This window comes from Sebastes umbrosus, chromosome 15 (assembly GCF_015220745.1).
Source record: "Sebastes umbrosus isolate fSebUmb1 chromosome 15, fSebUmb1.pri, whole genome shotgun sequence".
In the NCBI taxonomy this organism is placed as follows: domain Eukaryota; kingdom Metazoa; phylum Chordata; class Actinopteri; order Perciformes; family Sebastidae; genus Sebastes; species Sebastes umbrosus.
Window position 1 is genome coordinate 21,536,281 of NC_051283.1, and position 70,968 is coordinate 21,607,248.

Genomic DNA, 70,968 nt, shown 5'->3' on the forward strand with positions numbered 1-70,968 from the left:
TAACAAAAGGAACTCATTCCATGACGAAAAAAAAGTTATCTTGCTCTTTTCCAAAGATGACATGTGAGGATTTCCAGGACTACCACAATTGCTGATCGTGTCTGATTTATTCAGTCAAGTCTAGTTTTCACACTGTAGCTGAAAACAACACTGTGTAAACTTCGGGGCGACCTCTAGCTCAACCGGTAGAGCGCACACCCCATGTAAGGTCCTTAGCAGCGGCCCGGGTTTGATTCCGACCCGCGGCATCCCAGCCAGTTCCCATTTCCGGGGCGTTAAATACTGACGCTTTATCACAGCCGTCAGCGTTATATCGATGCTTAAGGCATCTTCAGTGTCGGTATGAGATGTATGAGATTGTATGAGATTCACAAATGTAGTAGTTTTAAGCCCAACCATGAGTTTTTCCCTATACCTAACTATAGTGGTTATTGCCAGAACCTAAGCAAGTGTTTTTGTTTAATTCCCGACATTAACCACGTGTTTACTGCGACCGAAAAAAAGTGACACTGAGGGATCTGACAAAGCATTAGTATGTGACGAGTTGAGAACACGTTGGGCATCTCCGCTCTCTCCCCCCTTTCTTGTCATTCTCCAGCTGCTCTAATAAAGGCAATAAAAGCCCTAATAAATAACCTTAAAAAGAACACCGTCTGACCTTCAACCTTTCATACATAAAATATTTTTATATTATACACAAAAAAATGTTTTCTTTACTATAACTCTTACTTTTACTTACTTTATTTATTTAACTTTTTCGCACATTATAACATCTCTTTGAAGGAACACACTAGATTTATTTCTCATTTTTGTTATTGTAATATTTAGGTTTGTGACATCGCATAAATAGAGGGACGCAGACAAGTTGTATCATGGGAACTATAATGTTTTTGGTGCTTTACACATACAGTAACAGGGACTAAAAATCAGGATGTGTTGGCATGTGCTGCTTTGATTTTGACCAATCTGAGTCTCCCAACTTCATGGATAACTAAGCCTACAAAAGGGAAAAGTGGCCGCCCTGCTGCTCAGTGCTTCAGGACCAGTATGATGTAGCCACGATGGGATTGAATCCGTCCACACTGTGACTTCTATTCTACCGCCTACCTCTAAGCCCTAAATCTGAACGACTAAATGAACTATAAATGGGGTTATTTATGAATTAAAAGGGCAGAAAAGAGAGGTGGAGGTCAGGATACGATCTGGGAAAGATCCTTCTTTCTTTTCCTTAATTTCTCCGGATCTTTTCCCTCCATATAGGAAGAATGTGCCGCTCTGTAGGGAATTGTTTTGGGAGATTATCAGTGTGTGTGCGTGTGTGTGTGCGTGCATGTGTGGATTACCAATGTTTGGTATTTATTTCCAGAGCTCCAGAAAGCTCTGTTTGACTTTTCTCACAACAGGGGGTCTTGCTTCAATCACATGCCCCCTGTGAGTGTGTGTGTGTGCAGTTCTGTTTGTGTGTCTCTATGTGTATTTGTCCACTTGCAACATGTGTGTGTCTTTGTACTTTCTTGTGTTTCAGCAGGTTTGTGCATGTGTGTGTGTGTTTGTGTGCGTGTGTACATGTGGGTGTGGGTGTCGTCCAGGGAACATATAACCGGATTAGCCGTCATGCTTTTATTTCTGTAATGGAAACATCAGCCTCAGAAAGAAAGTAGGGCTGAGGGCAGGCAGCGAGTGTGTACGAGACAGTGGGGGAGAGAGAGAGCGTTTGTGCATGTGCATGTGGTGTATACTGTAAGAGGAAATTCTTCGGATATTTAAACATATTTTTCAAATATTTTTCACTTATTTCTTTAAATTTTTTACTAATATTCTTTGGATATTTTTCAGATATTTTATACATTTTCTAGACATTTCTCATATATTATTTGGACATTTTTCCAAATGTTTTTCACAAATTTCACTAATATTTGTCACATATTTTTGGATATATTTTCTCAATTTCTTTCACATTTTTTACACATTTTTTTGGACATTTTTCTCAATTTTTTTCAACATATTTTACTAATAATTTTCTGACATATTTATGATATTTTTCACAATTGTTTTCAAATATTTCACTAATAATTTTCAAATATCTTTCGGATATTTTAAACACATTTTTCAAATATTTGTCACATATTTTTCAGATATTTTTCACTATTTTTTCACATTTTATACTAATATTTTTTGGATATTTTTCAGATATTTTATACATACTTTCTCGACATTTCTCACATACTGTTTGGATATTTTTCCCAATATTTTCCACATATTTTACAAATATTTTTCACATATTTTTGGGATATTTTTAACATATTATTCAGACATTTTTCACATATTTGTGCAAGATGCTTCATGTTTGCTTCATCACCGCTCCAAGTGGTGACTGGAAGAGTATGAATCTTTTCTTGAATAGTATTCTCCAAACCAGGACCACACACTGACACAATACAGTATTTCTGAGAAGTAATTAAGTAAAAGAAAACAAAATTAATCTGGAACCTGAAATCAACAGTTCAACTTTTCTGGTGCTTTCATGTTGTTTCTGTCTTCTGGAGGGAGGTGCAAAAGATGTGTTTTGAACTGAAACTTTCCTTTGAGCCACATTTTCCTCCGTGGTACAGAAACCATTATATTACCTTATTATTTTGTTGGGGAAAAGGTTTATTTTCAGAGCTGGTGGATTGATTTCTTGAACATCAATCGATTTAGGAGCATTTTTTATCCATTTATTAGAGAGTTGGTAAACTTTATTTTGAAAGGATATATTGCAAACCTCTTGAGAGATGGGAAAAGTGTATTACAGTCAATAGTTGGTAAGAAGTGTGGACTTAATTTTATGAACATTTTATACAAGGCACATAAATTGAATGTGTGTGTGTGTGTGTGTGTGCGTGTGTCATAGGGGGATACAGTATTGGACTTGATGAATGTGTGTGTGTTGAGAACATCTACAGGTTTGCATGACAGACAATGTAACAGAGAGTGACATGACGATGGGGGGCTGTAAAAGCAGGTCACTGGACAGTGTGTGTTTTGTCTCAAAGATTAGCGGTGCCGAGGTCAACATGCCTGTGTGTGTGCGTATGTGTTGTGTGTGTGTTGTGTGTGTGTGTGTCTGTGTCGGGTGTGCAGCAGGGGCAGATGTCCGGGGTCCCATGCCATAAGGGAGCTTGTGTGTGTGTGTTGCTGTCTGTTCATGTGTGTGAAGTGATGTGCAGCCAATCAACTCAATATCCCTCCCTTCAGTGGTTTCTGAGGCCGACGGCGAGCGACCGTTGACGTGATTTCGATTTAGACTCGAAGCAACAGAAGAGAAAGTCAGAATCTTTGACTCTCATCACACCAGATAACCAAGTACAAACAAAACAATACTGTAACAGCTGTGGATTTATACATTTGTTGAATACACTGGCGGGTCACTCATGTTTAGACATACAGTATGTACAAAACAAATGTTGACAATTGTCTGACTAGAAGTGGTACTGTTGCTTGTCATTTTGGTCAAACCGTTAAATGACTACAAAACTAAAGAAACAATTTTCTCCTGCAATTAACTCATTATTAAACCAGCTTCTTGATTTCATACAATAATGAAGTTATGGGTAGTATTTGATCACATTCAACAATAGCAGACAGATTACACAGAGCAGCTGCACCACCTAGTGGTTAATACAGTAACATGCAAACACACACACAGGTGTTTTAAATCTCGTCATCAGAGGCATCGGTGTATTATTCATGTGTATATTCATGTACAGACAGAGAGTGTGTTATCAAGAACAGATCAATGTTTGCTGTAAAGATAATGCAAAAAAAAAAGAAAACAGTAAGCTTTATAAATTAAACTCACACAGACAACATCCAGACAAACATCCAAAATGTTATGTCAATCACAGATCAGTAAAACTGACAAACAGAGGTCGGTAAAGGACAGCAGATAAGTTAATAAAATATAATAAATAGCAATAAAATAGATAAAGAGAAAACAAATAGATAATAAATAGACATTATTATAGTTACATGATTCATCATATAAGGGAACTGTAAATAAAAGTCTCACCTGAAATGACCACTGTCTCGCTGACATTAAAAGAGTTCAGCTTCCTCAACAAATAGATTCTCTGTTGACCTCGTTTGAGGATAGATTCATTAATATGAAACTTAAGTTTACAATTAAACACAGTTCCAAGATATTTATACGACTCCACAATCTGAACATCTACACCGTGTATGACACTAGCTTTGTTTTCAGTCTTGTGTCTGAAGTCAATGATCATTTCTTTTATTTTGGAAACATTGAAGTCAAGATAATTATCATCGCATCATTTCATAAACTCAGGTAATGCAGGACCATGATCAGACTCTGAGCCTTGAAGTAAAGATAACAGGAAAGTGTCATCAGAAAAATTTAACAAGAAGCCTGTTCAGCTGAGATGACCTGCAGCTGTCATGACAAATAGGAAGGGTGACAACACACAACCCTGAGGGGAAACCCGTGTTTGATTTGGACATCTTGGACATTTGTCCATTCACGAAAACCTGCTTGACCCTCACAGTAAGAGAATTTAAAATCAGCATGAGAAGCTGGTTTGGGAGATTAAAAAGAGAGGCAAGTCTCTCAATCAAGATGTGAGGCTGCATTTTGTTAAAAGCAGAGGAAAAGTCTGCAAATAAAAGTCTTGCATGAGCTCCAGGTTTCTCTAGATCAGAGGTCAGCAACCTTTACTATAAAAAGAGCCATTTTAGGCAAAAAAAATAAATACAAAATCTGTCTGGAGCCACAAAACATTATACAGTTTAGTCACAGCTTATAGTCTACTGTAAGTCTAATGCAGTGAGGGCCAAAGTACAAATGTACAATTAGGGTATTAGTATTAGGGTCACATTGACGGAAAAAAAACACGGAGATTTCGAGAATAAGTCATAATATTACGAGAAAAAAGTTGTAATATTACGAGAAAAAAGTCATAATATTACGAGAAAAAAGTCATAATATTACGAGAATATAGTCATTAATTTACGAGAAAAAAGTCGTAATATAGCGAGAATGAAGTCATTACTTTGCGAGAGAAAAGTCGTATTATAACGAGAATAAAGTCATAATATTATGAGAAAAAAGTCGTAATATAACGAGAATAAAGTCATAACTTTACAAGAAAAAAAGAAAAATAACACATAAAATCACTACTTTATAATATTATGATTTAATTCTCATAATACTACGACTTTTTAAACGTAAACCTTTGACTTTATTTTCGTAATATTATGAATTTATTCTAATAAATAAAAATGAAAATGTAAACTTAAAAAAACAGTTATTAATTTCCACAAATACTTTTTTAAAATCATCAGGGAGCCACTGGAAAGGAGCTAAAGAGCTGCATGTGGCTCCTGAGCCGCAAGGTTGCAGACCCCTGCTCTAGATGTTTATACACAGTGTCCAGTATAAAGAGTTTAGCGTCCTCCATGCCTTTGTCTGGCTGATAAGCAAATTGCAGGGGATCAAGTTTTCCATTTATAGAAGACACAATAAAATCCTTTAAAATCTTCTCAAAATGTTTCATTACAAGTGATGTAAGCGCCACAGGTCTGAACTCACTTAGTTCTTTGGGGTTTTTTGATTTGGGAATAGGTATAATGGTTGACATCTTCCAGATTGTAGGAATTTGGCCAAGATCAGCACAAGTTTGGAAGAGTCTGATGAAAGAGGTTCTGATTATAAGCTGCCATATTTGCTGAGTTGGGAGTGAGAACGTGTTGGTCTAACATGAAAACATTGAATTTGGAGTTGATGTAATTATGAAACAGTTTTTGGTAAATCTTTAGGGTTTGTGCACATGTAAGTCGACTTGAACCACAGTGGAGTTTGGCCATTAATTCACATAGTAAGAGCCCCAAATACACCTCTTTAACCCTCATTCTACCTACATATTTAACATACAAGGACTACCGACTGAAACAAAAACGACATGCAATTTTTCTGTTTTTTTTGGATGGTAAAAGCCGTGATATGTTATATACTATTTCTCACCAGGAAGTCTATCCTGAACTTCCTCAATGTCACTTCTTTTGATGATGTCATGTAACTTACGCAACAAACGTAACGTTAACCACGTGTTGAAGTCTATATCGGGCTAACCTGCATGTTGAAAAATGTCATTAAAGGGTAACCCAGTGTGCTAAAGGTGACGCAAAGAGGATTCAGATTCAGATTTAGACAACTCTATTGATCCCAAGAAGGGCAATTCAGTTCACAGCTTACCCCACAAACTCACACAGACAACATCCAGACAAACATCCAAAATGTTATGTCAATCACAGGTCAGTAAAACAGCAGATAAGTTAATAAAATATAATAAATAGCAATTAAATAGATAAAGAGAAAACATGATTTATCATGTAAGGGAACTGTCAATACAAATCTCACCTGAAGTGCCCACTGTCTGAGTTTAATAACCTGATAGCAGAAGCAATGTGTATGGTAGGAGCCCCAAATACTCCTCTTTAACCCTCATTCTACCTACATATTTAACATACAAGGACTACCGACTGAAGAATAAACTACTGTAAGAAACAACCATCATAGCAAAATGTTAACTTATTCCTTCAAAACATTATTAGTTATGTGATTAATACATTTGTGCAGAAGCCAATTATATGACACGTCTTTAATATGGCCATCAATATAAAAGCTTTGTGTGTAAGATATCCTTTAATATTGTAACTTTAACAAAGCAAATGAGCTGGTTTTTTTCCTTGAAGGGCTTTAGTGCAAAACGATGCCAAGCAAATCAATCTTGATGTTGAAATCTGATCCCGCATGCCTCCAAGGTTTGCTATAGGCTGTACAGGTGACACAGGGTTTAATAAACAAGTAAAGAGCAGCACGAGCCACGTGTCAGCCAATCACAATCCAGGTCCAGTGAATGTGCAGTGGTTTAAAACTGATAACAGCTGTGAGCTGAGCTCTACACAGCTCAATTTGTCTTTAGAAATACCTTGGTACTGTATCAGCCTCTATCAGCCGAGTTTCTTTTTCTTTTTAAATTAATCCATTCTTTTAAAAGTAGAGCTTTTAAAGAAAGTTTTAAGATGATTTTCTCCACGCTGCTGTTTCTTGCCAGTTGGGGTTTGCTCAGTTCTGCTTCGGTGTCTCCCTCTGTGGAGGAAGCCTACAAGGCTGTGCTCAGCGTCGTGGCTCCTGGACAGCAGCATCTGACCGGGGAGTCCCTCGACTCCCTCTTTAATACCCTAGAGAAACGTGTGCAGTGCGGCGGAGTGTCGTGTGAAAATGTAAGTTTATTAGGCTTAACTCGCAGCCAGGTTAGAGAGAGCCAGGTGGCTGACTGCAGGTGCAGCGGAGTGAGGTCAAGGTCCAACAGTTATTAACTGTAACTGCTGTTAAAGTGGATTTCTTAATAGGGACTCTTTGAAACTGATTTTTAATGTAAAAGGCCTATTTGCTTAAACAATAAAATGCTCATAAGTTTACACTTTATCATATGATGGACTATAAGATTGAGGAATTTTTTTATCAGTGTGAATGAGAGTGAAGTCCTGAACTTCCTACATGTCAGATGTAATTTGCATGAATGGACGGTGCATGACTGTTAAGTATCTGCTGTCAAACAACTAAATATAGTGGACAAAAAGACAATAGCTTGGATTACAAACTTAATGTCTCAGCTCCACTGATCAATTTCCTGGAGCAAAGGGGAAAAAGCAGCCAACAAGAGATGGGGCCAACCCTGAGGCAGCCTACACTGTAAAAAAACAAAAACAAAATTTACAGTTTTTTTCAAGACATTTTACTTATTTGTGATTTATATGTTAATGGTCTTAGATTTACAGTATTTTTTGTAATCACAATTGTAATTATCTGTATTTAAGCTTTTCTTGATAATTTTTAAAGATAATTATTCTGTTTTTTAGAGGTTTATGACTCTATTTTAGCAATTAATTTATGTTAGAAGAAAAGGATTTCATGCAATTCTAAAACTATTTCTTGTAAAAATACAGATTTTTTACATGTTTACATGTTTCATTTGTGATTTATATGTAAATGGACTTAGATTTACGGTGTATGACTATTCTAACAATAAATATATGTTAAAAGTAAAATATTTCTTGTAATACTACAGTAATAAAGGCTAATTATATAAAGATAATTACTGTTTTTTTTACAGTTTATTTATGTTAATTAACGGACAGTATTTTTCCGTTTTTTAACAAACATTTTCTGGCGCCCCTGCTGCCGGAAAATTTCCGTTATTTTACACCTTTTTTTTTTTTTACAGTGTACTTACTGCTTGTTATCTGAAGGTGTTTCTTATAAAAGGCAATAAAAGCAGCTGATGTTCAAGGTTATTATACCACAGATTGTAGCAGCTTTCTGTGTTGTTTTATAAAAGCTCTGCCCTGAAAATCACTGAATTACTAACTACATTTTCACTTACATAGATCTGTATGTTGTTCTCTGTGTGTAGTGTAATCTAACAGAGGCCGTTCACCAGTTGATCGGCAATCACTCCACCCACGGAGAGAATGAAGCTGGTAGAGGCAGAGAAAATGTAACCGTCAGTGTGTCTCAGTTCCCTGCTCTTGCTGCCGGATGCATCCTGTACCTCACATCTCCCGGCCTGGTCTGCACCGCGGCGAGGCAGGGGAGATGGGGAGAGGAGACCGAACATTTCCTACATAAAATCACACATGAGGATCACCACGAGCACCGGCACGAAGAGAGGGAGCCGCACCACGAACACGAGCACATAGACTTTCATGGGTTAAAGGTGGTGCTTCAGGAACTTCACGACCACTATGAGCCCTCAGATGGAGAGGTAAACATAACACTATACAACAAAGTATTTGTTAGTAGACCAAACCTAAAGAAGTACTTAATCTGTAGGACTAAAAGACAAGAATACTTAATTATACTTTTCTTAAGTATATCTCAATCAGAAGATTAAGTACAAGTAGGCCTATAAGCCAAGAATACTTAGACTTTTCTGTACACTTGTCAGTATGAGCCAAGTATACTTAGACTTTTTTGTATACTTGTAAGTATAAGCCAAGTATACTTAAACATTTCTGTACACTTGTTGGTATAAACCAAGTATACCTAGACATTTCTGTATACTTGTAAGTATGAGCCAAGTATACTTAGACATTTCTGTACACTTGTCAGTATGAGCCAAGTATACTTAGACTTTTTTGTATACTTGTAAGTATAAGCCAAGTTTACTTAGACTTTCCTGTACACTTGTAAGTATAAACCAAGTATACCTAGACATTTCTGTACACTTGTAAGTATAAGCCAAGTATACTTAGACATTTCTGTATACTTGTAAGTATAAGCCAAGTATACTTAAGTATACTTTTGTTAAGTATATCTCTGATAAGTACATAAAAAGTAAACTGAAAGTATACTCTCTTATTTTAAGTTAAATAGAAGTATACTATTAGCACACTCTTATCATACTTACTTGGCTTTGCCCTGTACTCGGCCACATCACTATAGCAGCCGTCGTCATGATGAAAATAACATTTCATATTGCTGTATCGTGAGACACAAAATGTAATGTCAGAAATTATACCCAAAAAAAAAAAGTTCAAGAAATATAAATTAGCTCTAAATTGTTTATATTTCTTTTTTTCTGCTTTATGTAGTTAAACGTTATAAAAAATCACATAAAGCTTTAAATTGAGTCTGTGAGTACAACTCTTCTGATTATATCCATACGTAATCTATTTGTCCTTCCTCTCCCTTATCACCATGGTAACCAGCACTGTGTAACAGCCAGTGACGTCATGACAGAGGTCAACGCATCATCACCAGTCCACCAGAGACAGGAAGTGGGTGCAGTTTTGGGCCACGTCCTGTATCACGCTCTGCTAGGTCACTGCTTCATTAGCCGGTCCCTGCCTGAGGAGAGCTTCTTCCTGGACTACATCACGGAGCGTCTGGGGTCGGAGAACTTCACCGTCGGGGGTAAATGTCCTTCAGAAACACAGAAAACACAGAAACACAGGGACACGGATGCATGCATAGATAGAGATTCATCACTCAAATGGTTCTTTTCTTTCTAGTAATGTAAGGATGGTTGTATCTGTGTTGTGTAGCTTTGGAGGCTCTCATGAGGAGTCTGAACCTCGGACCTGAAGACGATCATGATAATGACCATGACCACGACCACGACCACGACCACGACCACGCTGATCACGATCATAGTGGTTTAAGACGGAGGAGGAAGAGAAACCATGAACGTCTCGAGGGGCATGAAAGAAACACCACCTGGGATCAGGTACATATACTGTACCAACACACAGAATAAAAACCTTTTCACACCAGTATATCCAGACAAGTGCGTAGGAGAGGTGATGAGTCAAAGAAACAAAATGTTCGACAGATTTTGGATTGGATTAATGGATTTGCTTGTTAATTGAGAAAACAAATTTCATTCATCATTACAGAAAAATGCAGGGTAAAGTCCATCGTGGTGAACACATAGAACTAACGTTAGAGTTTACTATTGCAGCCCAGTCTTAACAGACACTTTTCCATTCTCCCAGGTCTGTTTCTCTGCTGAAGACCTGGTCGTGATCTATGATCTGGCAGACAATAGATCTGCCTCCTCTGGCCTGGCTCGGCTCAGCCCTGCACTCGTCCAGCAGATCCTGAGCGGAGCGTGTGCACACATCACAGACCCGATGACACCAGACGGGCTCACCACGGTTGAGAGTAAGTATGCGTCAGGTTGTGATCGAGCGAGCATGAGATCTTGGATAAATAATTCTGATCAACAAGCTTCTAAGTCATGAAGTTTTGTTCACTTTTATCATGCAGAATGACCAGATTACGTTAATAAAGGCTCACTTTGCATTCATTTTTCTTAGATAAAGTCTATGACTTCTTGACCATAGGCTGTATAGAATATGGACTTACACTCCAAGACGTCACTCATAGGTTTCTGAAGAGCGAAAACTAAGCTCAAAGTGGGAAATACTAACATATAAATAAAATAATACTAACGTTAGAATTTCACTCATTGAAAAAACAAGCACAGATTTTTTCAGTCGTTATTGAAATAATTTAAAAGGGTGAGTTATAAAAAAATTCACCCCCGTACAGTTGTCATGAATGCAGAAATTAGCTGTAGAGACCAAAAGCAGTTTTGTACCAGGCTGTAAACATGTTTATTTCTGCTGTAAAGTTGGGCATTTTAACATGGGGGTCTATGAGGTTTGACTCCCTTTTAGAGCCTCAAGTGGCCATTTGATGAACTGCCATTCGCATTTCCGCATTGGCTTCATTTCTCAGCATTGCCGGTTGCCACTTGTTCTTGACATGTTGATAACTGACCTCTACCCTGCTTTTCTATTCTCTCTTTCGTTTGTAGGATACATCTATGCAACCATTGCCAATACGCTGATAACACTGACGTCCATGTTTGGCATTGTGGTGCTGCTGTGCACCTCCTGCACCAGCGTGTTCCAGTACAGTATCCAGTTTTGCATCAGCCTGGCTGTCGGTTCACTGACTGGAGATGCTTTACTGCACCTGATTCCCATGGTGAGGGATTTTAACACTTCTAAAGCTGCAACAAGATTTATTTATTTTTTGACACTAGAGAGCTGAAAAACTTCCTGAGTTTGAGGACATTATATGGTACAACCATGGTGACTTTCATGCAGCATGTACTCATTTTGACTTCTTCTTCTTGTGGTCTGTGTCCAGTTTCTAGGTTTACATGTGCACTCAGACGGGCACTCTCATGAGGAAGAAACTCCAGTCTACATTTACAAGATGTTGGTGCTAATTGCCGGGATTTACTACTTTTATCTGATGGAAACCATCTTCTCTCTGGTCGCATATAAAGATAATCATCACCACCATCAACATCATCATGGGGTAAGAGAAAAAACAATTAAGCTGATAAGAATATAAATTAAATTTCACAATCTTATTCCTGCTCAACATACCGCCCTGTTCTTTACTTTCTTTCCTTTTGCCTCAACCCTCAAGTCAAGTTTACTCATTATGTTTGTCTCTTTAGGAAGAATCGGAGCCTCACCACTGTGACCATGGGAGGGTTTTAGAGATGTATCAACAGGAGAGGAAACAAAGAGACAAGTCACATTCAGTATCAAAAGCAGACTTGGTGAGAAACATGCATATATTAACACTTGGAACACAAATCAAAATGCAGCTACTGCTTTATGTAAAGTGGATGTGATTCACCTGCACATTTTGTATGTCAATAGGACTTGTTACTGAATGTTAAATGTAACATGTATATTTCAGGTAGGCCATGAAGAGGATGCGAAATCCCTTTCAAAGCCGGTAGAGCGCACCAGAGGTGAGTAAAGTTATTTCCAAACAACGCCAAAACAAGCACGCTATCATCGAATAATAGTGATAATAGTGATAATCATCGTGGCTACTCAACCACTATCCATCCATCCATCTTCAACCGCTTATCCGGGGTCGGGTCAACTACTAACTATTACTTTATCTGCCTCGATAGAACAGCGCCTGCTGCCTTACATGATAACCATCGGCGACGGGATCCACAACTTCGCAGACGGCTTAGCGATGGGCGCAGCTTTCTCCCTGTCATGGAGGTCTGGTCTGGCCACATCACTAGCTGTACTCTGCCATGAACTACCACATGAACTGGGTAAACAACACACACACACACACACACACACACACAAAGACAGCGTCTGGTTTGATCATTAAAGATTTCTTAACATCACCCTTCTTGCCCTTGATTCTCTCCAGGTGATTTCGCCATTTTGCTCCACAGCGGCATGACTGTCCGCAAGGCGTTGCTCCTAAACGTCGGCAGCGCCATGACCTCGTTCGTCGGCATGTACATCGCTCTGGCTGTAGCCACCGACGTCGCTACCAAACAGTGGATTGCCGCCATTACTGCAGGACTCTTCCTGTACGTGGGGCTGGCTGACATGGTGAGTGTTTGTCTTGACAGAACTATTCACCAGACAATACATACAGTCTAAAGTTTTGATCTTTAACTTCCATCTTCCTCCCTCCAGCTCCCCACCATGGTCCACATCAGCAACAAGAGACCCTGGCTGATGTTTCTGCTGCAGAACATCGGCCTTCTGACTGGATGGGCTGTTCTGTTGTTGCTGTCACTTTATGAGGAGAGAATCAGCTTTTAAAACGTTGGTCTGTTGAGTGGGTTAATATTACTTCTGGTATAATTTATGTAGATTGTAAAATCTTTGAACGACATTCACAGTTACATGACTGGGTGTTTAGGTATTAATCATAAATCCATCCACCCATCTATCCATCCATCTATCTATCCATCCATCCATCCGTTTTCTTCCGTTTATCCGGGGCTGGGTCATGGGGGCAGCAGATTTAGGGCATTCCGGACGTCCAACTCCCCAGCAATGTTTTCCAGCTCTTCCTGGGGGACCCCGAGGCGTTCCCAGGCCAGAAGAGACCTCTCCAGCGTGTTCTGGGTTTACCCTGGGGCCTCTTACCAGTTGGACATGCCCGGAAAACCTCCAAAGGGAGGCGTCCAGGAGCCACCCTAAGAAGGAAACTCATTTCGACCACTTGTATCCGAGATCTCATTCTTTCGGTCACTACCCAAAGCTCATGTCCATAGGTGAGGGTTGGAATGTAGATGGGATTCAGCTCCCTCTTCACCGGTCCAATACAGCGCCCAACTTAACTGCAGACACCGCACCGAACTGCCTGTCCATCTCCCGCTCCATTTTACCCTCACTCGTGAACAAGACCCTGAGATACTTGAACTCAGTGACTCACTCCCCACATGGAGGCTGCAATCCACCACTTTCCGGCAGAGAACCATGGCCTCAGACTCATAAATAAAAAGGGTTAAGTAGCAACATGGTCCTTGTTCGCACGAACCACCTGTAAGACGTGGAACTAATTCAGTCTGACAAATAAAATTAGCTGTGCCGCTCAAATGCCTTAAACTCCGAAAGCCCTCGACCAGAGACGTGGTTATTGGACCACATTTTGAATGTTGTTCACAAACACCTTGAGCAGAAATATTGGACAGACACAGCGTCCCTGTGAACTTTCCTATATATTTTAATCAAGACAGTAGGTTGCCATCTTATTATAGGTTCATTCATGGTGGTGGGGCAACTTCCAATTCACAAATACCACAAACTGCAACCAGAAGAGCTGAAAATAACAAAAACGGTAGGATTTATTACAGGACTTCTGCGGTGGACTGCATCAGATGTAACTACGAGTACTTTAACTGGAATCTCAGGTGGACGTTTTTAAAATGAAACTTGTGATTTTTTTTTGTTGTGAAAATGACATAAAAATTCAGAGTACACGTGTTGTTTTCCCTTTGAATTTCCTAATGTATTTACATATATTACATGTAATACATTTTTGTACAGTTATTTTTTTGTTTTTTATTAAAAATGTCTGTTGATGAGACATACACTAATGTATACATTTTAAGAAGAAGCTATACGGTTTGAGTGTATAGTATTTGCTGAACTCCCACCACACCAATTATGAAGGAAAATGTATGAAAATGTGTTAATATGTTGTTATATACAGTATGTTATGCGGTATATTTTGTATTCTGCCTTGTTTGGAAAATTAAAACTCTTGAAAACCCATCATGTACAATTTTTTTGTGAGACCTGTCAATCATTTTGAAACTCTCTTTAGCAGTGAGTTTACACTTCGATCACAGATTGTGCGTTTAAATCTGAAGACAGATCTGTTGAATGTAATCTACTCTCTTAAAAGGTGTGGTGGAAACTGGACTTTCTCTTTATCTGTCCCGTCTAATCTCCTCGACTCGCAGGTTAGCTAAAGGTCTTCATTAGGGACAGAGTCCGCTGACAACTCATCGCACAAAGACGGAGACATAATATGTACAGCATATGCTGTGTGTGTAACTACCAGCATGACAAGTTCTCTCAGACAAAATGAGCCATTTAATGACACCATTTAGGTCCTACACTGATCCTTTAAGCATGTGCTGTAATTGCAGATTACAGCACGTAGCTGCTGACAGGGGAAAATGGATAAATCCCTGAAATCAGCTTTCTAACAAAAGCAATCCATATTTCTGAACTTCTTCTGTACGTTTTCAGAGGTTTTACGAGCCCCTGGAGTCGTGTAAACCGATAAAACACTTAAATTACCTCTAAAACTGGACCTTTGAGCTTCTCATGAATCATACCGCATAATGCGTCTTTTGGCTGAATGGGTCGTTTTACAACTTCATAAAGAAGTTTATGGTGCGGTGATATATAGCTGCATCAAAAGTGAGTATTTCAGTGAAGTTGTTAAGGGGAGGTGATGATAAGAAGACGTTAGTGTTACTGTAAGTGTTTGAATGGTCAGCTGAGCAACAGCATGTAGGGAGGAAGCAAGATAATATGGCTGTGGTTTACTGGTCATATTCTAGGTTTAATGAGTTCTTGAATTTGAACTCACTGTCAATGACATGGAGGTCTTACGTCACTGTATCCTGCCAACAAAACACCACTGCTCTGGTTTATGACCAAATACTACCTGCAGAACTGATGTCATTCTGCTGTGATTCGTTTTACTGCTAATTTGCAAATGTTTGCATGCTAATGTGCTAATCAAGCATTTAGATCAAAGTACGGCCTCACAGAGGCTAAAAATAGAAGATGTCACGGTCATATTGAGTCATATCATTGGTACAACACATGCGCAGCAAAATCTGGTCTGCACTTACCTAAAGGCTCACTACCTGGCATTCAAAGTCCCTGTGGTAGATCAAACATGATAAACTGCCCTCTAGAGTGCCCTTAAATGAAGAAAACATGATGAAGTGCCCTCTACGGTGGCCTTAAAATCAAGATAGCATGATGCAGTGACATATAGGCGGCCCTACATGCTAGAAATCTTTCCGTGCACGGGTGCCCCACCGCGTGCAGCTGCAGGTGCCCTTTTTATTTTTTTTTGCCCCTGCCACTCAGAAAGCCCGAGTCCGCCACTGGGATGATTGATTTGTGTCACCGAGGCGTCCTCAGTGAGGGTGAGAATTGCAATTCTTTAAAAGATATTAAATAGAAGGCCATAAACAGATGCTTTCTATTTTAAAAACGTGCTTTTTATGTCAGCCGCCATCCATTCGAGTGTACCCAAAAAGGCTGAGAGCACCCAAAGAGCACCTGAGTGGACACCATCCCTTTATTTCTAGCACCGTCTGCTGTAACCCTCCAACTATGGGTCATGGCTAGAAGGTTACACGCAAATTGAGAAACTCTCGTGAGATGGTTAAGGTTAGGAATAGACCTTGAATAATAAAGGTTAGTATGATAATATACGTTATGCAAATCTAATCCAATCTGCTTTGATCCATCTACACAACGTTTGCAACACTTCCAAACAATTGGCGGAGCTTGTAATGCGTCATCTTTGTGAAGAGCATCTTTGGTTAGGCATTGACTTTGAACGGTTATGGTATGGATAGGTCGTCGAGCAGCGAGTCTCACAAGTTTTTTGCAAGTTTTTGCAAGTTTCGCAATTTGCGAGCTACCTTCTAGATACGACCCCAATTTCGTGTCATACTTCGTAGCTCCCATGGAGCCAAAGACCGAGTCCCAGCCTTCATTTAATAGCCTTGCTGCTAGCAAGGACCTAGACACTTACTCTTTTCTAATGACAAAATACAATACAGTTATTCATTCTGTATCACTTAAGAAGACATGTTGACTTGTTTCAGTTGGAAAAACACAAATGCAAATATGTAAACAATGAAAAATCAGTAATGGCAAAATTCCAAATAGCTTACTGTCACGCCTTCATGACCTTGCTGGAATAGATTAATAGAGACATTGTTAATGTTAACAATAACATCTGTGTTCTTCCTACTTTGACAATTCAAAATATCTGGTGAGACCGGCACTTCTATTCCAAACCCATTTTCACATTGTTTTTCTAAGACACTCTGCAGCTGCCAAAGTGACAGTCTTGTTAAAATTTCCAAGGTGTGGCTGTTGATTGTGCATCACTGGCGTTTACCTAACCTTTCCCAGAAAAGGCTGACTTTAGGCTCAGTTTCTGCTCTCCCACAGAGCTACAGTATGTACAATACATTAACACCTGGTAGGGTGTTGGGCAAAATTTCCACAACAACTTTTCAGCACATTGTAATTCAAGTGTTCTGAGAGAAAACTAGACTTCTGCACCTCCTCATGGCTCTGTTTTCAGGCTTTAAAAAAATCTAGCCCGTGACGGGAGACTTTGACCAATCACAGGTCATTTCAGAGAGAGAGCGTTCCTATTGGCTGTGCTCCGGCTGGCGGACGGTGCTTGGTATTTCCTCAACTGATCTCAGCATGGCTGCCGAGTCACAAACTTTCTCATTTTACAGTTAAACAGTTCACTACAAGATGATTCTGAAAACATTTGAGGCGAGAAATAGGCATTACAGTAACAGAATATTGATTCATATTTGATCAGCACTGCCTAGTTTGACCGTTTGATCGGAGTTCGCGAGTGATTGACAAGGCAAGGCTCTGATTGGTTGTTTTCCTCCGGTCTGTGAAATCTTGCAGATGGCATTAGGAGCACCGGAGGACACAGAGGCACATGATTTTTTTCAGATTACCTGTCTCATGCACTACTGTCAGGATGTAGTGACCGTTTTATAAAAATAACTTTTTACAAATCACATTTGCTCCACTTCTACCCACTGCTGCTTTAATGGATGGTGATAAAATGACCCTAAAAGTTTGTCTGAGTTGAGTTTTGATTTTTACAGTTCAGTCTGCTGTCAGAGTTTAGAGCTGTTAGACTCCCCAGTTTATATACATATACAGTATATGTTCATAAGGCAGATTTCTCCCTATTTTATTGTATGTTGTCAGAATCATAGCAGATATGTAAAAGCCAGAGTCCACTGTTAAAACAGTGAAGAAAGAAGAGCTTTAACATAGCTTTAATTTGCCTTATTCAAAACAGCATGTTTTAGCTTTTAGCTGGATTCATTTGAACGAGAAAAACTGATTCAAGCAGGTTTTATGTTTGACATTTCTCTCCCCTTCAAAACGTTCAGAATTGTCCTGTTCTCCAGGATAGTTTGACATTTTAGGAAATACTCTTCTTCGCTTTCTTGCTGAGAGTTAGATGAGAAGATCGATTCCACTCTCAGGTCTGTGTGGTAAATATGAAGCTGGAGACAGGAGACGGTTTGCTAGCAGAAGGAGATAACCGCCTGCTGGCTGCACTGCAGCTTCATACTTAATGTACAGACATGAGAGTGGTATCGATCTTCTCATCCGGCTCTCGGCAAGAAAGCGAAGTGCAGAATACTGCTTCATGTAACTGAAGTAAAATGATTTTCCCACTTATATTCCACTGCTGCTCTTTTCTGTAACGGGACATAATTAAACCCCGTTGTATAAAATATTTATAATTCACAAGTGTTGCTGAAGTTGAGTAAATATTTAACAAAGGTGAGGTTAATTGAGGAAAATCCCACACACAGATGACTTCCAGGCAGTAGCTGTTGGATTTATTATACTCTAAAATATCTGTTGGATTTATTATACTCTAAAAATGCATACAAAGGCCTCACTATTGGCCTCCTCCTTATCAGATGGCCATGTTCCAAGCGGAGAGACAGGGTCTCCTGGAAATGGTGGGGGATAGTGAAGATGTTGATCCTGAAGAGGTTGTGTGAAGATGCTTATAATTAAAACATCTGTACGTAACATGATGATGCTTATAATTAAAACATCTGTACGTAACATTATCTATGCGTATAATAAATATATCTGTATGTAACATTATCTGTAGGTGAACTTAGTTAAGTTCAAAAGAGGGTCTGTTGGATTTATTATACTCTAAAATATCTGTTGGATTTATTATACTCTAAAAATGCATACAAAGGCCTCACTATTGGATGTTTTATGAATAGAGTCAAGGGTGAGAAAAGAGGGGAGTGTGGCAGATGATGTTTTATGTTCCAAGGTCATGAGGACGGAGCCAGAAGGTGATAACGAGGAAGGAGGAATGCAGCAGAGGCATCACGCGTCACACCTCATGACTATTGATATTGTGTAAACCATAAAAGACTGGATCAGGGAGAGCTCGGGGTTCAGACTTCACGAACTGACCCATGCATTGTATGTCGTCAGGGACATGTATGTTGGATCCAGATATATCTGTAAACACTTTTACTTTTACTTGTGCAACATTTAATTATTCGGAATAAATTGTATTATTATGATTTAACCCATCTGTTTGGAAAATCTCTTTGTCATACAAGATCAACCAACACGTAACTGGGCCTTGGCCTCTCGGAGGCAGAAGGCCAGTTCCTTCAATTGGTGACCCCGACGTGATCTTCGGCATTGAGAAGCGTGTCCAAAGGACGGACAGACCGGCGAGAGAGAGAAAGGGATCCCTGAAATCTTAAAGGTGAGCAGAACCTGTTTTATCGAACTCTGCATATTGGCTTACTCTAAATTATCTCTCTTGTTGTGCTGAATCTCCTTTGTAGTGATAAATGTTGCAGGAGTAAAGACTTTCTCAATTAAAGCTGCCCTTTTGGTAAATCCAAGAGGAGGAAAGCTGAATTAAAGCTGCCCTTTTGGTAAATCCAAGAGGAGGAAAGCTGAATTAAAGCTGCCCTTTTGGTAAATCCAAGAGGAGGAAAGCTGAATTAAAGCTGCCCTTTTGGTAAATCCAAAAGGAGGAAAGCTGAATTAAAGCTGCCCTTTTGGTAAATCCAAAAGGAGGAAAGCTGAATTAAAGCTGCCCTTTTGGTAAATCCAAGAGGAGGAAAGCTGAATTAAAGCTGCCCTTTTGGTAAATCCAAGAGGAGGAAAGCTGAATTAAAGCTGCCCTTTTGGTAAATCCAAAAGGAGGAAAGCTGAATTAAAGCTGCCCTTTTAGTAGAACTAAAAGGAGGAAAGCTGAATTAATTTAGGGGAGCAAGCTGCCCTTTTGGTAAAGACTAAGAGGAGGAAAGCTGCCCGTTTAGTAATAAAAACTGTATGAGTGTACATTAATAACTAGTATTCAGAGGAAAATTAAAACTTACTGTTGATACTGGGCCAACATCGCTGGAACATCAAAGTGTCCAGTAGAAGCTTATGTTGGTAGGATCACAGCGAGGGGCATAGCGACCCATTTACTCTGAATCTAGTTACTGTCATAAACTGAATAAACCTGTGTGAAATAGTACTGGACAGAATGGACGGAGAATGTGACAAAGACTGTGAGGAACGGGGTGGCTGTGGGCCTCCCCGTTTATCATTTGGACAGCAATGGGCTAAAGTTAAGACCAATGTAATCTGTACATTTGATCCCAAGACTAGAAATAAAGAGACTCAAGACCTAGATGAGTGGTATAACATGACAGTGAAGGAAGGGCATTTTCCAGCCACGGTGAGATGCCAGTGATGAGAGCATTAATACAGGTGGTTCATAGAAAGCTGCTGCAAGCAAGACAAGACAAAGAAAAGGGACATATGTTTGTAAGGGGGAAATTGAGGAAGAAAGAAGACGAGTTGGCAAGTAAATTGGTAAAATATAATGTGATACAGATGGCTGCACTATCAGCCTTAGGCAGCCAGACGAAAGCCACCCACGCAAAAACCGCTGAAGCAAAACCACTAGTGAATCCCTCACCCAGTCCTAGCGCACCCCCACCACCAAACCCACATACTAGCCAGCCGCCACATTACATGTCCCTCCATCAGCAGTACCCACCTGGCCCACATCCCAACCCCCCTCCTTATCCTCCTCCTACCCCTAGTCCGGTACCAACCCCACAGGACAGTGATTATACAAACGAAGTTATGGCACCATTGTTTCAAGTGTTAGGTGGTACTTTGGAACTTTAACCCCTACGCTACCTCCTTCGGTAATGCTATTAGACAAAAGTATCCCATACCAGCGGGCAAGCTCCACAGCTTGGTGTTTAAGATTAAGAACGGGGAGAGTGGACGCACGTTCATAGAAAGAGCAAAGACAGAGTGGGCGGGGGCTACGGGGGTGAACCCAGATAAAGAATCACAGCAGTCTCTGTTCAGAATAGCTCTGTTAAAACATGCTCCGGAAGGAGTTAAGAGAAAGATGGAAGAGAATCCAGATATGGCAGGGGCAAAATCATCAAGATGGGAAACACATTTCTGTCATCATCAGGATGCAGAAACCAAGGAGGAGGAAGAGGAAAGTGAGTCATTAAAAGAGATGGTAGCTCAGTTGACTAAATTACAGTTGGCAGACGCACGGACTCGTGCGACAGATAAAAAAAAGGGAGGGAAAGAAAAAGATACCCAGATGGCTCAATATGTAGCACCAGCTCCAGCCCCGCCACAGAATCCTGATCCACTGCAGGGCCAGCCACAGGCTATGTATCAACCCCAGTATCATGTGCCTTTTCAGCAGCCCTCATATCAGCGGCCCCCTTATTATCAAGGCCGGAATAGAAGCAGAGGGAGAGGAGGAGGAGGCAGGGGGAGGGGGTATGCCCAACCAAGAGGAGGCAGTTGTAACATCTGCGGAAACCCAGATCACTGGGCACGTGACTGTCCTCAGAAACAACAACAGCAGATGAGATGGCCTTCACAGCAGTCATATCAGCCACCAATACAGACTCCACCAAACCAACAGCTAGCTCCAATGCAGGCATACAGCGGGTACTCTGCGCAGGGACCTCCACCTGGTCCATATACACCAGGAATGTTCCCATAGGGGTGCCCGACGGAGATGGAGGGGTGGGGGCTGGCAGAGCCCTGTCTCCAGTTGACAGTGAACGGAAAGCGAAGATGGTTCATGGTGGATACGGGAGCACGTTACTCCACCTTAGCTGAACCTATGTGTTCCCTTTCCTCTCACTATGTTTCCGTTTTGGGATTTTCCGGCACTGAACAAAGACTGCCTTTTACTGTTCCCCTTCCTGTCCGGCTTGGGAGACAGGTGATGGAGCACCCCTTTTTGTATGCACCTGATTGTCCACGTGATCTCCTGGGAAGAGATGTTTTGGCAGCACTGGGGGCTTCTGTACATTGTTCACCAGAAGCTGTGATAGTGAGTTTCCCCGGAGGAGAAGAAATGGTGTGCTCCTCGCCCTCCAGTGCTGATCGCATGTGCATGTTGAGTCCTGATACCTCACCTGATGCCCCACCACCCTGTGCAGACATATATTGGGCCCTGCTAGCCGACAGAAACCCTCTGATTGACTTCTATAACATGTGGCAACCATGGATTAGGGCTCTACACCCTTACCTCCCTGTTCCCGATCCTCTCCACTGCACTCTGAATTATGACAGAAATAATGATCTTACGTATCAAGATGAGTTCCAACAGAACCTGTTAGATACAACCTGGGGGATAGGGGTAAGAGATGTTTATATAGCACCAGCAGGAGTAGCAGCCGCAGTAAAACTAACCCCAGCACAAGAACAATGGTATCGCATGTCAGAAGAAGCTGTTCCCCATGTGTCCCTAGCCATAGCTCCAAAACATCAGGCTAAAGACTTAGGCCCCATGGTTAAAGCAGCAGTCGCTCTGACAGACTGGGTTCCCACTTCCCTTTTGGGGGTTTCAATCTCACCATCCTCTAACATATATAGACTCTCTTTTTACAATGCAGTGTCAGGTCTTTGCAAACATGAGTTACTAACACGCCACCACGGTAGGGAGATGTTAGATGGTGAAGGAGCCACTTCCATGTTGGCAGCTCTCCCTTCCTCACTGTGGTCTACCGGCCCCTTTGATGTTGGCAGGTGCAGCATGGAACCGGTAACTTTCGAGATGAAGACTTACTGCCCTATCTGGAGACCTCAGTATAAGCATAAAGTGGAAGCAGCCCAGGGTATCTCTCCTACGATTGAAGGACTGATAAAGGCGGGAGTATTAAGAAAATCTTACTCTCAGTGGAACACTCCCATTTTGCCAGTAATCAAACCCTCCGGCTCATACAGAATGGCTCATGATTTAAGAGCCATCAATGAGCTGGTTTTGACTCCTGTTACACCAGTACCGAACCCCCACTCTGCTCTCTCGATGCTCACCCCAGCCCATACATCTTTCACATGTATAGATTTGGCTAACGCCTTCTTTTGCCTGCCCTTAGCAGATCATTTACAGGACATTTTCTCATTTACATATGAAGGCCAAAGGCTGACATATAATGTGTTACCTCTTGATGGGAAACAATCTGCTCAGGCAGCAGAACTTACGGCTGTAGTTTGTGCTCTGCGGTTAGCGGAAGGGAAGGCAGTGAATATTTTCACAGACTCTGCGTATGTGTGCAATGCAATTCACAGAGATATGTCTGGCTGGGTGCAAGCGGGTTTTAAGACTAGTCAGAATAAACCTATGGCTCATGAGGAGTTGATGAAAGAGTTGTTGGAAGCAATCCAGTTACCACAGAGGGTAGCTGTGATCAAAGTGAAAGGACACAGTCAGGGCACTGACTTAGAGAGTATAGGAAACGAAGCAGCTGATGCAGCCGCTAAAAAGGCGGCAGGGTATTTACCTACTATGATGGTCATGACCACAGCAGATCTCGGTTCTGAGATAACTGATTTCTCCATTATACAAGCTCAAGAATCTGCCACAGCAGCAGAACGAACCATCTGGGAAGATAAGGGAGCTATAGAACAGTTTGATGGTATATGGTATAACGGAGATCAAATAGTTATGCCCCCCTGTTGGATGTCCTCAATACTGACTCAGACTCATGGACTTGACCATAAAAGCCACAAACAGATGTTACGAGATCTCCGCCACTGGTGGATTCCCCGGAAACATGCTACTATAACTGACTTCTTGAATAAGTGTGACGTATGTAGTACATGTAACATCAGACCGACCATCACTCCTAGGGCAGGAAAACATCCTTCTCCCACTGCCCCGGGACAGGAAATCTTTATGGATTTTACAGATATGGGAGTAAGGGCTGGGGGGAAAAGATTCCTCCTAGTAATTGTGGACGCATTTTCACGTTGGGTTGAGGCCTACCCTACGGGAAAAGAGGACGCAAAATCAGTCATTAAATGTCTGGTGAATGAGTACATTCCGAAACATGGGTTTCCTAAATTGATCAGGTCAGATAATGGTTCACATTTCAAAAATAAAGACCTGCAATCTGTTGAAAAGGCTCTGGGACTAAAACACAAATTTGGCACTGTGTATGATCCACAATCACAGGACTCACACCATTTGAGCTTACGTGTGGCCGACCTTTCCCAGGGCCGTCCCAAAACCCCTCTCCCCTTCCTGACCTCGGTTACAGACCATACTATTTGAAGGCTAATGCTCTTGTGTCAGCTCTCTCCTATACAGGTGACAAACCTGTCACCCCTGTCACAGAGGACGTTCCAGGACCTGACTCCGGACCCCCGGAACACCTTTGGTTGAAGGTGTTAAAGAGGAAGTGGTCGGAGCCACGTTGGACAGGTCCACACAAGGTTCTGGCCAGAACTGCAACAGCTGTGCAGCTTGCAGGAAAAGGACTCAACTGGTGGCACCTAACACAGTGCTCCAGCAGCAGGACAGGACCTGAAGCAGAGGAGGCAGCCCCACAAGGAGCCCAGGCTACGTGAAAAGAGGGTCACGTATAATTTTTTATTTTTCATATACTGTATAAACTGTGACTGTGATGAGATACACATAAGGGAAAGAAGGTTACAAGGTCTTGCCTGTATTTACAGTTAAATCAGGCTAACATGGTTGTTTAGGTGGACTCATCTAGGTGGTTTTTGAAAAACATTATATATCACATTGTATTAAAAATTGTTGCTTAGAATAAATGCTAAAATAGACAAAAATAGACAAAAATAGATAAAAATAGATAAAAAAGAGAAACCAGGGGTGGGGAGAATCCACCAGAGAGAAATTTCACTTCCTTTCCCAAACCAGTATAAAATAGGATCACCCAGATAAAAGTTTTTCAGTTGCGCGCAGGAAAACAAACTAGAAGCATCATGCAGTACGACAAACTGCTAGTAGCGTTTGCTGTAGCATTTGTGTTTACCTCTCTTGTCCTCGTTCTTCTGTACAAACTTTCTTCATGTGATTTGTCATGTATTTTAAATGTTTTAGGGAATGTGAGAGAAAATACCATGACCCTTGTGTAGAGTTTGTGTACTCAGATAAATCTGAATAACCTGGGAAAGCACAGACTGTACTAGTTTAGATACATTACTTATCATCCTCGCCTCTGCACTCTGCTAAAACTGGCTAATCACAAGTAACTCTTTAACAATAGACAATGCTTTCACTCAGAAGCAGGGTGGAAGGTGTGGGCTACAAGGGGGAGAAGGCTAAACCAAGATTATAAAGAATGATGTAGTGAGGTAGCTCCCCTAATGAATATAAACTAGCTGACCAAATAGCTGCAGGTTTTGAAAACATACCTATAATGAGCGCTCTGATCCCTATCACTCCTAACAAAAATGTTGACCGCATTAACTACATCCACTATAATGTTCTCCGTTTGACTAATCTAACCCGTGATGCAATTGCCGGACTAGCTGAACAAATGGCTCCTACGTCACTGATGGTGATCCAAAATAGAATGGCATTAGATATGCTGCTGGCAGAGAAAGGCGGTGTATGCTCAATGTTCCAAGACTCATGTTGTATTTTCATCCCTAACAATACAGCGCCGGACGGGACTGTAACTAAGGCGCTAGAGGGGCTCCGGACGCTGTCTGAATCCATGCACGATGACTCAGGTATCAACAGCCCCATTAACGACTGGTTAGACCGTACTTTTGGGAAATGGAAGTCCATGGTGGTATCTCTATTCTCCTCAATCATTGCTGTGTGTGGATGCTTAGTACTATGTGGTTGTTGTTGTATTCCATGCATTCGCCACCTCACTGAGCGTGTGATCATTTCAGCTGTGCAACGAAAGCATCCGGATGCACCTCCTCCTTATCAGATGGCCATGTTCCAAGCGGAGAGACAGGGTCTCCTGGAAATGGTGGGGGATAGTGAAGATGTTGATCCTGAAGAGGTTGTGTGAAGATGCTTATAATTAAAACATCTGTACGTAACATGATGATGCTTATAATTAAAACATCTGTACGTAACATTATCTATGCGTATAATAAATATATCTGTATGTAACATTATCTGTAGGTGAACTTAGTTAAGTTCAAAAGAGGGTCTGTTGGATTTATTATACTCTAAAATATCTGTTGGATTTATTATACTCTAAAAATGCATACAAAGGCCTCACTATTGGATGTTTTATGAATAGAGTCAAGGGTGAGAAAAGAGGGGAGTGTGGCAGATGATGTTTTATGTTCCAAGGTCATGAGGACGGAGCCAGAAGGTGATAACGAGGAAGGAGGAATGCAGCAGAGGCATCACGCGTCACACCTCATGACTATTGATATTGTGTAAACCATAAAAGACTGGATCAGGGAGAGCTCGGGGTTCAGACTTCACGAACTGACCCATGCATTGTATGTCGTCAGGGACATGTATGTTGGATCCAGATATATCTGTAAACACTTTTACTTTTACTTGTGCAACATTTAATTATTCGGAATAAATTGTATTATTATGATTTAACCCATCTGTTTGGAAAATCTCTTTGTCATACAAGATCAACCAACACGTAACTGGGCCTTGGCCTCTCGGAGGCAGAAGGCCAGTTCCTTCAATTGGTGACCCCGACGTGATCTTCGGCATTGAGAAGCGTGTCCAAAGGACGGACAGACCGGCGAGAGAGAGAAAGGGATCCCTGAAATCTTAAAGGTGAGCAGAACCTGTTTTATCGAACTCTGCATATTGGCTTACTCTAAATTATCTCTCTTGTTGTGCTGAATCTCCTTTGTAGTGATAAATGTTGCAGGAGTAAAGACTTTCTCAATTAAAGCTGCCCTTTTGGTAAATCCAAGAGGAGGAAAGCTGAATTAAAGCTGCCCTTTTGGTAAATCCAAGAGGAGGAAAGCTGAATTAAAGCTGCCCTTTTGGTAAATCCAAGAGGAGGAAAGCTGAATTAAAGCTGCCCTTTTGGTAAATCCAAAAGGAGGAAAGCTGAATTAAAGCTGCCCTTTTGGTAAATCCAAAAGGAGGAAAGCTGAATTAAAGCTGCCCTTTTGGTAAATCCAAGAGGAGGAAAGCTGAATTAAAGCTGCCCTTTTGGTAAATCCAAGAGGAGGAAAGCTGAATTAAAGCTGCCCTTTTGGTAAATCCAAAAGGAGGAAAGCTGAATTAAAGCTGCCCTTTTAGTAGAACTAAAAGGAGGAAAGCTGAATTAATTTAGGGGAGCAAGCTGCCCTTTTGGTAAAGACTAAGAGGAGGAAAGCTGCCCGTTTAGTAATAAAAACTGTATGAGTGTACATTAATAACTAGTATTCAGAGGAAAATTAAAACTTACTGTTGATACTGGGCCAACATCGCTGGAACATCAAAGTGTCCAGTAGAAGCTTATGTTGGTAGGATCACAGCGAGGGGCATAGCGACCCATTTACTCTGAATCTAGTTACTGTCATAAACTGAATAAACCTGTGTGAAATAGTACTGGACAGAATGGACGGAGAATGTGACAAAGACTGTGAGGAACGGGGTGGCTGTGGGCCTCCCCGTTTATCATTTGGACAGCAATGGGCTAAAGTTAAGACCAATGTAATCTGTACATTTGATCCCAAGACTAGAAATAAAGAGACTCAAGACCTAGATGAGTGGTATAACATGACAGTGAAGGAAGGGCATTTTCCAGCCACGGTGAGATGCCAGTGATGAGAGCATTAATACAGGTGGTTCATAGAAAGCTGCTGCAAGCAAGACAAGACAAAGAAAAGGGACATATGTTTGTAAGGGGGAAATTGAGGAAGAAAGAAGACGAGTTGGCAAGTAAATTGGTAAAATATAATGTGATACAGATGGCTGCACTATCAGCCTTAGGCAGCCAGACGAAAGCCACCCACGCAAAAACCGCTGAAGCAAAACCACTAGTGAATCCCTCACCCAGTCCTAGCGCACCCCCACCACCAAACCCACATACTAGCCAGCCGCCACATTACATGTCCCTCCATCAGCAGTACCCACCTGGCCCACATCCCAACCCCCCTCCTTATCCTCCTCCTACCCCTAGTCCGGTACCAACCCCACAGGACAGTGATTATACAAACGAAGTTATGGCACCATTGTTTCAAGTGTTAGGTGGTACTTTGGAACTTTAACCCCTACGCTACCTCCTTCGGTAATGCTATTAGACAAAAGTATCCCATACCAGCGGGCAAGCTCCACAGCTTGGTGTTTAAGATTAAGAACGGGGAGAGTGGACGCACGTTCATAGAAAGAGCAAAGACAGAGTGGGCGGGGGCTACGGGGGTGAACCCAGATAAAGAATCACAGCAGTCTCTGTTCAGAATAGCTCTGTTAAAACATGCTCCGGAAGGAGTTAAGAGAAAGATGGAAGAGAATCCAGATATGGCAGGGGCAAAATCATCAAGATGGGAAACACATTTCTGTCATCATCAGGATGCAGAAACCAAGGAGGAGGAAGAGGAAAGTGAGTCATTAAAAGAGATGGTAGCTCAGTTGACTAAATTACAGTTGGCAGACGCACGGACTCGTGCGACAGATAAAAAAAAGGGAGGGAAAGAAAAAGATACCCAGATGGCTCAATATGTAGCACCAGCTCCAGCCCCGCCACAGAATCCTGATCCACTGCAGGGCCAGCCACAGGCTATGTATCAACCCCAGTATCATGTGCCTTTTCAGCAGCCCTCATATCAGCGGCCCCCTTATTATCAAGGCCGGAATAGAAGCAGAGGGAGAGGAGGAGGAGGCAGGGGGAGGGGGTATGCCCAACCAAGAGGAGGCAGTTGTAACATCTGCGGAAACCCAGATCACTGGGCACGTGACTGTCCTCAGAAACAACAACAGCAGATGAGATGGCCTTCACAGCAGTCATATCAGCCACCAATACAGACTCCACCAAACCAACAGCTAGCTCCAATGCAGGCATACAGCGGGTACTCTGCGCAGGGACCTCCACCTGGTCCATATACACCAGGAATGTTCCCATAGGGGTGCCCGACGGAGATGGAGGGGTGGGGGCTGGCAGAGCCCTGTCTCCAGTTGACAGTGAACGGAAAGCGAAGATGGTTCATGGTGGATACGGGAGCACGTTACTCCACCTTAGCTGAACCTATGTGTTCCCTTTCCTCTCACTATGTTTCCGTTTTGGGATTTTCCGGCACTGAACAAAGACTGCCTTTTACTGTTCCCCTTCCTGTCCGGCTTGGGAGACAGGTGATGGAGCACCCCTTTTTGTATGCACCTGATTGTCCACGTGATCTCCTGGGAAGAGATGTTTTGGCAGCACTGGGGGCTTCTGTACATTGTTCACCAGAAGCTGTGATAGTGAGTTTCCCCGGAGGAGAAGAAATGGTGTGCTCCTCGCCCTCCAGTGCTGATCGCATGTGCATGTTGAGTCCTGATACCTCACCTGATGCCCCACCACCCTGTGCAGACATATATTGGGCCCTGCTAGCCGACAGAAACCCTCTGATTGACTTCTATAACATGTGGCAACCATGGATTAGGGCTCTACACCCTTACCTCCCTGTTCCCGATCCTCTCCACTGCACTCTGAATTATGACAGAAATAATGATCTTACGTATCAAGATGAGTTCCAACAGAACCTGTTAGATACAACCTGGGGGATAGGGGTAAGAGATGTTTATATAGCACCAGCAGGAGTAGCAGCCGCAGTAAAACTAACCCCAGCACAAGAACAATGGTATCGCATGTCAGAAGAAGCTGTTCCCCATGTGTCCCTAGCCATAGCTCCAAAACATCAGGCTAAAGACTTAGGCCCCATGGTTAAAGCAGCAGTCGCTCTGACAGACTGGGTTCCCACTTCCCTTTTGGGGGTTTCAATCTCACCATCCTCTAACATATATAGACTCTCTTTTTACAATGCAGTGTCAGGTCTTTGCAAACATGAGTTACTAACACGCCACCACGGTAGGGAGATGTTAGATGGTGAAGGAGCCACTTCCATGTTGGCAGCTCTCCCTTCCTCACTGTGGTCTACCGGCCCCTTTGATGTTGGCAGGTGCAGCATGGAACCGGTAACTTTCGAGATGAAGACTTACTGCCCTATCTGGAGACCTCAGTATAAGCATAAAGTGGAAGCAGCCCAGGGTATCTCTCCTACGATTGAAGGACTGATAAAGGCGGGAGTATTAAGAAAATCTTACTCTCAGTGGAACACTCCCATTTTGCCAGTAATCAAACCCTCCGGCTCATACAGAATGGCTCATGATTTAAGAGCCATCAATGAGCTGGTTTTGACTCCTGTTACACCAGTACCGAACCCCCACTCTGCTCTCTCGATGCTCACCCCAGCCCATACATCTTTCACATGTATAGATTTGGCTAACGCCTTCTTTTGCCTGCCCTTAGCAGATCATTTACAGGACATTTTCTCATTTACATATGAAGGCCAAAGGCTGACATATAATGTGTTACCTCTTGATGGGAAACAATCTGCTCAGGCAGCAGAACTTACGGCTGTAGTTTGTGCTCTGCGGTTAGCGGAAGGGAAGGCAGTGAATATTTTCACAGACTCTGCGTATGTGTGCAATGCAATTCACAGAGATATGTCTGGCTGGGTGCAAGCGGGTTTTAAGACTAGTCAGAATAAACCTATGGCTCATGAGGAGTTGATGAAAGAGTTGTTGGAAGCAATCCAGTTACCACAGAGGGTAGCTGTGATCAAAGTGAAAGGACACAGTCAGGGCACTGACTTAGAGAGTATAGGAAACGAAGCAGCTGATGCAGCCGCTAAAAAGGCGGCAGGGTATTTACCTACTATGATGGTCATGACCACAGCAGATCTCGGTTCTGAGATAACTGATTTCTCCATTATACAAGCTCAAGAATCTGCCACAGCAGCAGAACGAACCATCTGGGAAGATAAGGGAGCTATAGAACAGTTTGATGGTATATGGTATAACGGAGATCAAATAGTTATGCCCCCCTGTTGGATGTCCTCAATACTGACTCAGACTCATGGACTTGACCATAAAAGCCACAAACAGATGTTACGAGATCTCCGCCACTGGTGGATTCCCCGGAAACATGCTACTATAACTGACTTCTTGAATAAGTGTGACGTATGTAGTACATGTAACATCAGACCGACCATCACTCCTAGGGCAGGAAAACATCCTTCTCCCACTGCCCCGGGACAGGAAATCTTTATGGATTTTACAGATATGGGAGTAAGGGCTGGGGGGAAAAGATTCCTCCTAGTAATTGTGGACGCATTTTCACGTTGGGTTGAGGCCTACCCTACGGGAAAAGAGGACGCAAAATCAGTCATTAAATGTCTGGTGAATGAGTACATTCCGAAACATGGGTTTCCTAAATTGATCAGGTCAGATAATGGTTCACATTTCAAAAATAAAGACCTGCAATCTGTTGAAAAGGCTCTGGGACTAAAACACAAATTTGGCACTGTGTATGATCCACAATCACAGGACTCACACCATTTGAGCTTACGTGTGGCCGACCTTTCCCAGGGCCGTCCCAAAACCCCTCTCCCCTTCCTGACCTCGGTTACAGACCATACTATTTGAAGGCTAATGCTCTTGTGTCAGCTCTCTCCTATACAGGTGACAAACCTGTCACCCCTGTCACAGAGGACGTTCCAGGACCTGACTCCGGACCCCCGGAACACCTTTGGTTGAAGGTGTTAAAGAGGAAGTGGTCGGAGCCACGTTGGACAGGTCCACACAAGGTTCTGGCCAGAACTGCAACAGCTGTGCAGCTTGCAGGAAAAGGACTCAACTGGTGGCACCTAACACAGTGCTCCAGCAGCAGGACAGGACCTGAAGCAGAGGAGGCAGCCCCACAAGGAGCCCAGGCTACGTGAAAAGAGGGTCACGTATAATTTTTTATTTTTCATATACTGTATAAACTGTGACTGTGATGAGATACACATAAGGGAAAGAAGGTTACAAGGTCTTGCCTGTATTTACAGTTAAATCAGGCTAACATGGTTGTTTAGGTGGACTCATCTAGGTGGTTTTTGAAAAACATTATATATCACATTGTATTAAAAATTGTTGCTTAGAATAAATGCTAAAATAGACAAAAATAGACAAAAATAGATAAAAATAGATAAAAAAGAGAAACCAGGGGTGGGGAGAATCCACCAGAGAGAAATTTCACTTCCTTTCCCAAACCAGTATAAAATAGGATCACCCAGATAAAAGTTTTTCAGTTGCGCGCAGGAAAACAAACTAGAAGCATCATGCAGTACGACAAACTGCTAGTAGCGTTTGCTGTAGCATTTGTGTTTACCTCTCTTGTCCTCGTTCTTCTGTACAAACTTTCTTCATGTGATTTGTCATGTATTTTAAATGTTTTAGGGAATGTGAGAGAAAATACCATGACCCTTGTGTAGAGTTTGTGTACTCAGATAAATCTGAATAACCTGGGAAAGCACAGACTGTACTAGTTTAGATACATTACTTATCATCCTCGCCTCTGCACTCTGCTAAAACTGGCTAATCACAAGTAACTCTTTAATAATAGACAATGCTTTCACTCAGAAGCAGGGTGGAAGGTGTGGGCTACAAGGGGGGGAAGGCTAAACCAAGATTATAAAGAATGATGTAGTGAGGTAGCTCCCCTAATGAATATAAACTAGCTGACCAAATAGCTGCAGGTTTTGAAAACATACCTATAATGAGCGCTCTGATCCCTATCACTCCTAACAAAAATGTTGACCGCATTAACTACATCCACTATAATGTTCTCCGTTTGACTAATCTAACCCGTGATGCAATTGCCGGACTAGCTGAACAAATGGCTCCTACGTCACTGATGGTGATCCAAAATAGAATGGCATTAGATATGCTGCTGGCAGAGAAAGGCGGTGTATGCTCAATGTTCCAAGACTCATGTTGTATTTTCATCCCTAACAATACAGCGCCGGACGGGACTGTAACTAAGGCGCTAGAGGGGCTCCGGACGCTGTCTGAATCCATGCACGATGACTCAGGTATCAACAGCCCCATTAACGACTGGTTAGACCGTACTTTTGGGAAATGGAAGTCCATGGTGGTATCTCTATTCTCCTCAATCATTGCTGTGTGTGGATGCTTAGTACTATGTGGTTGTTGTTGTATTCCATGCATTCGCCACCTCACTGAGCGTGTGATCATTTCAGCTGTGCAACGAAAGCATCCGGATGCACCTCCTCCTTATCAGATGGCCATGTTCCAAGCGGAGAGACAGGGTCTCCTGGAAATGGTGGGGGATAGTGAAGATGTTGATCCTGAAGAGGTTGTGTGAAGATGCTTATAATTAAAACATCTGTACGTAACATGATGATGCTTATAATTAAAACATCTGTACGTAACATTATCTATGCGTATAATAAATATATCTGTATGTAACATTATCTGTAGGTGAACTTAGTTAAGTTCAAAAGAGGGTCTGTTGGATTTATTATACTCTAAAATATCTGTTGGATTTATTATACTCTAAAAATGCATACAAAGGCCTCACTATTGGATGTTTTATGAATAGAGTCAAGGGTGAGAAAAGAGGGGAGTGTGGCAGATGATGTTTTATGTTCCAAGGTCATGAGGACGGAGCCAGAAGGTGATAACGAGGAAGGAGGAATGCAGCAGAGGCATCACGCGTCACACCTCATGACTATTGATATTGTGTAAACCATAAAAGACTGGATCAGGGAGAGCTCGGGGTTCAGACTTCACGAACTGACCCATGCATTGTATGTCGTCAGGGACATGTATGTTGGATCCAGATATATCTGTAAACACTTTTACTTTTACTTGTGCAACATTTAATTATTCGGAATAAATTGTATTATTATGATTTAACCCATCTGTTTGGAAAATCTCTTTGTCATACAAGATCAACCAACACGTAACTGGGCCTTGGCCTCTCGGAGGCAGAAGGCCAGTTCCTTCATAGCTAATCATTACACAGCTTTTTAAAAGCAAGAGCTACAAGATATTCCTGTCAATACAAGTCAATGTTTGCATTCTTGTCAAGTGTTGAAAGTTTATTGAGTCAGTGACATTGCTTCAGTGGAATGGTACAAGAGGAATCCGTCTTTGTTTTTGTAGTTTTACTTCCTCGTATCAGTTCATTTCTGGGTCAGAACTTTTATTTTCTCTCAGGTTTGAGTCCATGTTCCAATCAAACCCACTAAAACAAGATAAGAGCTTTTCATCTATGCGACACAAATCTGTATTGTTTTCTAAGAAGATATTCCTGAGGTATTTTAAATAAATGAACAATGCAAGACCAAGGTAGAAAAATAGAAATATTTTATTTAATTAGTCTACAAAGAAAAACTTCACAGATTAAATAACAACATGATGCAATACAAGTGATATGAGGAACAAAAACTGGTGTTTCCGGCCAAATCCATCGAAACCAGAGCCCAAGAGCAACGAGTAGGTGAATGGTGCATGTCTGCAGACCTGTGTGTGCGTACATGCCGTTCTCTGTGCGTGCACATTCGGTTGCTCACTTGAAGCGAATGATCTCCTGCGTGGCCAGTCTGATGAGCTGGTTGAAATCAAACTGGATGTATTTTCTCCAGTAGCGTCTGTCCCTGCCGTAGGTTTGAGCGGGAAAACAAGGACTGCCTGAAACAGAGATTGTTTTTCACCTTAAATGAAGCACATATGTCGATCCACAGCTGATAACTTTATGTCAGTTTATTCACATTCTAATAGATATTTTTTAAGGGCTGTTAATGCAATAATAACACGTTAACGCAGATTTGTTTTAACGGGACTAATTTCTTTAACGCATTAACACAATTTCGGATGTTGTAGCGGGTTATCATATGGAACTAGAAAACTTAAGTTTGTCAGAAAGGAGGTTAAATAGCGCTCCAAACCTGCGCAAAATTTTGGCGAGGAAAAACTGGCATGTTCATTTTCAAAGGGGTCCCTTGACCTCTGACCTCAAGATATGTGAATGCAAATGGGTTCTATGGGTACCCACGAGTCTCCCCTTTACAGACATGCCCACTTTATGATAATCACATGCAGTTTGGGGCAAGTCATAGTCAAGTCAGCACACTGACACACTGACAGCTGTTGTTGCCTGTTGAGCTGCAGTTTGCCATGTTATGATTTGAGCATGTTTTCTATGTTAAATGCAGTACCTGTGAGGGTTTCTGGACAATATTTGTCATTGTTTTGTGTTGCTAATTGATTTCCAATAATAATAATCAAGCATGTTTGTCCACTTCCATGTTGATAAAAGCATTAAATACTTAAAAAAATCTCCCCTTAAGATACATTTTGAACAGATAAAAAATGTGCAATTAAATATCGTAATCAATTTTTTTAAAAACACACAATATATCAGACTTTGTCTGGAATAGAATGATAAAATCCTGGACTTATTCCATCATTGTCTCTTGTGTTTATATAGTCCATCAAGACAAAGAGACAACATGACCCCTAATTTGCGTCTCCTGAATGGTGGTGAAATCTGGTTTGGGGCTTCTGTTAGTACAATTTATTAGATATTATAGATTAATATATTATATATATTAAGATCTTCTAATTTTTTTAACATATTAAATTAGGACCCTTGCAATCTTGCACACTCACTAGGGCCATGGGTGTAACCTCACCCCTGTAGTTCAATTTGTAATTAAGAGTAAGAAGAGAGAAGACTTGGTTAATAGTGACAACAAAGCTGGAGTAAAAACTACAGGTTTGCTGGACAGCAGAGATAAAGGTTTATGGAGATCATGTGACCTGCGTGAGATAACAGTACTTCCAAAAAGACGACATCAGTCTGATCGAATTAGAGAAATAAAATAAATCTGCCTGTAGTGAGGTTAAACACCGTCAAGCTCACAACATATTCACTGATCCTAGAACACCCTCTAGAGGTTCAGAGTCCTTTTGGTCATTTTCACTGCATAACTTTACCACTGAATTGTTTAAGTGGACTTGTTTCATTATAATAAAGCTACATGGTTTATGTGCTTTTATATATAACTTCAAAGTGGCGTCTGTGATCACCTTACTTATATATTTGAATATTTTGTAGGAGCATCATCAGATGTAGGCGTTTGTGTGCTCTTACTTATGCCGTGCAAGATCCTGGCAACAGCTCTTCCAGAAAACTTCTCATCACTTCGGTTGGAGAGGAAACTCCTGATGTCCGCTCTGATCTGATTCTCCCAGTCCAACAACTACAAACACACACAAGTCAACTACAACATCCAGAACATTTTGAGACACATATTCAGCTGATAACTCCCGACCGTGTGTTTCACCTTGTATCTGTCGAGCTCCTCGACGACCACCGGTGCGAGCGCGAGGCTTCGGTCTCGCCTCTTGCCGAAGTACTCGGAGAGAAGTTCTTTCAGCTGGAGACTGCGGCTCTCGTTCAAATCTTCGAGGCAGGACGACGCGCTCTGGAACGCAACACTACGCACACACAAAGTTACACACAGACATGAGGTAATGTAGACAAGCGTACAGACAGAGGACAACACACAAACAGTCGCACATGATAAGGAACAGACAGAAAGAGGCCAAATTACCATTTTATAAAGTCTTTGAATGCTTTAGACATTTTGCAGGACTATATTGTCTCTGCTGGCTTTTTAAAAAAGTTTGAGGTGTCACAAGGGTGGAATGTTTTACTACAGGAGGGTGATTTACATGATTTCATAGCAACGTTTATAAACGAGTATTACCCATTCGCAACCCTCACAAATAATCTCTAACATGAATTCATCATGACTTAAGTGACAGACAGATTGGGTTTACAAAATCATATTGCTTTAGGCAATGTCAATCACAAATAGGGCTGCAAATAATGATTATTATATATGTTGATCATTTTCTCGATTAATCGATAAGTTCTTTTGGGTATAAAATGTCAGAAAATGGTGATAAATGGCGATCAGTGTTTCCCAAAGCCCAAGATGACGTCCTAAAATGTCTTGTTTGGTCCACATCTCAAAAATATTCAGTTAACTGTCGTAGAAGAGTAAAGAAACCAGAAAGTATTCACATTTAAGAAGCTGGAGTCAGAGAATTTAGACGTGTTTTCTTAAAAAATGACTCAAACTGATTAATCGTTTATCAATCTAGTGGCAGATTAATTTAATAGTTGACAACTAATCGATTAATCGTTGCAGCTTTGATCACAAAATCTGATTTTATTGTCATTTACTTCTGGTATTTGTTGATGTGGTCAGTTGCAACCATCTCAGCAACACAACACAGACAAATAATACAAGGAGGAAGGAGGAAGTCATCAGTCTAAAAAAACATTTCAAGGCTGTGAAAAAATAGGTTTTTATGATACATTTAACTGGAGCTGTTAGGCTATTCTGTGTGTGTGTGTGTGTTCGTGTGTGTGTGTGTGTGTACCTTTTGAAGGCCTTGAAGCAGGCGGTCAGCTGGTAGAGCTGCGTTCTCTCCTGGTTCTGCACTCGATTATGGAGGAACTGACAAACTCTGTCCATCTCCTCGTCGCTGAGGTCGCCGAAGGAACGGAAGTAGAACGATAAGGAGGATAACTCCACGTGGACACCGCTACGTCCGCCAACTGAAAAAACATTATTTATGATTAATTGTTGAGTCAATTTCATAAATGTATACTTTATTCACTTTTTGTGCGAGCGTCAGTTTATATAGTGATGTTTTCCCCAACACAGGAAAGGAGGTTAGAGGCAGACAGTTTGAGTACTGTTGTGATTAATTACAGTGGGACATGACTTAATTCAAACAGTGACATCTTTTCCCTGCTGTGTTTTTGCTTCTGTGTCTGCGTAGATATTACTGGAAACCAGAATCTACCCCAGGGGGATGAAATATATCTGAAGACTATTGAAGCAACGTCAAGGAAAGACGAGAGAAAAAAAAGACAACAGAAACATATAGACCCTGACAAACCCAAACGCACATTTAACACAAATATATAGATTTTCAAGAGAGGTCAGTAAAAGAGTTTGAGCTGCTCCAAGCTATGCACGTTTTAACACGTTTTATTAGTGCGCACACGTACCACTGCTATACTGCAGCTGTCTGAGTCCTCTCTTCACAAGAGGAAGCTGCCATCCCATAGTGTCCGCAACCTCGACGACATCAAACTCCAGCTGATCGCACGTCTCCACCCGCTCGCCCGCCATCCGCCTTCTGGCCAACACCACGGCAATCGGAGGGCAACTGTGGAACAAAGGAAATAAAGTCAAATAAGCATGATATGCCATTGCCATTTCAAAAGACAACATGTCTACGGATATCTTTATACAAACAAACACACATTCATGCACACATGGTGCAGACTGTGTATCTTTCTCAGTGCCCTGTATTAGAGCATCCTAAAAGAATGAGAAACATTTCATACAGTTTAGTGATTTTCTGGAGCTGTCTCGGTCCACTGTAGCAGCTGACTTTACACACAGACAGCGTGGGGTGGAGGAGTTCCACAAAGCGCTGAGGATGCAGCTCCAGATAACAGAGCAGCGTTTCTACACCTGAAATACACAAAGAGAAAAGGGAATTTTCAACAGTTTGGTTTTGTTCTACTTGTGTTTCTCCTGTTACTGTTTTACAAGATTCATTGCAGTTGGAGCATCACAGCCACCACATTTTACTTCCGTACATGACCTTGTGTGTGTTTCCACGTACCTTCCTCTGTGATGTCCAGAGCTTCGACAGTTTCTTGGATGGGAATCGCCCTCTCGTGCGTGTGACACACCCGCTCTCTGGGCCAATCTCTGCTCTCCTCTTCCTGGTCCCTCAGCCAATCGCCGGCTCCTTTCTCCTCCACGTCCTTGTGCGTCATCGAACTGTCAGCTTCCTCGTGTTCAGCTGCCTGCTCCTCTTTCTTGTCCTCCTTTCCTTCATCTCTATCTTCTTGGAGGGGTTGTTCCGCTGCATCGGTATGTGGCGACTCCTTGCAGTGAAAACAAGGTCACATCATTCGTCATTTTGTCCAAAATTCTGGTTTCTTATACAGATAACTTCAGATAAATACAGATACATCTTCAATTTCCTATTTGCTTCAGTGTAAACTGCATTTTAACGGTCTTTCATTAGGTTAAAGAGTGAAGAAGAAAGAGTAAAAAGATATTAAATATCATTTTCTTTTTTAATTACCTGTGCAGTAGACGGTGCTGGTGTGTCTGTATGAACTACGTCCTGCTGAGCGGGAGGGTTCAGGCTGCTCTCCTGATCACACGCGTCCATCATTTCCAGCAGCTCCGCATCTTCAATGTCCTTCACACACAGACAGTTTAGTATTGTTTTGCTTTAGTACCATGATCTCAAAGCTATTTCTTGAAAAGCATTTAGACCACACACACACACAGAGAGGTAGAGTTACCTTTACAAGTTCCTGTTGTTTCTGGTGTATCTGTTTACATTTGCACGGTGGGAAAACTTTCTGGACCAGTTTCTTTACGGTGTAGTAGTCCACTGTGTCCGCGTAGATATGACGACGGAGCTCCCAGAGGTCCCCACCCTACACACACACACACACACACACACACACACACACACAATGTATTCATGCTTCAAATATACTGTGTATCGTTAAATATACTTTTGTGTGAATGAACAGCAGTATGTCATTTTTCGGACGCACTGAGCTGTAATTTACGTCGTCACTTCCTGAGAGCCTCTTTTATAATGGTTGGAGACGTGTAACCATGGTAACCCGTGCCAACCTCATGTGACCAAAACGATGGTTTTTGAAAATCAAAGTCTGAAATGATTTCAAAAATATGTTACACCCAGCAAGGTCAAATCTTATACTTACACAAATATTGAAGCGTTATTGACGTTACAGAGCTGTCCGCCAACGTCTGTTGTGAACGTTATCGTTACTACCGCATTGCATTGTGGGATATATATGCTGCCATAGTGTCCAGCGTTTGCATACTGTAATATTTTGCCAGAAATAGGATGCAATTCACGTACTATTGGTTTCATACTAAGGTTTCAGACACACTAAAAAATCTTTCGTTTTAGCGTACTAAATGGCATGTTAGTGTGGAATTTCGGACGCAACCATAGTCTTACCTCAGAGTCCAGAAAGAGGTGACACTGTGCTGGGTCTCCGTCTCTTCCTGCCCTCCCAATCTCCTGAACGTAGCTCTCAAAGCTCTGGAGAAATAGTAAAAAAAGTAAAACAGTTAACACCAGTAAGTTAATACTGATAGAGATAAGACTCCGGCTCTTTGGTTGTACTATCTAGGTTTGAATCTATCTGAGAAAGTACCTTTAGTATGTATTTACATGTTTGACAAGTGGAAAACAGGTGTTTTTTTAATTTTCTCCATAAAAAAAATGGAAATTTGAACATCTACCAAAGCATGACTGCTGATGATGATTATGTGATAGGATCGAAAGCTCCAGAACAAACTGCTAAATGGACCTCAAGTTCTTCATCTATGTTTTAGATTTGCTCTTGTTCACAAAAATGTCATCAAACCTGATATACAGTTGTAGATTACATGTCAACGTTTCAATGTGATTACAAAGTTTGAGGAGCTTTTTTTGCTTTACATAAATTAGACCGCTACCCACTTTAGGCATGTTGTAGTGGATGATGCCGCGGACGTCAGATTTATCGAGGCCCATGCCAAACGCCACAGTGGCCACCACGATTCTGAGCTCCCCGCACATGAAGTTGTTCTGTACGCGGCGGCGCTCTGACGCCGACAAGCCGGCGTGGTACGACTCCGCCTGCCATTTCAGCGGCTTGCGAATCTTCTTCCTTGCTAAATGTAGACACACACGGTAATAACAGAGAGAGAGATGGAGGCAAAGAGAGAAAAGTTAAAATATCAAAAGGAGTAAATACTTTCTGAGGGATGTAACACAACAGCTTTCCATACCGTGTTCTAGTTTCAAATCTAACATGTCGGATGGAGTCATTTTACATTTCATCCCTACGCCCAACATGATTCTCTCCACTTTGGTGGATCAAAAATATGAATGACTTACCCAGCTCTTTCTTTCTCTGTCCTGCAGAGTTGTGTTGTGTCTGACTGTTGATGTGTTTGTTTTCTTTCACCAGCACGCCCTGCAGGCAGGTCCTGAGCAGCGCCCCCACGCGAGTCGTCTCCTCTCTCCTGGTGCAGTAAACGATGACGGAGTCCAGGCAACCAAAACGATCGCCTTTCAACAAGGACACTAAAGCCTGAATAGATAAATAGAAGAGAGACAGAGAAAAATATAAAACAGAAAGTTGCAAATGTTTCTAGACAGACACGTGGGGGCCGATGTGCAGAGGTCTGGAGAATACTTTTCTCCACTGAGCAGGAATATTTAAACCCACTAGAGAAACACACGACTCATCACACCTGGTCTTTATCTCTATCCATGGACACAGACAGATGCAGGTTCGTAGGCACCGCTGCAGATCGGACTGCGATGCCGTCTCGATCGGTGATGTCCAGATGGCGTGCGATGTCCAGAGCGGTGGACAGTGTGGCCGTGGCTGTGAGTCCCAGCAAGCACTGCACTCCCAAACGCTCCCTCAGTACCTACAAACACACACACATCATATAGTTTCTTTTGTGACTGTTGCGGCAATTGTAAAATAAAACGCCAAGGATATTTGTGTGCGACTGGCTGCTGATAGACAAATGTTGGTTTTAGCCATCATCAGATGTGGAAACAGAGAGATAAATACACACCAAAGGCACTGCAGATTATTCTGATTTATATAATATATAATATTGGTTTCAAACTGTAAAATCTAATTTTAGAGACAACTGGTATCTAACCTTGGAAAGTCACTTAATATTTGTTTAATATGTACACTGCAATCCTTTACTGTCTTTACACTAAATACTCTTTGAAATGCTCTCATACTGTAAAGTGTGGTAGTTTTAAATGTGTTGAAATTGGGTTGTTCACATGTCTTCTTAAAGTATCTGTAGATTCATTATTGTTGGTTTGTTTGCTGACCATATCACCTTTAAACAACAGCAGTATCTATATCACTTGTACTATCATAATGCTATAATATTTAGAACAATAAAATTCTGTGCGTTCTCTTCTAATGTTCAGACGTTTTTTTCCCCCAACTTAAAACAGTCCAAGATACACACGCCATCATTAACCCACCTTACAGAGTCTCAGGTAGCAGGGCCTGAAGTTGTGCGACCACTCTGAGACGCAGTGAGCTTCGTCTATACAGGCGAAGGCCACAGGGGGGAGCTCCTGGGCCGAGGGCAAACACCCCGAACCTGAACCGCCTCCACCAACCAGAGCCTCCGGAGAGAGGAGCAGCACACACACCTGGCCCGACTTCACCTGGAGAAACACACATTATGGGCTGAAAAAAGTACTGAACATATGATAGTGTAGATTTCTCTTTGGTTTAAACTGCTTTACTGTACAATCAACACACCTCTAAACAGTTTACAGAAAAAAAGGGAACTATGTGTTGTGATTTTTATATTAAATCTAGACAAATGAGCGGGAGAAGAGTTTTGAAAAGTGTTAGATGTAGGTTTTGTTTTTTACTCTTTGAGACGCGTAGGAAGATGTTGGGGTTTAAAACCTACAACTGTAGTGTTTCCTCCAACTCTGAAGTCTCTTGTGTCTGTTACCTTTTCTATCGCAGCTTCTCTCTGTTTCATCGACATGTTGGAGTGGATACAGGCTGCCTTCAGATTGGCTGGCAGGCCAGACAGCTACACACACACACACACACGAGACATTCACAATATAATGTGTTAACTGCATCACTGTTCAAAGCGAGAGGAGTACCCTTCAATTATGATCAGCGATGACAAAATGTTGGATGATTTCTTTTACCTGGTCATCCATCAGTGAGACGAGAGGTGAAATGACCAAAGTGATGCTTTTTGACCGTTTAGCGTACAGGTAGGCTGGGAGCTGATAGCACAATGATTTACCCATCCCCGTTGACAACACAACGAGGGTAGAGAGACCTGCAGGAAAAAGTGAGAGAAAGAGAGACAAACATGAACACAGAGATTATAGATGTACATACAGTATGTTTGTATACAGTATGTGTGTAGAGTGCATACCTGACATGATCCTCATGATGGCTTCCTCTTGTCCTGGTCTAAATGACTGATAGCCGAGTTCTCGCAGAGTTGCGTGCACTTCAGCAGGTGTTTCTAAACACACACACATATTCCCACAAATAAAACATAAACTTTTGAGCAAATGTACTATATCTACAGTATATCCTGTTGTATTTAATTATACAGTGAAAAGTGTTTACCCTGGACTTTCCCGTCATCCTTGAGATGATAAAGTGGTTCCATTGGCGGTGGAGCATCAGGACGCTCATAATCAGGACGGATCACGTTAAGCAACACCTCGTCTTTCTGTTTACCGTCCACCTCCTTGTCCTGGTGCGGCTGCTCCTCTGTGATACTGGGAGACGCCACTGGAACACACAAACACATCTGGATTTATACACAGAAAAATACCTGTGATGCTGCAACTAATGATTGATTATTTTGTTCTCTCAAACATTGTGACCTGATTGGCAAAGTTGTATTGATTACTGCAACTAAATTGTAGGGCTGTTCTTGACCAAAGACATTCTTAGTCAACTAATCGATTAGTTGATTTAATCGACAGATCTGTGAAACTGAGTTTCTCCACAAAGAATCACACAAAAGCACCAATTTAAATCTTGTAATTTTACCAGAGATGTGTTCATAAGTTTCTTAGGAATAAGTCATTCAGCATGAAAAAAAACATTAAAAAAATGACTAATCGACTAAAGAAATCTTAGTCGACTAAGAACAAAACGACTGATTAGTTGACTAATCAACTAAGAGAGGGCAGCCCTACTAAATTGCAACTGTACCTCATGGAAAAAAAAATATTATACTACTAAAATTTCATTAATGAATCCATGTATGATGATTTAGGATTTTAGGTAAAAGCGAATTCTCCTTGTGCTCCGTCTCTAAATGTCCAGTGTACTTGTTAGCTGTAACGGACACGGTACACTGTAGATAAATTGTGTTGACATATAGTTTAATTTGGTAATTTTAAGACAAAATAAACTTGAATAACCAGCCAAAGTTACTTTGTTTTCATGCAAAATGTTGATGCAATCTTACAAAATTGCTTGTGTGAATATTATGTGGTTGATTCAAGATGCATTAAATACTGTTGTCACTAATTATTGGGGGGCCTGCATGCGTATTTACTTAAAACAGACAGACAAACCTGAAAAGCAACATTATATTATTTATACGGCAGGTAAAAAAATACATTTTTTGGAACTGGACTGTCACAAAAAACTGGTTAGTTGTGGTAGAAAGCAGCACACTCAATAACAGTAAAAGTTCAACAGGCGTACCCAGTGTCTGAGGGTGTAGTGTGCCTGTTGCCCTGGCAACCTCCTCCAGAGTGGGCAGCTCAAACGGCTCCTCCTCAGCAGGCTGGTCCTCAGCAGCAGGAGGCGGAGGGGCTGCAAAACACAGAGTTGTTCATCAATACCAACAACTCAGAGGTGATGTTTACAGTCTGGTGTCAAACAGCTGAATCTATAATCACTAGTCCTGAGGAGTTCAGGCAAATAGGCTGTGCATTCAAAGAAAGCAGTCACAGCCAGTTATGTGCATTTAATGACCTGATAATGCATCAGTATAGTTTAGTTGATAATTGCCAAACACCATAACAAAGAATGGCATTGATTGAGGAGATGAAGCCTCTGTAATGAACAAATATAATTCAGGAAAACTTTATACTGAAATTTATTTGAGTCGGTCTCATTCGGGTTATTTTAGTCAAAAAAGCAAATTCTTTATTTTCTTTGTATATTACCTGGTCCCTTGCAGTTCATGGCCCAGTGTCCGGTCCCTCCGCACTTGAAGCAGGTGTCACCCTGCCGATTGAACCCCCCTCTGAATCCACCCCCCCCTCTGAATCCACCCCTCCCTCCTCTGCCAAAGAATCCTGCGCCTCCCCCAAAACGTTCGCCTTTCAGCTGGAACTTCTGCATGTACATCTGAAACACACACACACAGTACATTTATGACAACACATTTTTGTAACTCTGGATATACTATGAATCTATTAAGTCGTGTGAAACTGGATGCATGGTTTAGATTTCCTTGACAAAGGCACACAAATACATCCATTCTTCAGAGGGATATTGTAAACAGGTTTTACGTACCTGTTTGCGTAGACCTGCCCCTCTGAGTGCGTATCCTTTGACGTGAGATTTCTTCTTCAGATTAATCTTCACAAAGTTACCCTCTGCGCCTTTCACGCCGCTGTACAAATAAAGAATTGTTTGTACACAGAATACAAATGATAGAGATGTTTCAACACGTGTTTTGCAGCAGGACGTGTTTGGTCTCACCTGGCTCTGACGGGCTGAGTGCGATTCATGCGATGCGCTCTCCTGGCTGCAACGTCCTCCTCTATTTCTCCTAACAAGTTCTCCTGAGGTTCCTTGACAGGAATAATACTGTGTTTAACTAATTTGCACATTATGTGGAAATGAATACAATTATCTAACTTACCTTTTTAGGTTCTTTGCTTTCTTTCTCTTCTTCTTCTGCCTCTCCATCTTCGTCTCCCTTTTTCTTGGCTCTCCTTTTCTTCCCTCCTGTTTGAGCTGAGCTGGCGTTTACATCGGAGCTCTCCTCTTTCTTTTTGCCGTTCCTACGCCTCTTCTTCACTCCTCCCTCCTCTGTCGTCTCTCCCTCCGTGTTCTCTCCCTCTCTCTGCCTTTTCCTCCCTCTCTTCTTTGTGCCTTTGGATTTCTGACTAGTCTCGTTGTTGTCTTCTGGCGTTAATGGTGGCGTCAGCCCTCTTTCAATCTCCTCACCTCCCTTCTTTTTCGCTTTTCCTTCCCCTCCTCTGCTTTTTTCAGTGTGTTGTAAAGAAGGTTTCGGCGCACTATCGCTGACTGTTGTGTCACTTGTAATGCTCTTAAAGCCTTCATCTCTTCCCAAGTCTATTGCCTTGTCTATTCTTTCTCCCTCCGCATCTATTTCTTCTTTTTCAACTTTTTCATCTCCTTGTCCTTCTCGTTCCCTTTCTCCCTTTCCTCCTTTCTCTAGATCTATCTCCTGGTTGCCTGCTCCAGGCCTCACCTCAGCCTCCATCTCTCCAAACACCTGACACCTCTCTAGCCACTTCCTGTCAACAAAACTCAGTCTGCTGGCAGGAGAGGACTTAACTCCGCTGCCTCTACCTCCCATTCCTCCTCTGAAACCTCCAAGAACCTGAGGGCTTCCTCTAAAGCTAATCAAAGTCCCATCACCTGCCTCATCAACGCCCTTATGTGGAGTTCCTAAAGTATCAACATTTTCTGTTTTATTTTCTCCTGAAGCTCCTATACTTTCATTTAACTTTCCTCTTGAAGTTCCTACACTAGGTGAAGAAGATAACGACGAGAACAAGGCAGAAGATCTGGCTGGAGAGGAAGCTGGACGAGAGATATTTTGATTTTGTGAAACTTTACTAATGCTACTCTTACTGCTAATAATACTACTACTACCACCACAACTACTGGCAGCACTTTCAGGTTCTTCACAAGACTCCATGACAGGTTTGAATGGTTCAAACGTCTCCTCGGGTTCCACTTTCTGGGGTGTCTTTGAAGCCAGGGACCCGAGGCCAGGCTTACATCTTCTGTAAAGAAGGACACAATTACAAGGTTAGTTCACACAAAACATTTGAGGGCCATTACTGCTCATATGAGGTACATTGCTTGGCTGCACAAGTTATTAAAAAAGATTAAAAGACATTAATAATACAATATTGGATACTTCATTTTCTAAATCACTAAAGGTTGCAAAGGTGCAATTGTTTCATCACAGTGGCGGCCAAGATGTAACAACAGCACTAAAACAAAGACAGGGTATCTCAGTTTTAGAAAATGATTGCTGAAAAATCAAAAACACTGATAAATCAGTGTCTGTGTGCTGTATTGCAAATAACATCACAAGCCATTGAAACAATTATTGGATTAATCGATCGACTGAAAAAAAAAAATCAACTATTTTGATAACTAATTAAACGTTTCAGTCACTCGTGAAGCAAAAATACCAAAAAATACTCTGATATAGTTCTCCAATATGAGGATTTTATGCTTCTCCATCTTTTGTATCATTATAAACTGGATGTCTTTGGGTTTTGGACTGCTGGTCAGACAAAACAAGACATTTGAAGACGTCACCTAGGACACCTTGGAATATACTTGATGACCTTTAATATACTAAACACTATAAATTACAATACAGACTTGCGTTTAATTACCTTGGTGTGAAAGGGCTGGATTCAGGGTCAGTGGAAGTGATCTTGCTGGTGGCAGCGGCAGCAACGGGGCTGTTTGTCAGTCCAATTTGTCCATCTTTAAAGGAGTTTAGAGGCATCCGGCCGGGAACGACAGATTTCTTCATTGAGACAGGTCTCTCCTGGATTATCAAAACGAACAAAATAATTGTTATTGTGATGACTCTGTCGCTTTAGAAGGCCAAGTTTTTAAGTGTACAGCTCTTTCTCTCTCTTACCACAATGTGGTGTGGTCAGTTTTTTTTAAAGTGTGCCTCACCTTACGGAGTGTCGCCAGGTTGTTTTTAAGCTTTACGCCATAGTACTGGGCAGAAGCCTGCAGACTGTCTCTTTCCTCGGCTGTCAGTCTGGGAGAAGATACAGGCTGTGAACTGCGGTTCAGATGGGCACCCCAACAGTCCGCCTCCTACGTAGATCAACGAAAAGCAGATAGAGGAAACAATTTGTCTTAGTACAACTATAAAAAATCTCTCTGAAGTGTACGCATTGCTTACAAGAGGCAACTTTTGGTAGAGGGTAATGCAACTAACTGATCACAAAAGTGTCATTTGAGAAAGAAATCATGTAAAGTAAAAGCACAGATTCCACTCACAAAATATGCTGTATTTTTATAACTTATTTATGCAAATAAAATCAAAATAAGCGAATAGCTGAAGTGATATCAGGCAAGTTTTCTGAAGTATTACATAATGGTACCATTTCAACTGAAACATGACATAGCTTAATATGTACAGAGGAGTCCAAAGACAGCACACAAGGCTAAACCTGAACAAACTGCATCTTCTTGAGGCAGAGGTGGGACTTGTAGTCAGAGACGAGGAGGGTTGTGGGCAGTGTTAATGGGGTGATGATGTAATGTACTGAGTACTACAAAAGCAAGTTTGGTTGAAGAGTAGTAGTAGTTAGTAGTAGTAGTAACACCAGGGAAGGTTTGGGGACAGAGGAGTGTGAGAAAGCCCAAAAGCTGCCAAAAAAAACAGTTGGACGTTAAAAAAAAAAACAAAGGCACTGAGGAAGGACAAAAGACAGGAAGCCCCGGACAGGAAGCCCCGGACAGGAAGCGCAAACACCCACAGTCACAAACACACATTCTTGAATACCTTCTGGCCTGTGTTGACCCCGGCTGTAGATCTGGCCTGTTCAGCGTGTCCGCTGGCTGCATTACTGCTGCTGTTTTCTTTGGCTTGTTTCAAACTGCGGTACTCTTTATACAGCTCTGGAATAAAGACACACAGTAATACAATATACTTATGTCTAGAGATGGACTAGATATAAGATAAGATAAGATAAGATAAGATAAGATAAGATAAGATGAACCTTTATTAATCCCCGGGGGGAAATTCAGGTGTCAAAGCAGCAAAGCGCAGATACAGAGGTACAGGTGTACAAAAAGATTATAAAACAATAAATAGAAATACAGAATATACATAGTGAATGAACATAGTGAATGGACATAGCGTGTACCGTCCGTCAATAAAAAAATGTAGTGTACAATAAATAGATGTAATATGTACAGTCTAGAAAAATGGTATATGGGATGTAGTGTAAAGTAAGTTTAAAGTTTAAAGTGCACCAATGGTTAGGAGAGGTAGTTGCAGGTAGTGCAGATAGATGCAGATTGTATACTTGTATATACACTTGTATACTTGTATATACTTGTATATACTTGTATACTTGTATATCCAAGTTATGGATTGTACTCACTCCTGGTCTCCTCTGGAGCTTCATCAATATCCTCCTGGAATTAAAAGAGCACTTTAATAGTCAAATATTGTGAAAAAATGGGAAACAAACAACACAGTTTGCAGCAGTAAGTGGTGGTATGTCCTGTGGACCAACAGAGCCATAATGAAACCATAACAATAATAAAAGCATGCTTAGAAAATATTTATTTATTTATTTATTTATTTATCTATTTTTTTGCACATATATAAAACTGCACAAAATCCAGTCAATGAAAAAAACAAACAAGAAATGTGTCAGGAGAGGTGAAGAAGCCACAGGCTTATACATGCATATATAACATCTTATTATAAAGGGAATAAATGGGTTGCCATTAGTTTGCTAATGTTTAGTGTTTAAATGACCTTGTTTGGTTTCCTCTGATGGTCTTTAACAAAGCTCTGCTCCCAGCTCTTCAGCTCCACTTTCACCTCGTTGTATCGATCCATTAGTACCGTTTACAGGTCGATACCGGTCAGATTTAACTCACTTTAATTCATTACAAACGTTATTTATAACGTTTTTCAGCGAAAACGTTGTTTTTTTTTGTAACCGTGAGTTACTTTAGCTTCTTCTTCTTCTAATAAAACTTATAGTAACTCAAGCAGACGATAACACACACGTGTAGATAGCTAACTATCATATTAGAAGACAGCACTAAAGGGCTTTCTTCCTCTCTGTGTTTGTTTACGATTTTTCCCGCGCCGGGAAAATGACAGCTTGTGTTGCCAGGTTCTTTCTTGTATCCCCCGGTCTCACTAAACATAGTTTTCTGTTTTTACACGGACTATTATGGTGAAAAACTTTATTAGCGATCAGAGGATGAAGACGATTGAGATTTTAAAATAATAATAATAATAATAATAAAGAACAGTCTGTGTAATAGTTGTCAATCTCATGAATTTCTGATATATCAGTTGAGGGTTTACACTCAGAGGAGGGTTGCCCGGTTGCCAGGCACCACTTCCGCCAGGCTCCATTCACTTCCGCCTCCTTCTTAAAGGGACAGGCACTCATAACTCCCAGTTTGAATATGAAGAAAGAGCATCAGGTCTTTATGATGTCACTCACTATATATACCCCCAGAGTTAATATCATAGATAGTAGCTAAGTACATTTACTCAAGTACTGTACTGAAAATACAATTTTGAGGTATTTGTACTTCACTTAAAGGTCCCATATTATAAAAAAGTGAGATTTTCATGTTTTTTTTTATTATAAAGCAGGCTTGAGTCCTATATACGTAAATACTGTGAAAGTTTCGAAACACTCAATTCACAGGGAAATACACACAGCCCATATTCAGAAACTCTGCATTTGAAACAAGCTGTCAGGATTTCTGCCAATTCGTGATGTCACAAATATACGATACTTAGACCCTTGACACAATTTTAAACGTAAACATTCTAAATGTGTCCCAGTTTATTCCTGGTTGCAGTGTATGTGAATGTCAACTGACAGGAAGTACACATGGACCCAAGCTGTTGCCTAGCAACGCAATTCCGTTGAAATGCACTAAAACGGAGCATTTTAGACAGAGGGTAAATACAGGCATATTCAGGCAGACCGTATGAGGAAAATACAGGGTTTTTTTAACATTACAGCATGTAAACATGTTCTAATCGAAGCACAAAATACAAGTCTGAACCTGAAAATGAGCATGGTATGGGACCTTTAAGTATTTCCATTTTCTGATACTTTAAACTACTGCACTAGAATTAGGGAAATATTGTAGGGTACTTTTTACTCCTCTACATTTTTTGGGATAATTAAAGTTACTTTGCGGATTTTGATTAATAAAAACAACATATAATCAACAAATAAATGCTGATGACATGTTATTATAGGTTAAGATAAGACTTTATCTACCCATCAGATAGAATATATAAAGTAGTAAAATTTAGCCCAACCTTTACCAGCTGCACCATTAAAGTGATGCTTACACATTAATGCATCAATAATTAGAAACCAATAATATAATATATATTATTCTGAAATCAGCTATTCTGTAAAATGAGTACTTTTACTTTTGGTACTTTAGGTATACTTTGATGCCAACACTTTTGTACTTTTACTTGAGTAACATTTTGAATGCAAGACTTTTACTTGTAACATAGTATTTCATCACTGTATTGCTACTTTTACTTAAGTAAAGGATCTGAGTACTTACTCTATATTGGTATACTGGAAAGTGACATCACTTTTGAGGTTTTGATCTTAAAATTTAAAGACTCAGTGTAATGAAAAATATATTTTCCAAGTTTGATGTCCCTGAGGTTATTGTTCTGCTACTGGTATGTAAATAAAACAATTTTAAATTAAATCAATAACTACAGTTTTTACACAATGCCGTTATTACATTGAGTGTTTGTACAGTGTGAAACAAAGCGTTGCTCTGCACAATTCAGTCTGAGAATAAGGCCCGTTGTTTCTAGTCTGTGACTGACCGCCACACTCCTTAGGAATGTCAAGATCCTTACACCTACAGGTAGACACTGACTATCTTATGAGTATCCATTGCAGTGTGCATTACTTTATGTTCGTTCACTTCATTGGTGTTTGTGGAATTATCCAAAATGTGTATCCTGTTTTGTTAAGTTATAATAAATTCATCATCAGTTTTCAACTGGCTTTGGCCTGTGCAAAAAAATATGTAGAGCTGACTGCTACATACTGTACATAGTAACTGGGGATTCGTTTGCACAGGACTGGTTGTACTGGTGGTTTTATGCTAACAGAAAATAAACATTATTTTGGGACAATACTGTAAGTAGATAAGTGATGCAGTGCATTACAGTAACAGCAAAACCTATTAATGCATTCCAGAAAAAAAGTCAACAAATAGTAACAAAGAAAAACACTTTTATTATCGGGGGGGAAGTGTGTGTATAAAACTGCTGACTGTGGAAGGTAAATCATACCACAAAGGCTATGGCTCTGATAGTGAGGATGGACATATTTTACATTTCGTCATTATATTGAGACATCCTTTCATTCCAGCAGGGAAACCTCGTGGAAGTATGCACCGAGCATCTGGGTCCCCTTAATGTAGTTGGTTCTGAAATTGGAAAGATAAAACAGTGATGAGGTTGTTTAACTGGTGAATAGTTGACAAAATCCATCGAAAAGATCATTCATAAAGTTCACATTGTTGCTTCTCATTTTCATTTATAACTTTTGGGTGGAAGAATTAAATTTGTACTTGAACTATCACTAAATTCAACATAACGTAAAACTAAATGTGGAAGTGACTGACAGTACTTAACAGCTTTAAAACATGCTTTACTTTGGCCTTCAATATTATGATTTCTTTTCCTCAATATCACATCTAAATTTGTCCACAGTGATTCATCTAGCAACTCCTTTTTGAACCCCTCTCTTCTCAACTGCAGTGATAAAGGTAGAAATGAAAATAAGGAAATTAAGTTTTTGCGCTGAGACATACCTGTTGAGTTTTTCATTCTGGGAGTGAGCTCCATCATCAGAGGATCCAACAGGGAGCAGCATGACATTACGTCCTGTGGCCTCCTGGAAGGTCAGGGTGACGGGGATGCTTCCACCCTCACGGGTCAGGTCAGGCTCCACACCGAAGACTATGGCACAGCGAGGATGAGGAGGAGAACATGGGAGGAACAGTCAATATGAGTGAAGAAAGTCAAAAAATCTCTTCACCATTAAGGACAGAGTAACAAAAAAAGACTTTGATCCTTAAGCATTACCCTTCTCTTTAACAATGATCAGATGAAGTTAGGAAACAAAACTTATTTTCATTTCACCTAAATTACAAACACATTTCCCACTTAACCCTTTGTGGTATCTTGACATCAGCTGTATTTCTGGTTTGAGGTTGTGAGACAGGCTTTTGTTATCACTGTTTTCTACCTCTGAAACTGCCGACAGTGGCATGTGAGGATTACTCTGAGTAACCAGGAAATTGTTTCTGGAAAAACACACTACCTTTGTCTTTCAGTGCTTTGAGCCCCACAAACTAACTATTTCAATACTCTGGCATACAAAACTGAAACTATCAAGATGGCTAGATAACAGTGGGGGTCAGTAGGAGTATGTGCGTTATACTGAACTGATCCTTTAACTATATGTATTTCTATCGGTCTTGCATCACTCAGCCTCTGTACCTCTCTTCATGGCCTTTCGACCAGCCATGTAGTGCGGGTGGTTGAAGTCAGAGACCCAGGCCTTGGCTCCGTGGCCCATGTACACATTCAGCTTGTTGGGGCTTTCCAGTTCAGCAAACTTCTTCTGCAGATGATCGATAACCTTGATGATGAAAGAACAAAAGTATTGTTGAGACAATTTGTCACATCATTTGTCTTCATCATCAATCACTGATTTGTTGTGAAGAAGAATAGATCCACTTTGGAAGGTCGGGCTTAGGCTACTCTGTAAATCTGCTTCACTTGTAAAATTTCAGTTGTAAAAGCAACATTAATTTACAAAGAAATGTGACACACTACCACTAAGGGACTTGAGTGGTTGGCAAAGTCATCAAGTTTTAAATTCCACTGGCAAAGACTTTAATTGTATTGTGTTCTAGTTACATGAAGACTACAGTATTAGAATCAGTGTTTAGATATTTCAGGGTCTACCTGCTTCTCCACAACTTTGGGGTCCATGTCGGGGACGAGGCGGATGGAGAACTTGCCGATGACCTTGCGGGGAATAACAGTCTTGGCTCCTGTTTCAGAGAAAGCGCCCTCGATGCCATGAAGAGAAAGAGATGGATATCTCCAGCGGTGCATCAGGATTTTCTCCTACAGGAAAAAAAAAGAACAGTACACTTATATTATGATAAATTACTACGCAGTAATCCAGAGTACTGCAGCTTATTTTACATCTTTGAGTTGAGGGAAACAGAAATCAATGCCTTGCCTTGGAGTCATGCAGTAGCTTTTCGACTCCAACGTCTTTGCAGTACTCTTCTAAGTCAAACTCTATTTTCTCATACAGCTTTCTCTCCTCATCGGTCACAGCGGCCACGTCGTCGTTCATCCCAGGAATCAAAATCTTCCCTTTCTTGTCTAAGAGGGTGCCTGAGTAGAAAGAAACAGACAGAAGATTTAAATTCTCTTAAAATGTCTAAAGCGCAGGTCAAAGAAAATTAATATTTATTACCAGTGTTTTCCTCTAAAACTGCACTCAAATTAGTTTTTATGAGATTATATAGTTCAATTATCAGCTTCACTTGCCCATAAGTGCAATCAGGTCGGTCATGGCTTCATGAACAGAGCCACCAAACACCCCAGAGTGTAGGTCCTTGTCACCGCAATGCACCTTTAAATTAAAAAATAAACATTCATTTTAATGGGTTTCACCAAAATACAATTTCACAAAAACCTGGATTGTGTTATGCTGAAAAACTGCATTACAGTGGGACTAGACTTGTGTTTGACACAGTTTAATAAAACATATAAACAGAACTACAATTCACCTCAAGGAAGAAGTAGCAGATTCCTCTCAGGCCGTAGGTGATGCAGGGTTTGGTCTTGCCGAGCCAATAGTTGTCAGAGATGCAGACGTAGTCCACGTCTTTTAAGAAGGTGTCTTTTCGTTCAAACACCAGTTCATCCAGGCCTTCGGATCCGGACTCCTCCATCCCCTCGAAGCAGAATTTGATGTTGATGGGAAGCTCCTGCATGAAGAGAGATAAGAAAAAAACTCTGTTAAAACTTCAATATATGTCATTATCAGGCCTCACTGTGTTGCAAAAAACCATCAGACCTTTTCATTTGGAAACTAACTTTTATGTTTAACATAGAAAGGATTCTGGGTGTGTTGACTGAAGCTCCTTAATTAATGTTCAGCTCATCCTACAGTATGTCATTGGGATATTTCCCTCATAGTTTCAGGGAAAAGTAAAGATCATTCAAATCAACATTTGACGTGACTTGGTTTAATCATTAAGTGATGGCTGGATAAGACCTGATTACCGATTTCATCCAGAGACCTTTGACCACATCTCCTGCTGACGGCTCTAAAATGATCAGCAGGCAATTATAGAGTCAGCTCTGTACTTTAACACAGAGATAATTCATTTCTCAGAAGGATGCAGAATCATTTTGGAAAATCACTCCTCGTCACAACGCCAAAAGCAAAACTTTTGTACCCGTAGAAAAACAAAAATATGCTGCTTTCAGCATAATATGGCTCAGTCAAAGTGTTTCCATACTGTCCACCATAACCAGCATCTCTAGCAGTTGGTTATGGAAACCAAAAAACCTGATCTGATCTGTAAAAAACAATCCAATTTCTTCAAAAAGCAGCTTTGAAAATGAAAGAAAAATTCTCTGAAAATGTATATCAGAGACAGATTTAACCTACAATTATCACTCCATTCACCTTCTATAAATACCAAACGATGTTTCCAGCCACCACACCAACGTATATCTCCACTTCGTCATTCACAGAACATTCCAACAGTGTTGATGTTTCCCATCACCGTTCAACCACACCCAATTTACCACGTCATGAATAAACAGCTGTGGGTTATTTTTGGATGGAACATAACCAAACCAAACTAAAACCAATATTGGTTTGTTCTTCACAGTGAAACACTCTGTAACACCATGATCAGTGAGACTGGCTGGCTGCACATTAACTGCGACTACACCATGTCTTGTTACAGAGGTCTGGTCCTACATCACTGACACTTTGTACTTATTTTTTGTTGTGTGTTTTGTCTCAGCAAAAAGGATAAAGAAAGCTTGGTTTGTGTGAGTGTGGTTGAGCAGCAAGGAGCTGCTGCTGCTGGACCAACTTGGAGGATTAATGACTTTTTGTCCCTAATCACAGTGCCCAAAATAAGAAACTATAAATTAGAAAATGAAACTGTGGTGGGAATTTTACCTGCTTGATCTTCTGATAGGCCTCAATGCAGTTAAACCAGGCCAACACTGGACCCTTGTCATCAGTGGAACCTCTTCCATAGAGCTTCCCTGCAAAGAGAACACATTTTAAGCCCTGGGTTTTTATTTGATTGTACCATCTTTCAAGTTATTCTGAAGTTTTTAGGCTTGTATGTATAATTTGTGGTGTCTTAGTTATATGCATGACACAAAAAGAATAAATTCATTCATTCATTCACTTGTTTCAAAGTTAAGGAACTCTTCCACACGATGAAAAGTGGAAGGAAAACTAAACAACGTGATAGTAAAACACGACCTAAGCAAGAACAGAGCTGAGCAGACAGAAACGAGACAGGAGGAAGTGGATGTGGCTCTTTTTGTCAGCTGACTATCACCAGAAAGTACATGAGACCAGTTGGGTAAATAAAAAAGGGAAGAACTAAAAAAGAAAATTAGCTGATCAATCCATGTGTCATCAACATAAACTGCTAATATGTGTGGCTTGTTAATGAATCATAATAGATGACAAACCTAATCTGCACTGCTTTATCTATAGAACAGCAGCAGATAAGGAAGCTGATTATTAGAGCGGATACATTACACAGGGTTCACACACAAATTATTATACTATTATTATATGTACTATTTTACAAATTATTACAGAATTTGCATTATTGAGTATGTTTTAATGATGCATAGCAACAACTTCAGGAATGCTGTGTCAGCTGCTGAGCTGGTGAATAGCAGACGATGACAATGATAAGTATGGAAAATAAGTTTATCTGCCATCATGTAATACATTAACTAAATAAAATGCTTCCCTCGAGCACTTTTGCCTTCTGTAAAGCTGAATGTATTCTTGTTAAATACAACAGCACTTGTTCAACTTGACACGTGAGGCTTGCAGATAAGACATGATTAAGTGCATGCCTCTACCCTATAACATGTGGTAACCGGGCTGGACTTTGGAAATATGCAGCAAACTGTGATATGATCACAAGTACAAAGCTGATAAAAGCTCAAAGAGCATTTAAACAAGACACTACATTTAAGTAACAGGGAGTAAAAACAACTTATCTGCTCACCAAAGAGGGAGTTTGATGTTATTGTTATGTGCAAATTACCAGTTTTAATTTTATTCTGCAGCCTGGTCATGGCTCAGTTAAACTACATTTACCTGTTCTGTTAACTGTTTCTGCCATCAGGCCTTCTCTGCAGGACATGTTTTGACATTTATTTCAGTGAGATGTGATACTATAAGTTTGCCAAGCTGAAAGGTGATCCGATAATACATTGAAGACTGGAAACAGAAACCCTGAAGATAAATTCATCCCGTCTCACATGCCAGAACGGCATTCCAGTCTACTTCAATAGCCAATAAGATTGTTTTGTTTTTAACTGAGAAACTTTCCAGATCACATCGAAACAGCTTCAGGGTAATTGTGTACCAAGAAGAAACCATAACACTTATGCTCTCACCGTCTATCTCCACCAGAGTGAAGGGCTCTGTATCCCAGCCATCGTCAATGCTGGCTGGCTGGACATCAAGGTGGCCGTAGATACACACCGTCTTCTTGCTCGGGTCTGACCCCAAACTACCCAGGATGATAGGCGGCAGGGGGATCTCCTCTCCAGAGGGAAGCTGCATGCACAAACAAAAACGACACGTTAGTAAAGGTTACAAAGAAGGCCCATTCTGCTAAATTAAAACCATTGAATCAAACAAAACAGTAAACATGGGGAAAGCAAGGAAAAACCAATGCATTACTAATGATGAAGTCCAAACATTAACAGGGAACATCCTATTCTTACACACCTTCTGTAGGCCGATGTCCACCATCTCCACTGTTCCCCCCAGCTTCTCAATGTCCTTGGCTGCCATCTCCATCATCTTCTTGATCTCCCCGCGTTTCTCTGGCCAAGCAGACACACTCTGGACTTCCACCCAGTCTGCGAGGCGCTAGGAAACAAGAAAAATTCAAGTACATTTTAAAGTTGTCTATGAAAACATGATAGGTGTTTTATACAGCATGTCTACATTTGAGATGCTTTAAGGCTCATATTTTGTTAAAGGGGACCTATTATGCTCATTTTCAGGTGCATACTTGTATTTTGGGTTTCTACTAGAACATGTTTACATGTTTTAATGTTCAAAAAATGCTTTATTTTTCTCATAACGGCTCTTTTCACCCTCTGTCTGAGACGCTCCACTCTAACTATTGCCGAGTACCGATCCGATCCCAGCGTAATAAAAAAAATATATAGTTATTATTATTATTTAACAGCTGTTTACTACTGACCATGTATGGATGTGATATGATTACTATCTTTGTTGTATGGCCAGGCTCAGGTTAAACCCTTTGTAAAACATGAACAAATACATACAGTTTTACTTGTTGGATTTTCCACGGCTGATATTTTCCTCGCTCTGACTACCGTGACACTCTCCACTACCACTGTTGTTGTTTGCTATTGTCACGTGAAAAACTACCTGCAATCAGTTCTTCTTCGCTGCTCTAAAACAGTAGCTGCCAGTAGCAGCCATGATACATCCAGAGCGACAACACAGTGAAGGCTGCTGTTTTGGGGCGGTGAAGAAGGATGAATTTCCGGTTAAACAAGTAAAAAAAAATTCCGGGTTAATGAATTATGGTATCGGATCGGTGCATCGACCGACGATACCTGATACCGAATTTTGGGCAGTATCGGACACATTTCGGTATTGGAACAACTCTATTTGAGGGCGTGCCAAACTAGCCGCTAAGCGGGTATTATGCAAATGTGTTACTTGGTGACATCACCACATTACGGAAGAAAAGGCCGGACTTCAAGCAAGGTATTTCAGGTAGTTTCAGGAGCAGTGTTTCTGTGGAGGAGAGTAACTCCCTTTGGCGTAGACTTTGGTCTTTGTAATTTTGCTGACCTTTTACATGCACAAAAAAACTATATAACACACTAATGGAAAGGGAAAAAGCAGAAAAGCATAACAGGTCGTCTTTGAAGCTTTATTCAAATGTGTAAAATGGTGTCAGTGTGAATGTGTCTTAGCATGTTTGGGCTCCACAAAGTTTTACAACAACTAAAGTCAAAATGTCACGTCACATGTGATTTCATGTGGTCCAGTCGCTCAACATCCATGACTTGATTTGGCACAGACACAGATAGAATGAGTTGCAATGCTGCTCAGTCTTCAGGATGAAGACAGACATTTGACTGCAATCTAATCACCACAATGATTAGTTGACCATAACAGCAAGAGATCATACAGGGAGTAAAGTTACATTGAACTATCAAAACGTCTCTCAGGATGAGCTTACCTTCACGTACAGATCCTGGTTGTCTTCGACATACTTGAACAGCTCTGTGAGATGAGCCATCTTAGCCAGCGACAGGAACTGAGGGTTGAACAGGCAGAGTGGAGTGAGAGTCTATCTCCAGCCCCTTTGCTGTCTTATGGGAGTTAAAAAACCACGCCCTCCTGCAAACCTACTGACTATTATTGTATTTGTCGCTCCTCTGTCACGCATGCAGTGCCAGAAGAACATGTTTCAGATCAGGAAGTTTGAGTTGGTGTCACCCTGTTTACTTTGAGTATCTTGTAGTCTTTAATAATAGAAAAGCCGGCACAAAGTAGAAAGTTAAATCATAAAATAGCAGAAAGCTCACTTCCCTTTAAGCTTTTTGGTTACCATTGCCCAGAAGTCTTTATAGATATTTAAATCAATATCCTCCTCACAAACACTAACCATACACTTCCACGCAACACACACACTTTTCTTTTTTGATATATTTACTGTGCGTTTTTTTATTTTATTGTTATTATTGTTTTACAAATATGAGTCATTTTATTTGTTGACCAAAATATTACAATGTTTGTATAAAAATTCAATAAAATGGCAATCAATTGTTTAATGTAATCATTTCATTTAATTTATTTAATTAAATTAATCGGACTGTCAAAAATACAGATTTGTTATTATTATATATATATCTCTAATTGTTTGTTATCACTATTATGTATTCATATTATTTCTTTATATTAATCTTGTCTCTAGGTGGAGGCTTCAGATAAGCCCAGTGTTTTTGTTTGCCTCTTCCTGCACTGTATATTACTTATTTTTTTATTTTTTTGTTATGATGTGTAGTGTAAATTGTGCAAAATAAATAACCAATAAATACTGGAACAATGCACACAATAAATAACAATAAATACTGGAAATTGCACAATAAATAAACAATAAATACTGGAAATTGCACAATAAATACAGGAAATTGCTCTTTATAACTCACATTATAACTAAAAAAATCATAACTTTTGACGCCATACTGAGCTGGCTATTAAAATGAAACTAAATAGTATAAATTTGCATGTATGTAACAGACACACATGAAGCTTTAACAGATAACAGAGCTGCTGTCAGGTCAGACTGAGTGCTATTAGCTAACCTGCTAACTAAACAGCTCTAAAAGTAGCAGCTCTGTCCACATGTGACTCTTCTCACCTGACAAGACACGTCCTGTGTTTCCTGCTGACGTTGACACGTAGTTGAAAGGTCGATTATGTTTTATTCTACGCACTAAATATAAAAGACAGCAGCCAGAGAGACTTTCAGTAGAGAGACACAAAGTGCAGGGAGGCTGTTAGTTTGATTGTTTTCACGGCGCAAAGAATTGTGGGTAAGCGGCAGATGCTTCGTCATGGTCCATCCAGCCATAAGGTCCAGAGACAGTATAGAGAGGAGAGCGACCCTCTCTGATAAATCCACCTACATCTACAAATGAGAAGAGCTCTGATGCAACAGTGGTCGGAGAAGAAGTACTGATATTTTATTTAAAGGTCCCATATGGTACTCACATTCAGGGTCATACTTTTTTTATTTTGGGTTTCTACTATAACATGTTTACATGCTGTAACGTTAAAAAAAAAACTTTATTTTCCTCATTCTGTCAGCCTGAATATCCATCTGAAACGCTCCGTTTTAGTGCATTTCACTTTTTTAATAGTCCTGTATCACAGCTGTTACCCTGCACTATATTCAGTTTTAACTGTTTTCTTCATCTCCTTGTATTTTTATATCTGGTATATTTTTTTTTTGTACTTTATACTTTGCAATACTAACTTTTTTACTGCCTTTTTACTAACATGTTTTGCACTATGGAACTGTGATGCTGGAAACTTGAATTTCCCTCAGGATTAATAAAGTTACTATCTATCTATCTATCCATTTCAATGGAATTGCAACAGAATTGTGTTGCTATGCAACAGCTTGGATCCATGTTTACTTCCTGTCAGCTGATGACATTCACTGCAACCAGGAAATAAACTGGGACACATTTAGAATTTTTACATTTAAAATTGTGTATTCCACCACTGGAAACTAATGATTGTTTTGCTGTTTATTTTTTACTGTTCTAATCAAACCAACTATATTTGTAGCACCAGACAGAAATGCAGCAGGGCAGCCTCAGAGTCCGATATGTAATCTGACACAAGCTCTCTCAGACTGTCACAGGTTAGTGCAATTCAAAGTGCATAGCTTTATGGATGATTGATAATCTGATAAAACAGCACGAATGTAAACAATAAAACTATTTCAGACTAATGCACTTGAGAAATTCAAATGAAAAATAAAACCCCACAAAAAAAGTCACTTGTGCTACAGTAGATGGTGTAAACAATAAGGTGTTGTATATTTTAAACCATAAAGCCATGGATTGTGAGTTGAAAGTTCATGATGGCACAACAGTAAAAGCCCACGAATACTTTCTGCAGGACAGGTTTCAGTGAGAAATAAGCCCAAAAAGAAGTTGGTGTAATCATTACATCCAACATTGGTAACAAAAACCCTGAAGTTAAACACACCACATCTCATCTTACATGTCAAAACAGCATTCCATTCGACTTCAGTAACTTCTAACAAACTGGTTTCATTTTGAACTGGCAAACTTTCTGGGTCATTTCGAAACAACTCCAGGATAATTTTGTACCAAACAGAAACCAAAACAGTTCTACTCATAAAATCTCTCATTTCCTCAGTTGATTTTGGGGATTTCATGGTCTTATGCACAGCTTTCATTTTTCGGCACATTCATGCATTCCCCAGAAGAAAATTATTTAGCATATCCTGTTAGAAGTGCTTTTTATTCTACCGACATTGTATTGCTTTACATTGTTACAGGAGAAGAAACACCATAGATGCATCAGTGAGATGAAGGTTTTAGTAGTGTGTTTGAGGTGAGTTTTAGAATACTTCCAATTTTTCATTAAACTCAATTGTTGAATTCTCAGATCGCAAGACATTTCCTATCATACAGCCATCTCTCCAACATTATCCAGTCACTGTCCTGGAGTGATGAGGTCTTCTTTGCACACTATCCTTGTGAATGCCTTCTTGGTCACCACTAACAGAAACTTAAAATATCAGTCCTCGCGTTGGATATTTTCCCATTTCATGTACATATAACACAAGACATGGGCAATCTATAACCCATTATCACTTCCAACTCTTCACATACATCCTCCCAATACCTTGCCATTTTTTGGATGAAAATCTACTTTTTGCTTTTAAGTAATAAACCATTTCCAGTAATTCTTTCCATAGCCTGGAGCTGGTGGTCTTATGGTGAGCTGGACATCTCAGTTACCAGTAGGTACACCTCACTAAAGCTATTGTTGCCTTCCTCTGTAATATAGTGTAGAAATAGCTATGCTCATCAAACCTGGGTAAAACAACTCCACTGTTGGGGAAATCTTTTTTTATCTTGAGGTCAATACAAATCTAGAGTTACAAAACAAACTCATTAAGGAATCAGTGTGGTCTACAACATTCATGCTCACTACTGAAGTCAAGTTTGCCTCATGAAAAAGTTGCACATGAAGCCAATATTGATCCCACGCAAATACTTTACACCAGCAGTAATGCACAATCACATCCACAATCTAAAATAAAACAGACTGCTATGTTGTATTATAAAATATTTTATTTAAGTTTCAGTTCAACCATTTTCTTAATGTCTTCAGCTTCAAACCCTTATGGTGCCTGAATGAAAAAATATAAATAAAAATTGATCAGACATTTAAACAGAGTTGGTAACACATTTTCAGGGTTTAGAGACTCACCTTTCCGTCAAAGCACCGTTCTGCACAAGTCTTTTCTGCTGGCCTACAAACTTCTGTCGAGCACATGAAATAGATCTGCAAGAAAGAAAGTATTTATAAAGTCTTGAGTAACAAGTTGCCTTATTTTCACTTTTACATTAGCAGCACAATGCCTTCCTGAATACTTGGACTCACCTCTTCATCCAGGTACTTGTTTGTCTTTTGATCCATGAACTGGAAGGCCTGGACCATGAAGCGCCTCTGGTGACGATTTTTGGGAAGGTCACTGACTTTAAGGACGGACACGTTCGGATCATGAGGATTGGCACACCTACAGACGCAAGTTACTGTTAGAACAAGGCCATTATTCAACCTCAATACACATGAAGTGGGTTCAGACGGTCATGCTTACCCTTCATAAATAAGCACCAGAGCATTCTTTGCAGAGCGAGGGTAAGCTAGACAGTAGTTGACAAGAATTACTGCATCTGGTTTAGGAGACTTCAGGCGCAGCTCAAGATAAACCGGATTGCCGAGGAGCAGTCGCAAGGGCTGACTGTTAGTGGGCAAGTAGTTGGAATACGTCTGATCTGTTCGGGTTAAAGAAACAAGGATCAAATGCATTGAAATTGACAAATTACCATGTGAGAGCTGCTTATGTACAATTTAACTCCAGCCATGTTTATCAAGACTGTACTTCTTGCATGTGGTTTGGAAAATAATGCATGAATACCTTCAGCAATTCTCAACTGAACACCATATAAGCCGTTGGAGATGATCAAAGATGGCAAGGTAGAACTCGGAGTCTTGACCATGTAGCCAACACTGGCCAATGACTGCTGAGCAGCGCCCGTGCCCGTTTGGCTGTAGCGGCATTCAACCATGAACCTATAAATAAAAAAAATCTGAATCAGAATTATAATTAGGCCCTGATAACTTTGGAGTAAAAATGTACTGTAAAACCCACTAACCTGAGGGGATCACATCTTGTAATTATGCCAAACTTAAGATTCAGAGCTTTGACGACAGTCTGCACTTCAGCCAGGTAGATCTTCGTCTCGCCAACCATCTGTCAAGAAAAAGTTAATTAATCAGGCTTCAGGTCTACCAGGTTGTACTGCCTGAGGCAAAGTCAAAAAATGCCAGCATGTTTAAACCCATGAACAATTCATTCTTTAGGAGGCTATGCATGCAGAAGAAACAAGATCACAAGCACGGACTACTTAATCTATGCCCCTGAAAGACGCAAACCTGCAGAAGGCAGAATATCTTTTGGCATCATCTTTCAGCATATTGTAACTAGACTTCTGCACCTCCTCATGGCTCGGTTTTCAGGCCAATCACAGGTCATTTCAGAGAGCATTCCTATTGGCTGTTCATTCAACGGAGGCAGCTGTCAGGGGTCAAATGTTTTCAGAAACATCTTGTAGTGTACTGTTTAGCTGTAAAATGAGAGTTTGCTCCAGCTGGTGCTTGACATTTCCTCAACATGGCTGCCGGGTCACAAACTTTATCATTTTACAGCTAAACAGTGCACTACAAGATGTTTCTGAAAACATTTGAGGGGAGAAATAGGCATTACAGTAACATAATATTGATTCATGTTTGATCAGCGCTGCCTAGTTTGACCGGAGTTCACGAGAGATTGACAGCTGCTCAGAGATGGCAAGGCTTCAGTTCAGCTCTGAAATCTTGCAGATTTACTGCAAGAAGACTTGCAAGTTTTTACTCCTGCGGTCTGGATATAATAACTTTTATAAAGATAACTTTTTAAGTTGAATTCTACCTACTGCTGCTTTAAATTCTGCTTTATCTGCCTGCTTAACAAGCAGTAGCAATCGATACCAAGTCAACCATGAGTCTGCCATCAACTTTATCAGGCAATGCATCATATCTTAATGCAGTGGAGTTGTTTTTAAAGTAAAAGTGCATTTTAAAAACAGTCAAGCAAAAGGGGACGACTTACATAATTACGAGCTCCACATTCTGTCAGTTTGAACTTAAAGATGGCAACCTTGTCATTGACAATTACTGGTTTACAATTTGGATTCCCAGGAATAACGAGTTTGGTGGGATCCACGGGGATGGATGCAGAGTCGTGGCGAATGGCGAAAACAAAGTGTTGATCTGCAGTGCACTCTTTAGAGTGGGAAAAAAAAAGGTTTCAATTAGAGAAGTAATAATTGAAGATTTTATACCACATCTCTCTAAACAGAAGCCTTACCATCCAGTGGGTAGTAACAGGCAGAAGAATCCACACAGCATCCCAACTTCTCACAGTCCGAGGAGGATATTCCTGACTGACCACAAGGCACCCGCTCCCCTGAGGCGACAGCACAATCTGAAACTACAATTACATTTTAAAATTGTCTGCCAGCCATCCAAACAAAAAATCCCTGAAGTCAGAACAAATCAAATAGCCTACACATGTCCTTTCCTCTTATAGCAGTTGTAAAATCCTTGTCCATTCCACAAATGATGCATTAAATACAGTTGTTTTTAGCTCAATTTGCTGTATGCAGTTTGCAATCACCTGCTGGTGGCGTTGATGTTGGTTTGTTGCACTGTTTTGTTGTGGGTTTGGGTTGGCCACTGGAGCGAGGGAACAGTTCGGGGTCAAACTTTGGACTTTCGTCACAAGATGCAGTAGCAACTTGTGTCTGACCGAAGTCGTCGACATACAACAACTGCAGGCTGTAGCCATCAGTCTGTAATCATTTTAAAAATGGTTAAGAAATGAAGTGAATTTAAACTAAAAACAAAAACTACATTGAGTATAATTAAATCCATCTTAAGATAAATACACATGACAGCCAAAGCAATTACTTCTCAGCAACTTACATGTTTCACATTGCAGCCAGTGAAGGGTACAGTCAGGTTGTCCTGGAAAGAGTTCACTTCATAGCCACAATAGTCTGGAGCGTCCATGACAGACAGCACTTCCTTTGAACCTGGAGAGGAGAAAATAAATCCTGGTAAGTTGACAACATGTGTTCAGCAAGATTTAAAAAAAAAAATCGGCAGAGAAGTCTAAGTACATACCCAAAACTTTAACGTCACTCAGTGAACCCGTCAGCAGAGTAATCTGGAAGCCAAAGTCTGTACAAACCACATCTAACCCAGAAGAACTAGGACTGGTACTGGTGGTCCAGCTCCTTGGAGGGGCAGGGGCATCTACAAACCCCATGTGAAATCCACCATCAGCACCGCTGTCCCAGGTACTTGGAGGGCCATCTACAAACTCCTGAAATCCACCATCAGCGCCGCTGTCCCAGGTACTTGGAGGGCCATCTACAAACTCCACCTGGAATCCACGGTCAGCAAAAGGGTCGACGTTTTCACCGTTTGCGGCACCTTCAACTTCAGAAAGTGCCTCCTCAGCAGCTGCATATTCACCGTCTAAGTCACTGTTGTCGTCTGGAGGAGAGAGAGAGGGGTAGTCGTTACCAACGTCACAGATGACTGCAGTCAAAAAGCTTTGATGGGAAATTATGTGGACAGCCCATCTAGAAGTTTTGTCTCAAACCATTGCTTTATGAATATGCAGTTGCTAGTGTGGACTCATTAACAAAGTCTGACTGAAGAGTTTGTGTCCCTGAGCTCAAATAAAATTAAACATTTTAGAAAACATGGTCAAAAGTCTTCTCCATTATAACTAAAGCTTGCCATAACACATTTCTATCTGGAGCTGTGTTGCAAAGGAAATTCTACAAATGTTTTTAGATATTATGGAAATACTCTCATCCATTGTTTTTATCTTATGTTAAATGACTGAATTAGAGTTCATTGCAACTGTTCAACTGCATGCAGTTGGTTAGACAGCCTGACCGGACAGTGATTAAAGAGCCAATACGTTTTAATTATATAGTTTGTTACAAAAAAAGTCTATCGGGTAGGTAAAAGCCAGACTTCGTAACATTTATTAATGGTAAATGTTAAAATGTAGTGTGTAACCGTAGCACAAGTCATAAAGTCAGCAAATGAGTTACACATCAATATCCTTTAAAGTTTGCCAACATTACTGGTCACACCAGACCAAGTAAGGCTGTATAGCAGCTAAATCTGAAGTGTACATCTTAGTTTAGAAAGGGTGCATTTTGTTGTCTTAATGAGTTAACTTTTAACAGGAAGAAAAAAGGCATTTTTTCCATCAAAAGTTATATGTGGTGTGGCTTTAAAATCAACTAACATACAGGCCCAGGGTCATTAACCTGGTGGGGCAGCTTCTTGCTACATAAATATTAATGAAAACATTTGCAACAACCTACTGACAGTGAACACACCACCATAGTCATAGTTTTACCTGTGGATGTAAGTATAGATGTAGGGCCTTGTGGTTTAACCCAGTGTCCCGTCTCGTACAAGTACTCCAGTTGTGTTGCATCAATCGGCTCCCATCCCCGTACTGGATCCAGCAGCAGAGTCCCAGTCAGCACCACCAACACCAGCACCAGCAGCTCAACCCTGAGCCCAGCCATGGATCCACGTGAAAGCCCCCTGCAGCTGCTGAACACATCCGGATAGAGACGCAGCCTGCTGCACCTGCTACTAGTAGGCCTACTGCTCTCAGCTTAATTGGTTGCACCTGGTGGCTGCTAATTGGCACTCAAGTTAATTGTCTCACGTGTGAATGAAAACCGCCTATTTGAAAAAAGAGAGGGCTTATTTCATGTTTCTAAGAAGATGCAGCTCTTTTAAAATAAATTAATTGACCTAAATTTTATTATATCTTGGACATCAATTTTGGGGATTAAAGTGTGGTCGTATAAAATACAAGTTAGACTTAAAATCTATTGGCATATGGTATGTGCAAACACATTTTTAACACTTGTAACATTTGACCAATACACCTACCTGGAATTTATTTGTCACTCGTGAATTGTGAATAATAAAAAAATAAACAATAATAATAATAAATAATATAAAAAATAAATACAAATAAAAATAATGAAAAAAATTGTGAATAATATATATATATATATATGTTTTTTTTAACTGATTCAAAAAGCTTTATTGACAGCACAGAGCTTCAGTGACAACAGCAAGAGGAAAGTGAGATACATATGTGGTTATTCTGCAGCATGATGCAAACTTTTTTTCTTTGTTATCAAGAAATTATTGTTTTATTAATATTTTTAGAATACATTTTAAAAATTTAAATCTAGATTTCAAACTTTTCATTTCCTGGGTCCAAACATGTTTGTTTCTTGTTATGTTTTGTTTTTATAATTAAACAAAACATTACTATAGACATATACAAATATGTCACTACCTACTCCCCAGCTCCAAAAACACTTTGTACAGTTGTTCAAAATAAACTGGTAACTCAGTGTATATCAGATCTCATTAAATTATTCCCATCAACTCAGTCTAAATTGTATATTACAACAAAATGAGTAAATTCTTCTATTTTTTCTTTCCTGTTTCCATTATAGAAACTAAACATCTGCATAAAAACATGAAGATATTTCACACTCTGTCCGTTATAAAGATACTCCATAATGGCTGATAATAATTTAAAATAATTACAAGCAGGATAAAATAAAGACAAATATCTTAGTGTGGCAAAAGACTTTATTGCATATAGTTCAAGTACACAAACATGTATTCTGCTACGGCACCACAGGTCAAATAAACAGACTACTCAATAGTCTTTATTATTTAAAACAATAGATTATCTTTCTTTAAATCATTTTCTCTAGAGCCAATAAAAGCAAACAAACAAATCAAAAGGACTGGATGTTCAGACAAAGAGAAAATCATTTGTAGGCGTTGGCTTTATGTTTGGGCAAGAAGTTGAAATTCGTTGGTACGGGTCCGAGTAGCATTTCACTAGAGAGAGGGGGAAAAGTAAGAAATTATAATCAGTAAATACATCAGTGTAACAGTTCATGTTGTGTAGCTTGGTTTTGAATGGTGATTCTTGATGCTCACCTAATCCTGACCCAGTCCCCCACATGTTGACTGGCCATCAGTGACTCCAGGTAGTTTCTGCCCAGGTAGTACGGAGGTCTTTCGTTGATCTTCTGAGGCACCCGCTCCAACAGGCCCACTGGAATATATCTGAGAGACACAGATAGTACTGTATTGTGTTTCTGGATCAAATGGAAAGCCGTGAATAATGCTTGTTCACAGTAGAAGAAATACAATATACTGAGGTGCAGCATCTCACCTGCACATGAAGGAGAGCCACTCCAGCATGAAGGTGCGGGTCTTCTCCACGCCTCGGGTGTCGGAGCCCCAGTGCTCCAGGCCGAAGTTGCTGAAATCCCTGAGGACGTCCAGTCGCTCGTTGGACGAGATGTCCCAGTGTCTGCTCTCCTTTATTTCAGTGAAGATCCAGGGCTTAATGAGGGCACCCCTGGAGAGACAAACATGCCAAATCAAGTTCACCACAAAGATAACTGGGCTCCTTAATACGCAGTAATTCCTCTGGTCGAGATTCTATGTGGGTAGACTACTGTGAAAGTAAGAAGGCACAAGAATTTCACTGATAATGATGGAAACGCCACATAAAACAACAACAACTGAATCATTACAATCACAAAAAAGGCTGTAATGCAGCTGTAAAGCAAATTAAGTATTTGTGTCAGCCTTAAAAGGGGACACACATCATGCTCATTTTCAGGTTCATACTTATATTTTGGGTTCTACAAGAACAAGTTTACCTTGCAATCATAATACCAGAAACTCCAGTCTCTCTCGCTTTCATGGCATCTTCATAGGACAGGATGTCTCCGTTACCTGGGACAATAAAGACAGCTCGCCTTAGTCCATCTCGTCACCAACAATTATTCACTCATCTACATCTTGTGCATTATACATACAGTTCTTGTCCCCTCAGAGGAGGTTGTTTTTGTAATATTTGGCCTTCATCTGAAATGTATGCAGCTACAATCTTAGACATGTGAAACAAAAACACGTACCAAAAAGTGGGACAGGACTAGCCAGCTTGGAGCAGGTGTTGATATAGTCCCAGTCAGCCAGCTTAGTGTAGCGCTGCTCCCTGGACCGGCCATGCAACTGGAAGAAAACGACAGCATCAGCGCTGTGTCATCACACTTTGAAACCGACTCACATTTATTTGCGGGTATAAACATGACAAAGGAGGAGGAAAAAATAGTATACCTTTTCACACTGCTCAGACCTGTGCCTCGTTTTCATATTCATTTATGCTTCTTTTACACAAAACTTACTGTGACCAGAGAGACACCCCACTTCTTCATCTCTGGGATGAGTTTGTGTGCCATGTTGCTCTTCTCCTGAACACCAGTGCGGATCTTGACTGTTAAAGGGACATCAAGGACCTTCAGGAAGAAAAGAACTATGTTCTCATTCATTCTTTAAATTTTGCGTAAAACATAATTTAACACATTCAAACCAATATGTACATATTTAATGATGACAAACAGTATTATTTTCTCCTAAAAAACTAAATTCAACAAGACATCACATTCAGATACATTTAGTAAAAAAAAACGTACATAGTTCATTCCCTTGATGATTTGTTCAAACTTTCTGGTGCGTGTCATCAAGCCGCAGCCTCCGCCCTGATGAGGGGAAGCAAACAAACACAACCTGTCAGTGAGCGTCATATTGATGTTTAATATTGCTTTATACACTCTATCATAAAACAGAAAAATCCGTCTGATTGTAAAGCTCTCACTCATCATGGTGCCATGTTTGTTCACTTTAACTGAATTGTATTTACCTGCATGCTTGTGTTTTTTTGTATATTAATTCTGTCTCAACCACTGTAAGAAAACATGTTCTTTTGTCTGTGACGTCACCCAGGAAGGAATACTTCTAAATACTAATTTTTGATTTTGGGTTAAAAAGAGGGCGCTGGTTTTAAGCTTTAAGGTGGGTCAAAATGTAACCACAGGTTTGGAAATACTGATTTAAAGAAATCTCACACTATAATTTACACTGCAGGGAGGGAAACATAAAGGATTGAAAAGCACAGTGGAACTTTCCTTTAATCTGAA

At 40.6% G+C, this 70,968-nt stretch overlaps 5 protein-coding genes across 6 annotated transcripts in view; 1 reads left to right on the forward strand and 4 right to left on the reverse strand.

The window, feature by feature from the left end:
• The first annotated feature begins 7,083 nt into the window (after positions 1-7,083).
• On the forward strand, positions 7,084-13,534 carry slc39a4 (solute carrier family 39 member 4). Of its 2 annotated transcripts, none has more exons than XM_037795429.1 (12): positions 7,084-7,284; positions 8,478-8,828; positions 9,775-9,979; positions 10,111-10,292; positions 10,561-10,729; positions 11,388-11,560; positions 11,726-11,899; positions 12,045-12,149; positions 12,293-12,347; positions 12,516-12,668; positions 12,773-12,960; positions 13,048-13,534. In XM_037795429.1, exons 1-12 carry the CDS (start codon positions 7,084-7,086, stop codon positions 13,174-13,176), a joined length of 2,085 nt encoding a protein of 694 aa, XP_037651357.1. In that variant the 3' UTR covers positions 13,177-13,534. The 2 variants fall into 2 exon arrangements, with proteins under 2 accessions (XP_037651357.1, XP_037651356.1); XM_037795428.1 differs by having other exon boundaries at positions 12,045-12,147; positions 12,285-12,347.
• Positions 13,535-34,297: 20,763 nt separating this feature from the next.
• recql4 (RecQ helicase-like 4) lies at positions 34,298-50,243 on the reverse strand. The gene is made up of 28 exons (XM_037796011.1): positions 49,384-50,243; positions 49,001-49,034; positions 48,397-48,512; positions 47,556-47,702; positions 47,261-47,418; positions 45,517-46,633; positions 45,354-45,445; positions 45,165-45,264; positions 44,813-44,996; positions 44,346-44,456; positions 43,248-43,415; positions 43,048-43,140; positions 42,812-42,948; positions 42,604-42,687; positions 42,116-42,304; positions 41,347-41,529; positions 40,988-41,183; positions 40,568-40,761; positions 40,061-40,144; positions 39,363-39,500; positions 39,137-39,256; positions 38,666-38,933; positions 38,382-38,511; positions 38,040-38,200; positions 37,403-37,580; positions 36,295-36,448; positions 36,102-36,210; positions 34,298-34,636 (listed from the first exon to the last, which is right to left on the reverse strand). The coding sequence occupies exons 1-28, from the start codon at positions 49,465-49,467 to the stop codon at positions 34,515-34,517; spliced, it is 4,851 nt and encodes a 1,616-aa protein (XP_037651939.1). The 5' UTR covers positions 49,468-50,243; the 3' UTR covers positions 34,298-34,514.
• A 1,617-nt stretch (positions 50,244-51,860) lies between these two features.
• On the reverse strand, positions 51,861-60,568 carry cndp2 (carnosine dipeptidase 2). The gene is made up of 12 exons (XM_037795376.1): positions 60,384-60,568; positions 59,199-59,276; positions 57,698-57,841; positions 57,361-57,523; positions 55,883-55,971; positions 54,468-54,668; positions 54,226-54,310; positions 53,909-54,069; positions 53,626-53,790; positions 53,155-53,296; positions 52,464-52,611; positions 51,861-52,076 (listed from the first exon to the last, which is right to left on the reverse strand). Exons 2-12 carry the CDS (start codon positions 59,256-59,258, stop codon positions 52,010-52,012), a joined length of 1,425 nt encoding a protein of 474 aa, XP_037651304.1. The 5' UTR covers positions 59,259-59,276; positions 60,384-60,568; the 3' UTR covers positions 51,861-52,009.
• A 2,276-nt stretch (positions 60,569-62,844) lies between these two features.
• Positions 62,845-67,519, reverse strand: LOC119503533 (zona pellucida sperm-binding protein 4-like). The gene is made up of 12 exons (XM_037795375.1): positions 67,284-67,519; positions 66,023-66,397; positions 65,822-65,931; positions 65,514-65,688; positions 65,205-65,327; positions 64,947-65,119; positions 63,952-64,049; positions 63,714-63,868; positions 63,393-63,570; positions 63,176-63,311; positions 63,002-63,076; positions 62,845-62,921 (listed from the first exon to the last, which is right to left on the reverse strand). Exons 1-12 carry the CDS (start codon positions 67,456-67,458, stop codon positions 62,913-62,915), a joined length of 1,782 nt encoding a protein of 593 aa, XP_037651303.1. The 5' UTR covers positions 67,459-67,519; the 3' UTR covers positions 62,845-62,912.
• Positions 67,520-68,536: 1,017 nt separating this feature from the next.
• Positions 68,537-70,968, reverse strand: part of dus3l (dihydrouridine synthase 3-like (S. cerevisiae)) — a 7,718-nt gene continuing 5,286 nt past the window's right edge. Inside the window, exons 10-16 of the mRNA XM_037795566.1 lie at positions 70,465-70,530; positions 70,177-70,287; positions 69,907-70,003; positions 69,649-69,724; positions 69,153-69,341; positions 68,915-69,043; positions 68,537-68,812 (exon numbers count right to left, since the gene is read on the reverse strand). Of these exons, the coding sequence (XP_037651494.1) occupies positions 68,740-68,812; positions 68,915-69,043; positions 69,153-69,341; positions 69,649-69,724; positions 69,907-70,003; positions 70,177-70,287; positions 70,465-70,530 (741 nt within the window). The 3' untranslated portion in view covers positions 68,537-68,739. The remainder of the gene's footprint in view (positions 68,813-68,914; positions 69,044-69,152; positions 69,342-69,648; positions 69,725-69,906; positions 70,004-70,176; positions 70,288-70,464; positions 70,531-70,968) is intronic.

Bases quoted from the DNA above. Each gene is read 5' to 3' on its own strand.
- slc39a4 (XM_037795428.1), top strand. From the start codon at position 7,084: ATGATTTTCTCCACGCTGCTGTTTCTTGCCAGTTGGGGTTTGCTCAGT. The intron at 11,561-11,725 runs GTGAGGGATTTT...GTCTGTGTCCAG, and splicing joins TACTGCACCTGATTCCCATG to TTTCTAGGTTTACATGTGCA. The intron at 11,900-12,044 runs GTAAGAGAAAAA...TTGTCTCTTTAG, and splicing joins ACCATCAACATCATCATGGG to GAAGAATCGGAGCCTCACCA.
- recql4 (XM_037796011.1), bottom strand. From the start codon at position 49,467: ATGGATCGATACAACGAGGTGAAAGTGGAGCTGAAGAGCTGGGAGCAG. The intron at 49,035-49,383 runs GTCATTTAAACA...TTTTAATTCCAG, and splicing joins ATCAGAGGAAACCAAACAAG to GAGGATATTGATGAAGCTCC. The intron at 48,513-49,000 runs GTGAGTACAATC...TCTTTATTCCAG, and splicing joins AGCTCCAGAGGAGACCAGGA to AGCTGTATAAAGAGTACCGC.
- cndp2 (XM_037795376.1), bottom strand. From the start codon at position 59,258: ATGGCTCATCTCACAGAGCTGTTCAAGTATGTCGAAGACAACCAGGAT. The intron at 54,669-55,882 runs GTAAAATTCCCA...CTCTTCATGCAG, and splicing joins CCTATCAGAAGATCAAGCAG to GAGCTTCCCATCAACATCAA. The intron at 52,077-52,463 runs GTATGTCTCAGC...TTCCAATTTCAG, and splicing joins CAGAATGAAAAACTCAACAG to AACCAACTACATTAAGGGGA.
- LOC119503533 (XM_037795375.1), bottom strand. From the start codon at position 67,458: ATGGCTGGGCTCAGGGTTGAGCTGCTGGTGCTGGTGTTGGTGGTGCTG. The intron at 64,050-64,946 runs GTAAGTCGTCCC...TTTTCTTGACAG, and splicing joins AATGTGGAGCTCGTAATTAT to ATGGTTGGCGAGACGAAGAT. The intron at 63,571-63,713 runs GTATTCATGCAT...TAACCCGAACAG, and splicing joins TCAGTTGAGAATTGCTGAAG to ATCAGACGTATTCCAACTAC.